This window comes from Acipenser ruthenus, chromosome 1 (genome assembly GCF_902713425.1).
Source record: "Acipenser ruthenus chromosome 1, fAciRut3.2 maternal haplotype, whole genome shotgun sequence".
Taxonomy (NCBI): Eukaryota; Metazoa; Chordata; class Actinopteri; order Acipenseriformes; family Acipenseridae; genus Acipenser; species Acipenser ruthenus.
The window spans coordinates 67081355-67152562 of record NC_081189.1 but is presented as its reverse complement, the minus strand read 5'-3'; the positions used below and the strand labels follow the sequence as shown (position 1 = coordinate 67152562).

The 71208-nt window shown below is 38.9% G+C and overlaps 2 protein-coding genes, 1 long non-coding RNA gene and 13 other non-coding genes across 19 annotated transcripts; 7 read left to right on the top strand and 9 right to left on the bottom strand.

Annotated features, from left to right (window-relative positions):
* The first annotated feature begins 2780 nt into the window (after positions 1 to 2780).
* Positions 2781 to 7919, top strand: LOC117420462 (dentin sialophosphoprotein-like). The gene is made up of 5 exons (XM_059027857.1): positions 2781 to 2842; positions 3351 to 3421; positions 3734 to 3775; positions 4176 to 4220; positions 5555 to 7919. Exons 2-5 carry the CDS (start codon positions 3359 to 3361, stop codon positions 7379 to 7381), a joined length of 1977 nt encoding a protein of 658 aa, XP_058883840.1. The 5' UTR covers positions 2781 to 2842; positions 3351 to 3358; the 3' UTR covers positions 7382 to 7919.
* A 14636-nt stretch (positions 7920 to 22555) lies between these two features.
* LOC117420539 (uncharacterized) lies at positions 22556 to 28832 on the bottom strand. The gene is made up of 3 exons (XR_004547369.3): positions 28575 to 28832; positions 24919 to 25075; positions 22556 to 23153 (listed from the first exon to the last, which is right to left on the bottom strand). It is a non-coding gene; the product is annotated as an uncharacterized LOC117420539 (long non-coding RNA).
* On the top strand, positions 24506 to 24579 carry trnai-aau (transfer RNA isoleucine (anticodon AAU)). Its single transcript has one exon. It is a non-coding gene; the product is annotated as a tRNA-Ile (tRNA).
* On the bottom strand, positions 24729 to 24843 carry trnal-caa (transfer RNA leucine (anticodon CAA)). Its single transcript has 2 exons — positions 24806 to 24843; positions 24729 to 24774 (listed from the first exon to the last, which is right to left on the bottom strand). It is a non-coding gene; the product is annotated as a tRNA-Leu (tRNA).
* Positions 28833 to 29375: 543 nt separating the features above from the next.
* On the bottom strand, positions 29376 to 29448 carry trnak-cuu (transfer RNA lysine (anticodon CUU)). Its single transcript has one exon. It is a non-coding gene; the product is annotated as a tRNA-Lys (tRNA).
* A 270-nt stretch (positions 29449 to 29718) lies between these two features.
* trnai-aau (transfer RNA isoleucine (anticodon AAU)) lies at positions 29719 to 29792 on the top strand. Its single transcript has one exon. It is a non-coding gene; the product is annotated as a tRNA-Ile (tRNA).
* A 141-nt stretch (positions 29793 to 29933) lies between these two features.
* trnal-caa (transfer RNA leucine (anticodon CAA)) lies at positions 29934 to 30048 on the bottom strand. The gene is made up of 2 exons: positions 30011 to 30048; positions 29934 to 29979 (listed from the first exon to the last, which is right to left on the bottom strand). It is a non-coding gene; the product is annotated as a tRNA-Leu (tRNA).
* A 4512-nt stretch (positions 30049 to 34560) lies between these two features.
* Positions 34561 to 34633, bottom strand: trnak-cuu (transfer RNA lysine (anticodon CUU)). The gene has a single exon. It is a non-coding gene; the product is annotated as a tRNA-Lys (tRNA).
* Positions 34634 to 34903: 270 nt separating this feature from the next.
* trnai-aau (transfer RNA isoleucine (anticodon AAU)) lies at positions 34904 to 34977 on the top strand. The gene has a single exon. It is a non-coding gene; the product is annotated as a tRNA-Val (tRNA).
* Positions 34978 to 35116: 139 nt separating this feature from the next.
* On the bottom strand, positions 35117 to 35231 carry trnal-caa (transfer RNA leucine (anticodon CAA)). Its single transcript has 2 exons — positions 35194 to 35231; positions 35117 to 35162 (listed from the first exon to the last, which is right to left on the bottom strand). It is a non-coding gene; the product is annotated as a tRNA-Leu (tRNA).
* A 4375-nt stretch (positions 35232 to 39606) lies between these two features.
* trnak-cuu (transfer RNA lysine (anticodon CUU)) lies at positions 39607 to 39679 on the bottom strand. The gene has a single exon. It is a non-coding gene; the product is annotated as a tRNA-Lys (tRNA).
* Positions 39680 to 39949: 270 nt separating this feature from the next.
* On the top strand, positions 39950 to 40023 carry trnai-aau (transfer RNA isoleucine (anticodon AAU)). The gene has a single exon. It is a non-coding gene; the product is annotated as a tRNA-Ile (tRNA).
* Positions 40024 to 40162: 139 nt separating this feature from the next.
* Positions 40163 to 40277, bottom strand: trnal-caa (transfer RNA leucine (anticodon CAA)). Its single transcript has 2 exons — positions 40240 to 40277; positions 40163 to 40208 (listed from the first exon to the last, which is right to left on the bottom strand). It is a non-coding gene; the product is annotated as a tRNA-Leu (tRNA).
* A 4296-nt stretch (positions 40278 to 44573) lies between these two features.
* On the top strand, positions 44574 to 44647 carry trnai-aau (transfer RNA isoleucine (anticodon AAU)). Its single transcript has one exon. It is a non-coding gene; the product is annotated as a tRNA-Ile (tRNA).
* Positions 44648 to 44771: 124 nt separating this feature from the next.
* Positions 44772 to 44886, bottom strand: trnal-caa (transfer RNA leucine (anticodon CAA)). The gene is made up of 2 exons: positions 44849 to 44886; positions 44772 to 44817 (listed from the first exon to the last, which is right to left on the bottom strand). It is a non-coding gene; the product is annotated as a tRNA-Leu (tRNA).
* A 1544-nt stretch (positions 44887 to 46430) lies between these two features.
* LOC117421005 (TNFAIP3-interacting protein 2-like) lies at positions 46431 to 52421 on the top strand. Of its 4 annotated transcripts, none has more exons than XM_034034845.3 (7): positions 46431 to 46510; positions 46926 to 47301; positions 48646 to 48951; positions 49498 to 49593; positions 49709 to 49966; positions 50254 to 50370; positions 50504 to 52421. In XM_034034845.3, exons 2-7 carry the CDS (start codon positions 46975 to 46977, stop codon positions 50672 to 50674), a joined length of 1275 nt encoding a protein of 424 aa, XP_033890736.1. In that variant the 5' UTR covers positions 46431 to 46510; positions 46926 to 46974; the 3' UTR covers positions 50675 to 52421. The 4 variants fall into 4 exon arrangements, with proteins under 4 accessions (XP_033890736.1, XP_033890735.1, XP_033890734.1 ...); XM_034034844.3 differs by having other exon boundaries at positions 46454 to 46510; positions 46923 to 47301; XM_059027883.1 differs by having other exon boundaries at positions 46464 to 46804; positions 46923 to 47301.
* The last annotated feature ends 18787 nt before the right edge of the window (positions 52422 to 71208 follow it).

Genomic DNA, 71208 nt, shown 5'->3' with positions numbered 1-71208 from the left:
TCACTGACATTTATTTTTTTATTTTTTTTTTTTGTAAACTACTCAGGGTGACCAATATAGAAAAAACATGACTGAAGCACGCTTCGAACGTTCACGAAGTTTCAGTGACGCCAGTTCTAGTACCCGACCCATGAGGAAATGGAGTCCAATACAGAAACTGATAGGGATACCAGCGACAGGTATTCGGATTACAGTAATTTGTACAACAGTGACAGCGAAAATGAAAGTGACCCGGGACATGAAGATTCACGTAGGGATCGGTTGAATAGCGGGGTCAGCCCTTACAGTAACCCCATTTAAAATTGAACGTCATTTTTAAAACTGTCGGGAGAGCAATGTTCTCCACAAAAGGAATAACTGAATAACTAGTAACTTCATTGAAGTATTTTCTCTTTATTTGTACAAACTTGACCCACAGACACCTTGTTGAGGGATCTTTCGGAAATGCGTGGATGTCTAGTATTATAGCGTTCCCACGGAACTGTCTGATGAACACACACCGCTGTGTACCACGCCGATTTTTCTTTGGTTGGACGGTTACAGCTATCGATTAGCGTCTGTGTAAATATCACCATAATCGTGATTATCGGCAGAGTAAATAAAATATTTTAAATTATTGTAATTTATCAAATTTGTACTTGAGCTGCATGACAATTGCCAGTCTTAAATCAGAGTATAATTTGTATAAATTGTATGTTCCTATAAAATAATACATATATTTTTTTCCATTGGCTGGTCTACCTTGTAAACGTATCAATCGCTTACAGCAGGTTCAGAATACAGCTGCACGAATTCTGACAGGTACAAAAAGATTTGAACATATCACACCTGTTCTTGCTCGCTTGCATTGGCTTCCGGTGAAGTACAGAGTTATTTTTAAAATTTGATTAATGACATTTAAGGCTGTCTCTGTAAATGGCCCTGCTTACATTAATGATATGCTTTTACCTTATGTCCCTGGACGCCAGCTGAGATCTGCTGATGCTGGGATTCTGGGGACTACTATGCTAGTGTATCTTTATGCAGAGGCCTTTTTGTAGGGATGGCCTATTTTAGAATGATGTTAATATGTATTTTATTTATTTATTTATTTATTTATTTATTACCATTTATTTTGGATGTTTTTTGATATGTGAAGCGCTTTGGGATGCCTTGGCACGAAAGGCGCTATACAAAATACATTTGATTGATTGATTGATTGATTCTTTTTATAAAAATGTAGTCGTCGCCAATTATTTTACCACGGTTTTCACCCCAATTTAGCATGCCCAGTTATTATCTGTGGACCACCATCACAAAGTAAATGGAGTCCAATACAGATTATAGTACTCATGTCTTTAGTGTAGTTTAAAAGAAAGAAGCAATACGTTTAGTTTGCCATATGGTTGTGTTTTTTTTGTTTGTTGTTGTTTTCTTTTCAATTTACGTAAAAAAAAAAAAAATAATAATCCTGTGTCAAAATCTTTGTCAAGTTCCACTTTTCTACAGTAATGTTACAGTGAGCTAGTGTTTTATTTTTATTTTACAAACAAGGAGGCTGTGTGGTCCAGTGGTTAAAGAAAAGAGCTTGTAACCAGGAGGTCCCCGGTTCAAATCCCACCTCAGCCACTGACTTATTGTGTGATCCTGAGCAAGTCACTTCACCTCCTTGTGCTCCGTCTTTCGGGTGAGACATAGTTGTAAGTGACTCTGCAGCTGATGCATAGTTCACACACCCTAGTCTCTGTAAGTCGCCTTGGATAAAGGCGTCTGCTAAATAAATTAATAATAATAATTTGTATTTTATGTTCGAAAATCACCATGATGTAAGGCTAAGCACATTGTTTAAAATCAATACTTTCTGTAACTTCCCAATGCACGCAGTGCTCACACAGATTACTGTTCCAACCCTACAGTAAAGAACAAAATACCTTCACCGTTTGATAAACAAGCTGGATCCAATGGGCTTCTGCAGTACACAGCCTCAAACTGACGTCACCGGCAGCAGTTGCCAGATTGCGTTGTTTTTTGGTTGGGCCGCTTGGGAGAGACTTCAAATCCATTTTTATTAAAAGTTAAGCAAAAAAATATAAACAATGTATACATTTTTAGAAAGGTATTTTAATGTACTGTATTTATATGTTGTAAACAAAAAATGTATTTTACATGCTATTTACACTTTCAAAGTTCCTGCTGCTGACTCAAATAAATACACCCCCCCCCCCATTGTCTACATGTAATATAATAGAAAGAGTTAGAAACAAGATAAATGCAGTTCATTCACACATTATCTGACACATTTTTAGGCCTATTCAATTAATAACCTATTAAAATTGTGTAAAAATGGGCTGTAAGGGTTAGGTTACCTCAGGCCTCACAATGTAATCTTGACAATCTATTCTAGTAGTCAGAAGTGAAACTGTTAAAGGAAGATTTGATGGGCACTGTGTGTACCAATGTAAATATTTACCAAGAGGGAGATACAGTTATATTGATGGTGTTGTGTAGGTGAACATTGGTTTAATATATATCCTCCTTACACTGCTTTTGTAGTAATAACATACATTAGAGCCCAAAGCATAAATCTTTGATAAGACAGTCAATTAAGAAAAAAACTATCATTTGTGGGCAACAGGGCCATTTTAAGGTAAATATACCTTGATGACAAAAGGGTGAGTGGGATTTCAACAAGCCAATAGTAAACGTTGGCCACACCTTATAACATCATCACAGCGTACTGATTTGTTGTTTCCGACCTGAAGCAGAGTTTAAAACCCCATCGGTCACAGGGAGTAAAGTGAAACACACTACAACTATTACACTGTTGCTGAACTCTCTTGCTGCAGCTGGTGAGCACAGTAAGGTAAGAAATTTTATTTATATATATATATATTTATAAAAATCAGGCAACCTGAATATAGTTATAACTTTACATTATTTCTACAACTATTTACACTAAACACAAACTGTTGGTTCTCCATGAACACATTTTGTGTCAATATCATCTTTTTTTTAGTGTGCGATAAAGAGATGGAAAAGCAGAGAAGGGGTGAAGATACGTTGGGATAACATTTCCCTCCGCCCACGTATTTCTCTTCTCTCTGTCTGTCTTACCTCTATATATGTTTTAACAACAGTAACAAGGTCATTTTAATAAGATTTGTAGAAAATGATTTGTAAATGACAGCATCAATGTTTTACTGATTGTGTGTTTGAGTTTTGTTGTACAGTACAAACATTTCATTCAAATTTTCATTGCCAGTTATGTGTATGCATATGTGATTGTTATTTATAAGAAAATAATAATAATAATAATAATAATAATAATAATAATAATAATAATAATAATAATGTTTTGTTTTTTTTATCAGTGAAATACATGGTAAAGATGAAGACAGCATTATTTCTTGTCTGCCTATTAGGGGCAGCTTGTGCTCTCCCAGTAAGTATATTATCAGTGTATATAACTTAAGGTACACAAGGAATTGAGTGGTTGTTCAAATGGTTTCTTCTTAAAATACATTTGAGAGCATGTAACTCATTAACACTTACATTACCTTAAGCCTAACCCTAACCCGAATATAAACCCTCAACATAATCATATTCTGTTGTATGTGACATATTTTGAAGGGTGTGTTTTGACAATAGAACACGGTACTGCTAAAATAGAAAACCGAATCCTGCAGTAAACTACTGAATTAATGAGTACTTGAAAATTGCAATAATAATAATGTTTTTTTTGTTTTTTTTTAAGTTACCACAAGATCCAAAGTCTAGGAGTTTAGAAGAAAAGACAGTAAGTGTGTCATACAGTACAAAATGATTGCGAATTTTAGTTATTTCAGTCAGTGTGGCCATGTATGTTCTGAGAAGCTGTGAGAATTGTGCAGTAGGCTCTCTTATGCAGCCTCAAAACAGTCCTAAGAAGAAAAACATAACCAGTTCATGGTAGTAAGCGCAAGCTTAATTCTGATAAAGACTACTATGTTTGTCCATCAACTGTCACCCACTGGTTTCAGTGAATATATATGTAACAATACTTAATGACTATTTACACAGGACAGTCATCTTCATGTGTCATAATATCACCACACAGAATCACAGAAAGTATTAATAAAATGTAAAAGTACAATTCCATGTATCCTGCAACATTCTTCGGAAACATATACTGATGCCAGTGCTGTATTTTCCCACAGGCAAATGGTGACCATGATAACAACAGTACAATCCCAGAAGAAAAGGTAACAAATGCATTCCAAATATTTTATTGAAAAAATTATTTTAGTCATACATTCTATTACCATGTTAAATAGCCTATTACAGTTGTATATTATGATTTGAAAATATGTAACACAGAATCACAAAACACTATATATATATATATATATATATATATATATATATATATATATGAACAGCCTGTAGCCCCTTCATTAAAACCGGTAACGGTAGAAAATAACAGAGCAGCTGCAAACTGACAGACTGAGCCCAGGGTTCTATTTAAAAAGACGGTTGTGAAAGGCTATAAACAGGGTTCGGGAGTAATTTGCGTCAAAGCAAATTAATGATCTGCCAAGTAAAGTAATCCCTGAATTAATTCATTTAATATAACAAATTACAAATTTGATTGCTATTTATTTTAAAAAATATATACATAAACAGAATAGGAGGATGTCCTTAGGAGGTTTGTGATTATGTCAGAGTAAAATGTTCATTCCAAGTGATTCCAAAGTTCCTAGTTTGAAGATAAACTCAAATCCCCTTTGTTTCTGAGCATTGACTGATCCCACAGATGATCATCACTCAACATCCATGAAACTTTTACATGAACCTCTAAGGGAATATTATACTGCATTATCTGCAAGAAATGCAATAAACTGTACATTGGGGAAACATTTATGAAGCCTTCAAATCAACACCACTTAATTTCCAGAAGCCAGACTTTTCACCAATGATAATCACACTGCTGGAACAAAGGGAATGTGAGTTTATCTTCAAACTAGGAACTTTAGAACTTCTTGGAATGGACATTCTATTCTGACATAATCATGACATCATCCACATAATTCTTGCAAAATATGTTTACTGCACTGTTTACTTTTCTTTCTACAAAGCTGAAAAAGGGCTTTTGTCCGAAACATCCTGAAATATATATATATATATATATATATATATATATATATATATATATATATATATATATATATATATATATAATTTTTTGTGTACATCCAAAAATAAACCTTTCAATTTTTTTCATTTTTGTACACTGGTACCTCTTTGGAAGTTGGCTCTTTTGGGCAAAAACTACCACTTTTAACCAATCTCAAAACTAAAGTGTTACCAACATAATATTTACATAAGTGAAAAAGACAAAAATTATTTGTCCTCATAAACATTATTTTAGGTATAAGGATCATATTTTCCATTGGGGATATGCAGGATAAAAAGCCAAGTATAGATGACTTTAAAACAAGTTAATGCTATACACAGTACATTGGTATTTTTAAATGCACCTATTAACTATTACAATTATTATTGTTCCTAGATTGTTGGTATATATTTTTCACTTCAGGTTTACTCTCGTGGAAATAACGTCACTCTACCTAGCCTGGATGAAAGCGCTGCTGGGAGTGGAAATGAAGATTCAAACAGCAGTTCAGGAGAACATTCTAATAGCACTTCAAGTAAAGATTCTAATAGCAGTTCAGATGAACGTTCTAATAGCAGTTCAGATGAATGTTCTAATAGCAGTTCAGATGAATGTTCTAATAGCAGTTCAGATGAACGTTCTAATAGCAGTTCAGATGAACGTTCTAATAGCAGTTCAGATGAACGTTCTAATAGCAGTTCAGATGAATGTTCTAATAGCAGTTCAGAAGAACGTTCTAATAGCAGTTCAGATGAACGTTCTAATAGCAGTTCAGATGAACGTTCTAATAGCAGTTCAGATGAATGTTCTAATAGCAGTTCAGATGAACGTTCTAATAGCAGTTCAGATGAATGTTCTAATAGCACTTCAACTGAAGATTGTAAAATTAGTTCAGAAGAAGATTCTATTAGCAGTTCAGATGAAAATTCTGATAGCAAAGAGAATGAAGTGGTCAAAAGTGACATGAGAATTAACATCAGTGTTGATGAATTCAGTGGTGATAGCAATGGTGTCAATGGTATGAAAGAATCTGATAATACACTAATCATCAATGGGGTTAATCCAGGCAGAAATACTGCTACTAAATTTAGTAAAGTAGAGGATATTGATGGAAATAAGAAAGAAAGCAAAAAAGACAAGTTCCATTATGATAATTACAGTGTTGACAAAGAAGGTAAAAACTATAAAAATAATAGAGATAATGTATTGTTTAGGGCTGGAAGTAATAATTTCCATGATGACAATGTAAAGAGTATTGCTGATAACCTCCCTGAAAAAGCAGACCAGTACGAGTTTGATGATGAAGGAATGCAAGGTGATGACCCCAACGGAGGTGATAGCAGTCACTCCACTGACATCACTTCTGCTAACAGTGATTCCAGTGACTCTTCAGATTCTAGTGATTCTAGTGACTCATGCAGCTCAAGTGATTCCAGTGACTCTTCTGATTCCAGTGATTCTAGTGACTCATGCAGCTCAAGTGATTCCAGTGACTCTTCTGATTCCAGTGATTCTAGTGACTCATGCAGCTCAAGTGATTCCAGTGACTCTTCAGATTCTAGTGATTCTAGTGACTCATGCAGCTCAAGTGATTCCAGTGACTCTTCTGATTCCAGTGATTCTAGTAAGTCATGCAGCTCAAGTGATTCCAGTGACTCTTCAGATTCTAGTGATTCCAGTAAGTCATGCAGTTCAAGTGATTCCAGTGACTCTTCAGATTCTAGTGATTCCAGTAAGTCATGCAGTTCAAGTGATTCCAGTGACTCTTCAGATTCTAGTGATTCCAGTAAGTCATGCAGTTCAAGTGATTCCAGTGACTCTTCAGATTCTAGTGATTCCAGTAAGTCATGCAGTTCAAGTGATTCCAGTGACTCTTCAGATTCTAGTGATTCCAGTAAGTCATGCAGTTCAAGTGATTCCAGTGACTCTTCAGATTCTAGTGATTCCAGTAAGTCATGCAGTTCAAGTGATTCCAGTGACTCTTCTGATTCTAGTGATTCTGGCTCAAGTGATTCTAGTGACTCATGCAGCTCAAGTGATTCAAGTCATTCTAGTGACTCATGCAGCTCAAGTGATTCAAGTCATTCCAGTGACTCATGCAACTCAAGTGACTCCAGCAATTACAGTAATTCATGCAGCTCAAGCAATTCCAGTGACTCTTCAGATTCCAGTGATTCGTGTGACACAAGTGATTCCACTGAATCAGATAATGGTTCAGAGAATAACAGCAGCAGTCAGGAAAAAAATTAAAATGGCAATAACAATAATGATCTTTAGGAAGGGGTTTTGTGGAAAATGTTAATGTAGCACAGGTATTTCACACCTGTAAATACAGGCTATGCAAATTAGCATTACTGCCTAAGGTATTTATTTTGGAAATTTTTGGCAAAGTAATAAATAGTAATGATTTTAATGAGTAATATTTTAAAATCTGCATTATTTAATTATTGGTTCAAAATTGTTCAGATATAAATGTTTATTGTATAGTTGAATTTTTTTAAAATGTGTAATTTATTAATTTATAAAATAGTAAATAAACCCCATTTTACATAAAAAAGTTTGTCTTTTTGATTGAAGTATTGAAATTAATTGCTCTTTAATTTGGATAAAAAGTATATACTGAGTTGTTTTTGTCTGTGTCTGTAAATCAGAAAGTAATTAATGTAAAGCAATTCATATTTAAAGTCCATGTGTGCCACAGTCTGACATCACTGTGTTGATGATTGTTGCTGCCTGTTGCTATTGTAAACACAAGTCATTTTAGGACACGGTAGTGTAAGACAAAGTACTGGAGGGTAGCCTAATAGCAATGTAACTAGATTTTTTGACGTATGTAATTACACCAGTAGTTTCAGTGTAGATAAAATATATAAAAATATGTAATGATAAATACAAGCTATATTACAAGACAGAAACAGCAAACATGTTACATTTATTAACATCCTTATACCTTCTCTGCCTGTCATTCTTCCTTTGTTTTGCTTTTTATTTTATTTGTTTTACAAATGCTTATTATATAAAGGTGCATGTTTCATATGTACATGATTTTTTTTTTTACTTGACCTAAAAAGAGTAATTATTCCTGAAAAGGAGTAACAATCAAGTGAAAGCTACCACAAAATATGTTTTTACTGCTTATCAGCTTCACAGCCTTTTTCACAAGCCCTTATTATGTTGACATACTTTCCCATACTTTATTTTCTTTCTCATATACACTTTAGTATAAATTAACTTCCAGTTTAAGACCCTTCTGATTGTTACATTTGACATCTATGTGGGTCAGGTGTCAAGTGTTGTTTAAACCTGTACAAGAAGATAAATTATTGTGTGGAAGAAAAATAATGGGCTTTACAAAAGTGGTGAAAAAAAAACTATCAACAGAAAAATAAGAAAAGACTTAGGAATTTAAGAATGCAGTTTTTAAGGATTGGCCGTGGCGTTCCTGGAAGGTGGCACCTACAAGACAATAGAAGGCATAAAGCTCATGTTCCACGAGCAAACTATTAAATTCCTGGGCTCCAAAATTCACATTTAACACTTATATTAGCTGATCACCAGACACATTTTGTCCCAATACAATGATACATGTTTATCTTATTTACATACATCGAGCTGGATTGGCAAAACCACAACAAAACGTTAGGTTACTTACCGTAACCCTGGTTCGCTGAAAGAGAAGACGACCACCAAAACATACTTATGGGACATGCCTGCCTTAGGTAGGCATTCACTGAGCTCTTTATATCAGAGCTGCCTATAGGCCCCTTCCTGGGGTGACGTCCTCGGTCCTGCCTACCGAGGGATTAATCAGTCAACCCACGGAAGCCATGTTCTCTTTTGCATCAAACCCGTGAGGGTGACTGATGCGACCTCGCTGGTTGGTGGTCGTCTTCTCTTTCAGGGAACCTGGGTTACAGAAATAACCTAACATTCCATTTCAATTCGAAGATGACCACCAAGACATTACGTATGGGATAATGTATACCAGAGCCATTGTGAGGGAGAAGGAACTGCAGCAGATGAGGGACACAGCAGAACCTCATAACTCAAAGTTAGTGGAACAAGCCCAGCTAGCCGCAGTACAAATATCGGACAGCGAGGCCTCTCTGATGAGGGCCCAAGATGTAGCTAACCCTCTGGTAGAGTGCGCGGCTACCCGCCCAGGTGGGGGCAAACCAGCATTGTCATACGCAGTCGAGACTGTGTCCACAATCCAGTGCAACAGTCACTTCTTTGAGAGGGGCTGTCCTAGGGTCTGTATGACGCAGAACTCTTGTCATATCTATGTAACACCTTAATGCCTGCACTGGGCAGAGGAAGTTCAATCTCCTGTCCTCCTCTGAAGAAAATGGAGGTGGATGGAAAGACTCCAGTTGCACAGACTGGTTCATGTGGAAGGCTGTGATCACCTTAGGGAGGAAGCAGGGTTTGTACGTAGTGTCACCCTGCTGCCATCATCCCAAATACACATATTATTATTATTATTATTATTATTATTATTATTATTATTATTATTATTATTATTATTTATTTCTTAGCAGACGCCCTTATCCTGGGTGACTTACAATTGTTACAAGATATCACATTATTTTTACATACAATTACATTATTTTTACATACAATTACCCATTTATACAGTTGGAGCAATCTAGGTAAAGTACCTTGCTCGAGGGTACAGCAGCAGTGTCCCCCACCTGGGATTGAACCCACGACCCTCCGGGCAAGAGTCCAGAGCCCTAACCTCTTCAGGAGCTGTGCACCGACAGTGCCTGTAACTCACTGACCCACTTTGCGGAGGTGATAGCCAAGAGGAAGGCTGTCTTCATAGACAGATACTTCAACTCTATGGAGTGTATGGGCTCAAACAGGGCCTTCATGAGAGCCTCCAGTACAATATCAAGGCTCCATTCGGGGAGAACGACCCTCCTTGGTGACCTACTGGCATCAAGCAATTCTTGCAGAAACTGGAAGATAACTGGCATAGGGCAAGATACTGGGTCATGACCCTTAGTCAAACACCAGTTCTGAAAATATCTCCTAGCATTTTGCAATGTGCCCATGACCGTGTCACATAGCCCTAGGGCTGACCAGCAGTCCCATACAGGGGCCAGACCCATAATTGGAACCTGCCTGGTTCCGGATGCCAGAGAGTGCCTTTCGCCTGACTGAGGAGATCTAGGCGAAGCGGGATCTCCCAGGGCTGGCCTTGTAAGAGTTGGCACAGGGTCGAGAACCAGATTCTCTTGGGCCACCAGGTGGCTACTGGGAGAACTGTCGCCTTCTCTAACCGGACCTTCTCTAGGAAGGCCGGGAGCAGCGGTATTGGCGGGAACGCGTAAAGGACCGTCCTGGGCCACTCGTAGGGAGTCAATGCCAAGTGGATTGCCTAAGTGGTGGAGGGAGTACCACAGGGGGCAGTGTGTCGTCTCCGCCGAGGCAATGAGATCAACCTGCAACTCCCTAACCGTTCCCCAAATGCGCTCCACCACCTGAGGGTGGAGCCGCCACTCAGATGGATGTGTACCCTCCCTCGAGAGGTGGTCCGCTGCCCAGTTCGCCACTCCAGGAAGATTCGTCGCTCGTAGGGAAGGCAATGCGATGCAACCCTGGGGGCAGAAGGCCACCCTGGTGGTTGACATACACCACCATGGATGTGTTGGCCATCCGGACCAATACATGTGTTCCTTGTAGCACCGGGAGAAAGTGCTGGAGGGCAAGGAAATATTTATGGAGAGGGTCTGTCACAGATGTATTTGTGACCCCTGGGAAGGGAGGAGGCCCTATATGAAATTGTAGCGTGTAACCATTAATATTAGCAGTGATTAAGAAATGGTCAGAGAGAGAGATATCTGAGACGGAGAGATTGGAGATACCAAGGCCCCTGGTGATGAGCAGATCCAGGGTGTGTCCTCGGGTGTGAGTGGGGACGTTGACAGATTGAGAGTCCAAGTCCAGAATCGTGTTGAAGTCGGTCACTAGGGGGGAGGAAGGCAAGTCAACATGAATGTTGAAGTCACCTGGGAGTAGGATTTTGTCAGTAGAAGTGCAGACAAGGGAGAGAATTCTGAAAACTCGGCAATAAAAGCAGAGTCTCTCTAGGTGGACGGTAGATAACAGCAAGGGTGAGGGACATGGGAGAGGGGAGCTTGATGGCGAGATGCTCAAATGAAGAAAAGGCAGGCAAAGAAAGAACTGAGGAAGCAAGCACAGAATTTGCAATAACAGCAGTGCCCTCTGCCAGTGAGGCGAGGTTTGCCAAAGAGGGAATAGCCCTTTGGGGGTGGCTAAATGCAGCGAGTGCATGTCGTTTAGAGTGCCAGGTTTCAGCTAGACAGAGAAGATCAAGATTGGTATTGATTATAAGTTCGCTGAGAAGCAGAGATTTGTTAGTCAGAGAGCGACAATTGAAAAAGGAGATTTTCAAGTTTTAGGGGGAGAAGGAGTTAGTAAGGGTATGTGCAGCAGATAGTTAGTATGCCATCCGTGTAGGCAATCAGTATACCCGCCGTGTTTGCCAGGTGGGTCACCTCTGCCTCCACTGCATACGCTCTCTTTAAGTGTGTCTCGGTAACCCTGCACTGCGGGTTCGGGCACACAGGATCTTTGGGCAATTCCCACCACCGGCGGAGCCTTGACTAAGGCCGCAATAGTGCAGTCGACCGAGGGAAAACCTGCCAGGCCCAGCTTCTCCGCGCCTTCCAAAGAAGCAAGCTGTGAGAAAGGTTGCAGCATGTCCCATCAGTGCCGACATCGAGCTCGAACATGGGGGTAGACTAGCTTCTGAGGCAACCTCAGAACTAGGCTTTGCCTCGGCAGAGAGAGCAGGCTCCTCTCCTTCCTGCATCTCAGTGGGGAAGGAGCCCTCACCCCAGGAGGCTGCTATCGATTATGTGTCCTCCTCTGCCGTCTGTGATGACACTTCCTGATCATCCTGATCTCCCCTGGGGGAGACAGGGGCTGGTACTTGGGCAGGCGATGGCGGAGCCGGGGCTGGGGCCGGAGCTGCAGGTCCCTGCTGCCTTGTCAAATGCTCCAGGACCTAGGCCATCTATGCCTTGAGGTCCATTATGTCCCTCACCTGTTTTGAGCGCTTAACCCACCTCGCTTGCAGAGATGGGAAGCATCTACGAGGATTCGATACCTAAGCCTAAGGGTCTACTCTACAGCGGGGCAGGATAAAACGCGGCCCAGGTGGTGGAATTACACGGCTGACTAGCTGTTTTTTTTTACTGCACTGCAGCTAAAATTCACAGCACAACGCAGGCAAAGCAGGGTTGTGTGACCGGGTCAACACACAGGTGGACACGCAACAACAGCAGTACAAATTGTATTTATTTGTTTATATTTCACTCAACTGCATACACGGCAGCCGGCGGAATCACTCAACGACGGGGGTACAGCAAAGCCTAACCTCGACGGAGGAACTGCGTTCTCCCCAAGAGTGTAGGCTTGAAAAGACACACACATGCAATCCTTTAAATCTATACTGCTCAGGTAGTCGCACACATATGACACAGTAAAAAAGACAGCCTGCAATGCAAGTGAGGCAGGCTGTTGAAGAAAGGAGAAGAAAGCGCTAAACTTAAGAGCCGCTGATTCTATGAAAGCGGCAAGCCAGCTTTCAGCACGAATGCAGGGGAAGTGCAGTCGACTTGGAAAAGCTCTTTCAAAACACGCTCAGTTGTCTATACACAGAGGCCTACCTTACCGTTGGTGAGAAGCAAAAGAGAACATGGCTTCCGTGAGTTGACTGTTTAATCACTCGGTAGGCGGGATCGAGGACGTCACCCCAGGAAGGGGCCTATCGGCAGCTCTGATATAAAGAGCTCAGTGAATACCTACCTAAGGCAGGCATATCCCATAAGCATGTTTTGGTGGTCGTCTTCAAATTGAAAGGGAACCACAGTATATGATTTTAGTTGGAGATTACACTGCTGCCACCTACTGGCAGGCCCCTGGACATGTTTATATCTTTAAAAAAAGCTAAATAACCCCGCGCTTTGTAAAATTGTTTGTTGCGGTGCGTAGACCAAAACATAAACAATAAAGAAAACCAAAAAAGGTCTGCACTCAAAAATTAGAAATGATTTCCTTTATTTAAATTAAAACCTTTTTTTTTAAATGTGCAGTTTTCAGTCACAAACATGTTTCGCCCCTAGGCTTCATCAGCGTTCCTATCGGGGATGTAGGTTCATTGCGTCTTACTGCACTTTTATGTTCGCTTAATCTGGTTTTGAGAGGTCTAAGGGTTTTGCCAATGTATCCATGGCCACACGGACAAATTAATAGATAGACTACATTAGATGTAATACAAATAATCCTTTGTTTGATCGAAAAATGTTTACCTGTTAAAAAATGTGTAAAGCTATCTGTTTTACAGTGTGTTACACTGAGCGCAGCCTAAACAGGGATATCATCCTGGAAGAGGAATAAAGAAGGGGGGAGGGGAAACAAAATGATCTGCTTTAACCACAACGTCTTTTATCCCTTTTAAAAGAAAAGATGAAGCCTACGGGCGAAACATGTTTGTGACTGAGAACTGCACATTAAAAAAATATATATATATTTTTAATTAAAAATAAAGGAAATAATTTCACATTTTTGAGTGCTGACCTTTTTTGGTTTTCTATATCTAGTTTTAGACATTGTTAAACATCACTGGCACATTTCCCTAAATGGTTATGAATTACTGCATTGGTGTTAGCAGACTAGATACTGTAAATGGTGCAGAACTGCTGTACAATTCTTTAAAATACTGCTTTCACCAACGTACCTCTAGGAGATTAAATAAAGACCACTACACAAAGCAGGCAGCATTATCCAACTGTGTTATCAAAACTGCAATTGGCAACTAGTATAGGATTGTATTAAAAACTGGAAGCAATAATAACTGATGTAGTAGTAAAGCTAAAATGGTGGCGACTGATCTTAAATGTCGCATGACAAAGCTATTGTAATCTTTTGCTTCTGAGACCATGATGAGTACCAATTGACTCTGTGGATCAAAACCCAGATTGTTACATTGATGTCAGAAAAGGGCACGGACCATCCTGAACTTGTGTGAAGAAGCACAAGGACATGCTTAAGAGTGACAGGGACAAGTTGTGAAGGTATATGATTGACTCCTAAAGTGAAGATGAGGTGATGCAATAAGAGGTTTTTTAACTGCTGTCTCTTTTGTGCACGTGTTCAGTTGAGGAGTGCAGGGTTGCTGTGGCTCACCCAGCACCCAGCTTGTCTACAAAATCTAAAACAGTGGCCACGAGATTATTACATCATGTTCAGTGACAAACCAGAGATATCACTTATAAAAAGGTTCAGGGATTGTATTGATGCTAGAGTTAAATACATTTTAAATTTTGGTGAAAGACCAAAGGGATACAGAAAGCTCCCTGGTTGTATTTACAAACTATGTATAGAAGTATCTAATGAATATCCCGTAGATTTTATTGTGTGTTGCATTGTGTGTTAAAAACATACATCAATACATATTGTACATTACTTTGCATTTTGATTCAAGACATGAGTCAACAAAACTGTCTCTAAAGAGGTACTAACTTAATCAGCAGACCGCTGCTTTTTTTCAGTGCCCACTTAACTAATTAAATTAGAAATAGAAAAAACAATACAAAACAAAATACAAAAACACACTGTATGGGTATTGATTTCTTCCGTTACTGTGGCAAACCAAGGCAGATACTGTTTCACCAGGTGAACATGATAACCATCTTGCTTTTGCAACAATCTTCACCAAACTCCTACTTTATTCGCTATATTCTGATATACACCCAATTGTATCCAAATATTTAAACCTTTTAAGGTACTGTGTGATTATTACGCAATTACAAGGAAACTTTGAATGCGTGTGTTCTGCTTCATTCTGCTATTAAATTAATGAATACTCAGCAGTCTCCTGATTGGACCGTTTATCTGCAGGTTGTAAAAATCTTTGTGAGTGCCTCCCCTGAATGAAATAGAGGATCCAGGTGGGTTAAATATGGTAGTTGTTGAAGAAATGGGCAACTAACTTTGGATTATGTTTTTTATTTTCAGACTATTGCAAACCTGTAAAAAAAGACTAGGGAGAACAAAGAGTTAAACAGCATACCGAACAATCAACCGAACAAAGTCTTGGGGTATTGCCTTATATCATTTTTTGTATTACTCATTTAGGAACTAGAATGTTGTGCCATTATATAAATAGTACATTGTATTTTAACTGAGCCCACTTATACATCATTTATAAAAATTCAGGAATATAGAATAATAATAATGATAATGAAATGTAACCTAATGTAGTGTCTTGTGTATTTTTAACATCATGTAATGTTAGTGGGCATTAAACAAACCACTCTCTAAATAGAAATTGCTGTAATAAAATGTAATTTAGAAAGCGAGTCCTAAAGCTCTTGCAAGACGTTCAATTAAACTGACAGTTGTCTAGCCATGTGGTAACCACAAGGACTTTCTCATGTTAAATATACTTCTGGATGTGGGTTTCCCATAGTGTGGGTGTGCTGTCCTTTTTATAAATATGGTGACACTTTGAATTCCTTTCCTGTGTACTGAATGGTTGAATATAGAGAACTTGAAATGAACCTAAAATACTTTACTATAGCATATTGTCTTCAACAATTTACACATTTCATTTTTTTTCTAAGGGTACAATTTTAAGGACAAGAGGAGGTAAGAATGATTTTAGTTGTACACAATTAATTATTATTATTTATTTCTTAGCAGACGCCCTTATCCAGGGCGACTTACAATCGTAAGCAAATACATTTCAAGTGTTACAATACAAGTGTGATTATTCATCTTATTTGGTTATTGGTGAAATTACATACTATATTTTTTTTTTATGTGCAGAAACTGTAATTTGTTGGTGAGTTTGTTGTGGATTCTATTGCAATACATTTTACTAGAAAGCTTCAGTTGTTAGGGTGGTCAGTAAAAAAAAAAAATTGTATTTGTAATTAAAGCCCCTCTACTTTTGCTTTTCTTTCTCCTCTCTGGTTTCTAAAGCAAGCAGTCAATGTGCTTATATGCACATGTGACTAACAGGAGGCTGTGTGGTCCAGTGGTTAAAGAAAAGGAATTGTAACCAGGAGGTCCCCAGTTCAAATTATGACTCACTATGTGACCCTGAGCAAGTCACTTATTCCTTAAATTTTGGGTGAGGCATTGTTATAAGTGACTCTGCAGCTGATGTATAGCTAACACACCCTAGTCTCTATAAGTTGCCTTGGATAAGGAGTTTGCTAAATACACTAATAATAAAACTTAGTTTTGCATAAAATGTATCTGAATTTTACAAGTCATGTACAGAAGGCATATCAGAATATTGGTATTTGATTATTGGTTCTAAGCCAAGTGAACACAGAAAAGTGCCATTCTCAGTAAACTAACTGAAATTAGGTTTAGTTTTCAGAAACTGTAACTAGATTGTTATAGAAAATATTACCAGATTGATGTGTAGACTGTGTACTGTTCCCAACGTTGTGGATTCCCTGCCAATCATCATTGGAGTTATGAATTACACTGTATTTACGCATCCTGCAACAGAAATAACTGATTTTTTGACTGACTAGACTCAAATCCCTTGGGTGGCATTAAATAGATACATTGCACGAATAAGATTATTAAACAAGGTGTTATCAATAACATTTGTAATGATGCCAATCAGACTCGCAACCAATGTGAGTAAAACTTTTCTAAAGTACTATTCGCGCAGGACTTCGGGGTGTCCTCAGAGTTGGTCAAAAGCAGAAGAGGTCCTGTAACCTCCCAGACGTGGACTAGAAAAGTCTGTAATTTTTGCAAAAAAATGCAAAATTGTCACGAGAAGAGGCTTTTGCACGTGATCTGTGAACAGTTAACCAGATGTAAAACAACGCAAAAATGAAGGCCGAAAGTGAACGGGCAGAGGCAAAAAAAAAAAAAAAAACGTTCTGTGTACAGTTAACTCTGTTTGAAATCTATTTTTTCTTTCATTTTCCCTAACCAAATAAGATTATGAAAAAATAGACAATGAAAATAAAAATAAATTGCAAAACTTTGCAGCATCAGTAGAGACCGATATGATCGAGTCTTAATTTTTCTTCTTTTCTGAATTGCTTGTCGAACAAATGTTTGTTCTCTTGCTGATTCACACCCCAAAAAGCTTTTGAATGCGTCGCTGAAAGCATCCATTTTTAAAGCTTTGAGTCGAATAACCTGGAAATACTGATATTAATTCTAACATAACACTGACATAGTCGATTCGCACGGGACTAAAAATACACACGACGAGTGAGTTTGAAATTTTACAGGAGGTCTTGATGCCCCGTAAAACAAGTGGAGGACCACTGGAAAAATGATCTGGGGTAAAATGAAATAGACGATTCACACAGGACTGAATTTCACTGATGTCAGTAACAATTCCATAGCCAACTGCAAATGTGGTGATTTTTAGTCCCGTGCGAATAAGGCTTAAGAAACGCAGGCACGTCTGTGGCACTGCCACTACAACTAACTAACAGTGTAATGAGCAATCAAGTGTAAAACCTATAAACATCACTTGCTGACTTTGTTTCACGTTTGTTACCTAAACACTAATTATACATGTATTACAATTGTTAATGGCTATTAATTTATTTTAAAGAATGATGAACTATCTATTGCTATCAACAGGATAGGGTGCCTAAGTATGGCTATAGATCTTTAACATAAAGTTATCACATTTTGTATTAATATATCTCCATCCTTTTTAAAATAATCTTAGAAATTCATTTTAATTTCAAGACTGTTTAATATCCAGTGTTTCACTTTTTAAATCTGTTCCAGAATCTTTTAAAAGTTTTAATGAAGATTGCACTTTTGTTAATCTGTTTCCTGGCAGTAGCCCTTGCATTCCCAGTAAGTATATTCTTTTAAACAATATTGTCAGTATATGTATCTTGTGTTCGTGTTCGTATTGTATTTTTGAATTAAGCTTCATAAGCAGTCTAGGTAAGGCATTTAGAGGGGAGTTAATTATTCCTCTTGTGTGGTCATTATTGTTGTGTTTTAGAATTGGGTTTTTAAAACCTCAGTCATACAGCAGTAGTCAGATTGCCCAAACAGAAATGGAGAATCAATTGATCAAGTAAAGATCAATAGGACACTATGTTGTTGTTTTTATATTTGTATTCTTTAATGCAGACGCACAGACAATGGGAAGTTCGGTCTTCCAGTTCAGAGGAGCACGAGGTATGCTTTATTACTCATGATTGATTACTCCATTATTTTGCTGGTTTGGTTCATGAGAATAAGCAGATTATTAGACATCAAAATGTGCTGTCATTTGGAAATCACCCTGTTGTATTTAAAAGAATAAGAAGCCTAGAAATGCAATTCTCAAAGACCATACCAGTAGAAAAAGAACAACATTCACAGTTGAAAAAAGGTTTAATGAACTGTAAACCTGATTTATTTAATTATAATGGGTTTAATCAAAGCAGTCTTTAACAAAACTTTTTTTTTTAAAGTCCTTCAAGTTTTATGACTAGGGCCAATAATTTAAAACAATGTAGCACATTCACTGACTGTTTTCCCCAGTGACTCGAGCAACTCTGATGAATCAGATTAAAGTAATGGCAATGCAGAAGAACCTGCCAATGCAGCTGAAGGAAATGGAGAAGACAGAACTGGCAATGAAGAGGAGGTGTCTGAATAAAAAATTGGTTGGCAGGTAAATGTATATATAAACTGTGACTTTAATAAAAAGGGGGCTATGTACAATCAGAACATAAAGAATACATGGTGTTATTCAAAACAAATCAGATCAACATATGTATGCATTTTAATTTTCTTTTTTTATGGTATACCATGTAAAGATTACTCTTAAAAAATACAACAAATACAAAAAGTCACTATAAAAGTAACCTGAGTTACTACTTCAAATTTAGCAAAGAACAAGAGATATTGATAGTAAGCACTATTTGTTATTTATGTATTTATTTGTTACACATTTTCATATTATAAATGCTTGGAATAGATTACCAGTCATGTCAAGTCTCACTCATTTTTTAGGACCTTTTTTGGTGTCAGTTTTAGCAGTCTCGCTCCTTAAAATGACAAGACAATACATTTTAATGGCGTATTCCGAAATCTCACTCCTATTTTTTTCTTTGTTGTTAATCTCACCCATAGGATGTTCTGACCTTGGCATCTCTGCTATCAGGTGTAGCAGTAACATCTAAAACACAAGGATCATTCCAAAAACAGTACAATTAAATTAGATGCCTTAGTAGGGGCAAATGGTGTGCTAAGAAGGGACAAGCCTTTATGGGCCAAAAAGCCCCTTCTTGTTTCCAAACCCAACTCATGTTCGCAAACTTTGTAAGAAGTTACTCTTTAAACAGTACAGGCAACACATGATCTACCATAAGTTGTTTCTTGTTAATGTTATACACTTTAAATGGTTTTATTCCTTTCAGAACATGTAGCCTTGGCAATTGCTTCAAAATAGTACCTTGTTGTAATTAATATTATGTTTATCTTAACAGTAGAAGCTCAGAGTTACGAACCCCTTGGGAATGGAGGTTGTTCGTATGTCTGAAATTTTCGTAACTCTGAAAACCGAATTTTCAATGGTTTTACTAAATGTGTACACCTGCTATCTACATCCTTAAATCGGGCAAATACAAGGATACAGCACAGTAATATAATACTCATATTGTTATGGGTCTAAAGCAATGGTCGCCAACTGGTGGCCCGCGGGCCAAATCTGGCCCACTCACCTGTGCTGTCCGGCCCGCAAAAGCCTCCTTGGCAGGGATATTAAAAAATAATAATAAAAAAAATCGCTTGTAATTTTTTAAAAATCTCAATTGTTTTGTTCCTTGCGTTTCATGTTTGCTACAATTGCGACCCCTACACTCAACATCGTAGAATGAAAAGAAAAATCCACTGCAAAAGCTTAACTGCGTCATGGCAAATTCAATGATCAAAATTACATTTTCCTACTGAGGTCAGCTTTAGAACATTCAGAACCTGATCCCACTTTTGAAAAATTGAGGAACTAAACGCAATTTGTTTTATTCGAAACCGTCAGACACGTATAGGTCGGGTTTTGAAAGAGAGGCAAATCCCTCTTGAGGTTTTCGGCGAGGAATAAGTAAGAATATGGCCCAACTATCGGATCAAGCATGTTTGTTAATTTAGACCAAGATCAGAATCGGATCATAGCTTGATCAAACGTTTTTAAAATGGACCATGCATCATCAAAATATATAACTGAAACCTTTTTAAAATTGCTAAAATAATATTTAAATAAGCACTATACTGAATTTGGATAATTGTAACCATAACTTAATAAACTTTAAAACCTGCTTGCATGGATATCCAAAAATATTTCCTACAGATTGAAACGGAGATCATTTAACGTTTTAGAAAACATTAAGCAACAATGCATTTAAAAGTAGCTGTAACAGTACTGTATTAAGATAATATCAATTAGAAACAAAAAAAATGTACAATATTAGTTTGTGTTTAGCTATATCTGACATTTCTGTTTTCGCCGTATAGCTACAGAAAAAAATAGACCTGACTGCGTAATGAGGTTTCATAAGTAATATTTCTACGTTTTCTGTGTTGACAAAGTCATACTGGCGTTCTCATGTTATCGATTACAATTAAATCATTGCTTTAATTAGATTTAACGTTGTAGTTTTTTTTTAAATTTAGGATTATTTTTTGACAGCCTCAATCTCCCCCTGTCCGCGACATTTTCTAGTTGCAGCTGTCTGTCAGCACTTGATAATTTGCCCTGAGCCGACGCTGCAGCTAGAAACATTGTGTGTATGGTGGCTATACCTCTGTAAAATATCTGTGTGTCCGTCAGAAAATACACACAACGGTGATTAAGCTAACATTTATTAAAACATTTTTAGAAGTTAAAAAAACAAAAAAACAAAACCAGATACCGGTATTAATATAATCGATCTGTTTTTATAGAATCGCTGAAGTTTTAAATTATACATGTACAGTAGTTGCTTCTGGTTGATGTCGTTTAAATTAAATGCACTTCATTATCTGACATTCAGAATCGTCAGTCTCCGCGCCACGCATATTCGCTTCTCATTGGGAACGGCAATTGGCCCGCTCTGCGGCTGCCAAGCGATCAATTGGCCCGTTATTTAAATTACTTGCCGACCACTGGTCTAAAGTCTTTAAAACACTACTATAAATGAAAAAATACTAACTAAGTTACGATTGAAATTGTAACTGTAGTAAAAACACAGATTTAAACACCCATGAAAACTTGGGTTTGCTCAGCCATTTAGCCGCCTTTGGCTTAAAAAAAACAAAAAAAACAACTGTGCTTTGTTTTAAAAAAAAATCTTCCTAGTAAAATTACCCGTACTTCCTTCCAAATCTGCCTCATCTTTGTCTGGATACATTTGTTGGTACAGTAATTTTGCCGCCTTCATGACCAGCCTGCCGCTTATGGGAGTATCTATCTGTTGAATTGTACCCGTGGTTGAGTGATTTCATACTTCCGTCTGAAAGTGGGTGCTTGGTAGACACTCTGAGGTTCTACTGTATTACCACTATGTATATAATCGGTTGCAGTGGAATAATAAACGTTCTCTTAACCAGTGATAATTAGACCCAGGCCCTACTTAACTGACAGACAATGGAGCCAAAGATAGAACATAAATAAGTGAAATCCGAAAGGTCTCACCCACACTGGTTAGACTGAAGATTTATACCACTATGCCCTTTATGTTTCTTGTGTTAAATTGTTATTCCTGTTTAATTTGGTCTTTATTTATTTTTTTACTCTGCTATTTACTATAATCCCTTTCTAGATGACAGACTTCGACTGTGTTTACATACTACTTCTATACAATTGGGATTATTTGACTGTGGGTGGGGGTATTTGTTAACTCCATTCAGACCTCTTACTCAGTAAATTTTGTTGTCTCATTTTTTTAATTTTTTTTGGGGGGGGGGATTGGATTGATCAATAAACTATTTTATGTGTATTTGAAGATGGGACAAAAATCTATTCAGGGATGCCAAGCTGTGTAGAGAGCAAAGGGTCTGAGTAGGTTAAAAAAAACATTTACCACAATCATTCTGCTTATAATCAACACCAGTGTTTGGTGGGATGTATATATTGTGTGTGTATGTGATAGAGAGTGAGTATTTACATTTGTGACATTCCCAGGTCAGTGGGGACCATGGGGAAAATGGAGATGTTGATGTCACGGGTAGGGTGACAGCGATAACCAGTATACTAAAAGCACTTGAATATAAGTAGCCAACTACGCCACATTGGGTTTCAGAAGGGCAAGGACCTTCGGGGTCGAGAAATCTTTTATTTATCCCTACACAGGTTCTTTTCAATCCCCGGGGTTCCGCACACACGACAACGGCAACAAGTTTAAAATTAATAAAACAAACTTTATTAATTCTCCACAGGGTTAGGTTCACTTTAAAAATACACACACAAGGAAGCTCCCACTAAAACAACAAAATACAAAGTCTAGAAATACTACTTGGAGCTACCCTCCCCGGGTAAAAACACTCAATTACTAATCACAGCAAGTCCAACAAAGGAGACAAAGTGCAATAATAATGCAGTTCGTAGTTAGTAGTCCAGAATCCTGCAAACTAATTGGAAAAGATTGATGAGTCCAAAAAAAGGGGGGGTGTTACACTCCCCCCACCGTCCCTGCCTCAGATCGTCATCCTCCAGGAAGCTCTACACCCGCAGGAACCGTCCTCCAATCCGCCGCAGATTCTACAGAGGGGAGATCCCAGAAAACCTGGAAAGGGTCAAAAGTAGCTTTCAGGAAAGAGGAAATACAGATAAGCAAGTTCACAATTCCTCCTAAATCCAGCAAAGCTGGTTACTTCCCTTTAGCTGGACTTGCACCCTTCCGTGTCTCCACCTCTTTGTCTCCCCAGCCCGGATGGAACCCGCATCACCACTGCTCTCTCCTGGACTCTGGAACCTGTAAGTATCGCCGTCGTCAATTGCCCCCAGTGGTGCCTTGGAACAATGCACACGGTAAGTAGCTGCTAGACTCCTGGTTGTACACGTTTAATATGAAATCGCACAATGAATGTAATCAGAATACTACTTCTTCCAAATACCATTTACTCAGAGAACCGTCCTTCCATGCCTTACTCGGTGTGCACAGCACTCGGGATGCACGGTGCACACAGTGCTTGGCCACTGCCTCAGACCTAGTGCAACAGCTCACGGTGCTGCACAGTACTCGGTGCACATAGTCCCACGGTACTTGGTGTGCACGGGGCTCAGCACGCACAGTGCTTGGCCACTGCCACAGAACTAGCGCAAGAGCTTACAGTGCTGCATGGTACACGGTGCACACAGTGCTTACGGTACTCTATGCGCACAGTGCTCGGTAGGCAGGTGTCTAGTACCTCAGTGCGCATAGCGCCATCGGGTGCTCGGTGCCCTCTGCCTGTAGACGGTGCTTCATTCCGCTGTAGGCTACGCGCTGCCACGGTCATGTGACTGCACGTAGTCCAGGCTAGATACCCCTGTCCAGTTACTGCGCTGTGTTTACTCTTTTTCTGTTTAACAGCCTACATCCCTTTGCTCTGCTGTGTCCCGCTGTTGAGTTGAATCAGCAGGCTTGTTTCAGCCCACCTACTCGGTGTGCTTGGTCACCTGCCTGGTGTGGTGAATGTGTTTCTCCCATAGCTGAATTGCCCCTAGCTAGGCAGCAGGCTCAAGCTCTTGCTCTAGCCCCAGCTCAGCCGATACGTCATTCGAAAAACTAAACTTACTGACTCAATTAAGCACTTTTTCGGAAATACTGTTGGATCTGGTACATTTTTTAGGAAGAACTGCCTGCTCTGTTTTGTATTATAAAATACAAGTCACAATTATTTCGTCAAATTGTCATTCACAATGGGTCCAGTCCACAAACACAATATAAACATTGTTTTTTAAAGGGTGTCATAAAAACTCATAAAAAATGCCTCCCTAAAAAAGTTGGAAACAGGTTTCATGATTTGCTAACAGAAATGCACTTATCAAAACTGCAAACCACACTGCCACCACCAGAGGTCACCACAGTAAAATCTTAGCACTGAGACAGATTTTTGCAAGTTGAAAAATAGGCCTCATATTTAAAACTGAATAAATATCATTGATGTTAAAAAACAAAAACAGAAAATACAACACAAAAGCAAATTTGCCCAACGCGGGGCTCGAACCCACAACCCTGAGATTAAGAGTCGCATGCTCTACCAACTGAGCTAGCCGGGCTGCCTGATACATTTATCTTCACTACAAATAAACAGGAAAATATTACTGCACGTACATAAACACAAAGTGTCCTTGAAATTTTTTTGCATTACTAATGTCTTGGCCGGTTAGCTCAGTTGGTTAGAGCGTGGTGCTAATAACGCCAAGGTCGCGGGTTCGATCCCCGTACTGGCCACTGTTTTTTTATTACTTAAGTTTTTTAAAAATATATTTTTTCAAAAAATGTTGTTCATGCCAGTTTGGTGAATCACTTAAATTAACTAGAATATAAATTTGAAGAAACTAAGAGAGTTACCAAAAAAAAAAAAAAAAAAAAAAAAAGTTTGTCAGAAGTGGGATTTGAACCCACGCCTCCATTCGGAGACCAGAATACCCATTTATATGGAAAGACTTCAGCAGTCCTTGAGTCTGGCGCCTTAGACCACTCGGCCATCCTGACAAGTTGCTTACAAGTTTCTTTACGTGGGACGTGGTTTGTACATAAAACGAATTACAGCGAGTTTATTACACCTACCGAGGACGGTTCTTGTGCTTCCTCACTCGCCTCTGACTTCAGTCTGGATGTTTGCTGTCAACGTGGATGAAAAGGAGTGGTACAGGGTACGCCATCGACTGTTTTATATCTTTCAGCCGGTGGATCTTCCTAAGGCTTTTCGTCGCAGTAAATATTACTATGCAAGTAAAAAAAATAGTACAAAAAATAATAAATCAAACTAGCAGTAGAAATCTGTTCAACAATAAATTCAATGCGGAATACCATGCAAGAACAGAATGTACCACCACCTGGAAGTTGGTTACTTATTCCCGGTTCCTTATTTGCGATGTAGTTGACAAAGCAGCGTGTCGTTTTTCTGTGTGTTTTAACTCACTTACACATCTTGCTCAATTAATACATTGCCACTATTTAAAAAATAATCGCTCCTTTAAAAAAAAAACAAAAAAAAAAACGAAAATATTAATAACAAATCTGTATCAGCAGCATAGCGGTACCCTATATTACCTTCTTGTTTCGCCCCATTTAACCCCCTTAGACGCCTCGCTCACTAAATATCGAGATATCCCTAGATAGGTTATAACCCCCTCTTTGCAAAAACACTAAAGATTTTAGTGAGCAAGCCGTACGTCACGAACAGCAGCACCCCAAAATATAGCCGATTATAACCTATACAGAACGCATGGGGGCACGTCTTTTGATGCCCCATTTACCCCCCTTGGGCTAGGGTCCCTGATGCGGATAAGGCCGCGCTGCTGGATTCGCCCATATCCCCGGGACATACGTTTGGGTCAGTGGTGGAGGAGATTTTGCAAAAATTCAACCAGGAACGCGAGGCGTCCCGTCAGGTGGCCGCGTTGCTCCTTCCCCGTGCTCCTGCATGGGGCAGGTCGAACCGCTGGCGAGCTCCTCAGACTCAAACTGTCACCAGAACAGTTCCAGTCCCCACAGCTCCGCTGAGTGACCTAAGGCATAGCCTTCAGGGCACACCAGCACATAACCGAGCCCAACCGGCAGGCAGAGGGAACGCAGGCACTACCTCCCAGTGTTGAGCGGCGCACATGTGCTGATCCAGACGGACAGCACAATGGTGGTAGCGTGTCAACCACTAGGGAGGCCGACGGTCTATTGAGCGCATTTGGGAATGGTTCGGGAAGGCGCTGGTCGATCTCTTCGCTTGCCCCCTATGGTACTCCCTCCAACGCTTAGGCGGTCCACTCGGCGTAGACGCCCTAGCGCACAAATGGCCCAAAGCGTTTTTGTACGCTTTCCCACCTATAGCGTTGCTCCCGGCTTTTCTGGAGAAAGTCCAGTTAGAGAAAGCATCATTTCTCCTAGTGGCCCCCAGGTGGCCCAGGAGGCTATGGTTTCCGACCTTCTGCCAGCTGGTGCACGGCCAGCCCTGGGAGATTCCACTTCGTTTGGATCTCCTTAGTCAGGCAAAGGGCTCTCTTTGGCACCCAGAACCAGGCAGGTTCCAGTTATGGGTCTGGCCCCTGAAAGGGACCGCTGTCTAACCCTAGGGCTATCGGACGCGGTTGTGAGTACGATGCAGCGCGCTAGGGCGGACTCCACTAGGTCCTTATATACCTATAAGTGGAAGTTTTTTCAAGCTTGGTGTCTGGCTGGAAACCATGACCCTATTACTTGCCCTGTGCCAGTCATTTTGCTGTTCCTGCAAGAACTGCTTGATGCTGGGAGATCACCTTTTTCATCATGACACAACACAAATGGGTCTGCCTTTAAATCACGCAGAACCTTCCTCACAAGACCTGCAACAGTATCGCAGTGTTTTTTGTTGTTTTTTTTAAACGTCTTTTGTTAGCCGTGGTATTGAGGTATCCACATACCAAAGGTATCCACATACCATACAACGTGGAGAACTACTGGGCCCGTGTTAAGAAACAATTTATAACAATGCAGGGCACAGCAGAAGAGATGATACCACTGCACCTGGATGAATGTATGTGGAGAGAACGGTACGGCAGGAATTGTCCCTCATCTCTCCCTACACCCCCACTCGACCTCTCCGCTCCGCCTGCACTAGAAGACTGGCTCTACCTCCGCTACGCTCCCCTGCCTCCAGAGCCCGCTCCTTCTCCACCCTTGCTCCGCAGTGGTGGAATGACCTTCCTACAGATGTCAGTACTGCCCAGTCCCTGACCACATTCCGGCACCTCCTTAAGACTCACCTATTCAAACAGCACCTGTAGAACTCCTCTGTTTGTATCCTGGGACACTATCACCCTTCATTTAAATGTGCTTTATTTTGCTCTTATCTGCCCCCTATTTTACTGCATTTAATCCTGCACTTCAGAGTACTGTAATCTGCCAAGTGTTTAACCTGTAGTATTTTGTATTTAATCATATCCTGATGTAACTATCACTATTTAATCATATCCTGATGTAACTATCACTATTATCTGCTGTATTATTGAATTGTGGTTTGTCACACTTGAACAAAAGTTATTGTATTTCTTGCTCTTATTGTATTACTCGTATTGTAACACTTGAAATGTATTTGCTTACGATTGTAAGTCGCCCTGGATAAGGGCGTCTGCTAAGAAATAAATAATAATAATAATTGTCGAGATGCATTCATAAATACATCGCATCAGAGTCAGGTCACACAAAGCTGCCAAGGGGTTGGCACCGCAGCAGGCAGGCAGACTGACCAGAGAACAACGGACAGACCGGGGGCAGTGGCAACAAAACATCCATTCAACCACCAAAGACTCTTTTAAGAGCGACACAAATCTTTTTTAAAAACCTGAAAGTTTAAGATATATTTTTATTACTTACATAACTATTTATTTTCAGAATGGGAAAGGGGAACGCTGTCACTGACACTCAGGGTTGCCAGATTTCTGCAGGGTTTATAGCCCAAAGTCACTTCAAAAATAGGTGTTCACTGGGTGAAAACAAATATACACTACTATACAATGGCAAAAGGGACTTGAGCATTTATTGTTGAAAAAAGAGAGATTATTTAAAAAAAAAAAAAAAAAAAAAAAAAAGCACGGAGTACCCATGTTCACATTTTTTAAGTATTGCTTTCAAAACAAGATCATTTTTCAATGAAAACTAAATTAAACTTAAAAAAAACATAAAGTTAAATACAGTAATATAACGTTCATGGATACATAATTAAAAAGAAATGATAGAAAAACACAATGTATCCTATACTATCAATGTACAACGCACTATTATGGTACTATAATGCAGTACCACCATGATAACACAATTGTACTTTTTATTTCTAAGTAGTATCATGGTCTCTACACTATAATGCAACACTATACCACGGTACTATATGGTACTATTTTTTTTTTTTTTACCCATGGTACGATTTCTGTTGTTCCGGATACAAGTATTACAGTACCATTATAACGGAGAAATGTATTAAATATAATTGCACTTTGGATAAAACAGTCCCTCAAACAAGTTTCTAGCTGTTGTAAATATTACATATAACACTCAGAACTGACACCTATTGTAAAAATGTCAATTTGTGTATTTTTTATTGATAATATTACAAAATAGAGTTTACTATCCGCGCATTTCTACAGCTGATATCTGTAATACGAACATATATTATTATTGGCATTTTTTAATTCTTGGTGACTATACGTACAGTACTAGTGCCAATTAAAATAATACTGTAATACAATTCTTACCTTCAGATGATTGTATTTGGAAATAAACCAAAAGACTTCAAGATTCAATAATCTCCCACCGTTGAAAACGCTCAGTATTCTTGGTAGTTCTACGAGATCTGATTGGATAATTCTGTCACTTGATTCTTGGTAGGTCTGCGAAATGTGATTGGCACTTTCCTGGTGGTAGCGACACGGGCTATGATTGGTCAAAACTACCAAGATATTACCAAGATTGACGGGCTTCATGTGTAACTCGTTCAATACAAATTAACAGGAAAATATTACTGAACGTACATAAACACAGTGTCCTTGATATTTTATTGCCCCATTAATGTCTTGGCTGGTTAGCTCAGTTGTTTAGAGAGTGGTGCTAATAACACCAAGGTCGCCAGAAAAGCAACTACATGACCAACAAAAAGGTGACAAGAATACTGAAGATCGAAAAATGTTGATTCCAAAACGGAAGAGATGTTTAAAGCAAATCGGTAGAAAGTGTGTGTGTGTGTGTGTGTGTATGTATATATATATATATATATATATATATATATATATATATATATATATATATATATATATGAACAAAATGAAAGCAAAATATCACTTATTTGCAGAGCCAATTTTATAATAATGCAATAGTGGGGCATATGATCTATATATTATTATCTTCAACAGATTATAGATCAGTGGTTCATTTTAGGTATGCATTTAATAATAATAATAAGTAATGCTGTTAATCGGTTGTATCTTTACACATTTTTCGTTTAACTGAATAAAACTGAATAAATATTATTGATGTAAAAAAAAAAAAAAAAACACACTCGCCCAACGTGGGGCTCGAACCCACGACCCTGAGATTAAGAGTCTCATGCTCTACCGACTGAGCTAGCCGGGCTTCCTGATACGTGCATCTACAAATTAACAGGAAAATATTACTGAACGTATTATTGACATTTTAGAGCATGAATGGCTCAGAGCGTTTTTGTACGCTTTCCCACCTATACCGTTGCTCCCGGCTTTTCTGGAGAAAGTCCAGTTAGACAAAGCATCACTTCTCCTGTGGCCCCCAGGTGACCCAGGAGGGTATGGTTTTCGACCCCGTGCCTGAACTGAACTTACATAAACACAAAGTGTCCTTGACATTTTATTGCCATACTAATGTCTTGGCCGGTTAGCTCAGTTGGTTAGAGCGTGGTGCTAATAACGCCAAGGTCGCGGGTTCGATCCCCGTACTGGCCACTGTTTTTTTATTACTTAAGTTTTTTAAAAATATATTTTTTAAAAAAAATGTTGTTCATGCCAGTTTGGTGAATCACTTAAATTAACTAGAATATAAATTTGAAGAAACTAAGAGAGTTACCAAAAAAAAAAAAAAAAGTTTGTCAGAAGTGGGATTTGAACCCACGCCTCCATTCGGAGACCAGAATACCCATTTATATGGAAAGACTTCAGCAGTCCTTGAGTCTGGCGCCTTAGACCACTCGGCCATCCTGACAAGTTGCTTACAAGTTTCTTTACGTGGGACCTGGTTTGTACATAAAACGAATTACAGCGAGTTTAACACCTACCGAGGACGGTTCTTGTGCTTCCTCACTCGCCTCTGACTTCAGTCTGGATGTTTGCTGTCAACGTGGATGAAAAGGAGTGGTACAGGGTTCGCCATCGACTGTTTTATACCTTTCAGCCGGTGGATCTTCCTAAGGCTTTTCGTCGCAGTAAATATTACTATGCAAGTAAAAAAAAATAGTACAAAAAATAATAAATCAAACTAGCAGTAGAAATCTGTTCAACAATAAATTCAATGCGGAATACCATGCAAGAACAGAATGTACCACCACCTGGAAGTTGGTTACTTATTCCCGGTTCCTTATTTGCGATGTAGTTGACAAAGCAGCGTGTCGTTTTTCTGTGTGTTTTAACTCACTTACACATCTTGCTCAATTAATATATGGCCACTATTTAAAAAATAATCGCTCCTTTAAAAATTTTTTTTTAAAAAAACCGAAAATATTAATAACAAATCTGTATCAGCAGCATAGCGGTACCCTATATTACCTTCTTGTTTCGCCCCATTTAACCCCCTTAGACGCATTGCTCACTAAATATCGAGGTATCCCTAGATAGGTTATAACCCCCTCTTTGCAAAAACACTAAAGATTTTAGTGAGCAAGCCGTACGTCACGAACAGCAGCACCCCAAAATATAGCCAATTATAACCTATACAGAACGCATGGGGGCACGTCTTTTGATGCCCCATTTACCCCCCTTGGGCCAGGGTCCCTGATGCGGATAAGGCCGCGCTGCTGGATTCGCCCATATCCCCGGGACATACGTTTGGGTCAGTGGTGGAGGAGATTTTGCAAAAATCCAACCAGGAACGCGAGGCGTCCCGTCAGGTGGCCGCGTTGCTCCTTCCCCGTGCTCCTGCATGGGGCAGGTCGAACCGCTGGCGAGCTCCTCAGACTCAAACTGTCACCAGAACAGTTCCAGTCCCCACAGCTCCGCTGAGTGACCTAAGGCATAGCCTTCAGGGCACACCAGCACATAACCGAGCCCAACCGGCAGGCAGAGGGAACGTAGGCACTACCTCCCAGTGTTGAGCGGCGCACATGTGCTGATCCAGACGGACAGCACAATGGTGGTAGCGTGTCAACCACTAGGGAGGCCGACGGTCTATTGAGCGCATTTGGGAATGGTTCGGGAAGGCGCTGGTCGATCTCTTCGCTTGCCCCCTATGGTACTCCCTCCAACGCTTAGGCGGTCCACTCGGCGTAGACGCCCTAGCGCACGAATGGCCCAAAGCGTTTTTGTACGCTTTCCCACCTATAGCGTTGCTCCCGGCTTTTCTGAAGAAAGTCCAGTTAGAGAAAGCATAATTTCTCCCAGTGGCCCCCAGGTGGCCCAGGAGGCTATGGTTTCCGACCTTCTGCCAGCTGGTGCACGGCCAGCCCTGGGAGATTCCACTTCGTTTGGATCTCCTTAGTCAGGCAAAGGGCTCTCTTTGGCACCCAGAACCAGGCAGGTTCCAGTTATGGGTCTGGCCCCTGAAAGGGACCGCTGTCTAACCCTAGGGCTATCGGACGCGGTTGTGAGTACGATGCAGAGCGCTAGGGCGGACTCCACTAGGTCCTTATATACCTATAAGTGGAAGTTTTTTCAAGCTTGGTGTCTGGCTGGAAACCATGACCCTATTACTTGCCCTGTGCCAGTCATTTTGCTGTTCCTGCAAGAACTGCTTGATGCTGGGAGATCACCTTTTTCATCATGACACAACACAAATGAGTCTGCCTTTAAATCACGCAGAAACTTCCTCACAAGACCTGCAACAGTATCGCAGTGTTTTTTTGTTGTTTTTTTTAAACGTCTTTTGTTAGCCGTGGTATTGAGGTATCCACATACCAAAGGTATCCACATACCATACAACGTGGAGAACTACTGGGCCCGTGTTAAGAAACAATTTATAACAATGCAGGGCACAGCAGAAGAGATGATACCACTGCACCTGGATGAATGTATGTGGAGAGAACGGTACGGCAGGAATTGTCCCTCATCTCTCCCTACACCCCCACTCGACCTCTCCGCTCCGCCTGCACTAGAAGACTGGCTCTACCTCCGCTACGCTCCCCTGCCTCCAGAGCCCGCTCCTTCTCCACCCTTGCTCCGCAGTGGTGGAATGACCTTCCTACAGATGTCAGTACTGCCCAGTCCCTGACCACATTCCGGCACCTCCTTAAGACTCACCTATTCAAACAGCACCTGTAGAACTCCTCTGTTTGTATCCTGGGACACTATCGCCCTTCATTTAAATGTGCTTTATTTTGCTCTTATCTGCCCCCTATTTTACTGCATTTAATCCTGCACTTCAGAGTACTGTAATCTGCCAAGTGTTTAACCTGTAGTATTTTGTATTTAACCATATCCTGATGTAACTATCACTATTTAATCATATCCTGATGTAACTATCACTATTATCTGCTGTATTATTGAATTGTGGTTTGTCACTTATTGTATTTCTTGCTCTTATTGTATTACTTGTATTGTAACACTTGAAATGTATTTGCTTACGATTGTAAGTCGCCCTGGATAAGGGCGTCTGCTAAGAAATAAATAATAATAATAATTGTCGAGATGCATTCATAAATACATCGCATCAGAGTCAGGTCACACAAAGCTGCCAAGGGGTTGGCACCGCAGCAGGCAGGCAGACTGACCAGAGAACAACGGACAGACCGGGGGCAGTGGCAACAAAACATCCATTCAACCACCAAAGACTCTTTTAAGAGCGACACAAATCTTTTTTAAAAACCTGAAAGTTTAAGATATATTTTTATTACTTACATAACTATTTATTTTCAGAATGGGAAAGGGGAACGCTGTCACTGACACTCAGGGTTGCCAGATTTCTGCAGGGTTTATAGCCCAAAGTCACTTCAAAAATAGGTGTTCACTGGGTGAAAACAAATATACACTACTATACAATGGCAAAAGGGACTTGAGCATTTATTGTTGAAAAAAGAGAGATTATTTAAAAAAAAAAAAAAAAAAAGCACGGAGTACCCATGTTCACATTTTTTAAGTATTGCTTTCAAAACAAGATCATTTTTCAATGAAAACTAAATTAAACTTAAAAAAAACATAAAGTTAAATACAGTAATATAACGTTCATGGATACATAATTAAAAAGAAATGATAGAAAAACACAATGTATCCTATACTATCAATGTACAACGCACTATTATGGTACTATAATGCAGTACCACCATGATAATACAATTGTACTTTTTATTTCTAAGTAGTATCATGGTATCTACACTATAATGCAACACTATACCACGGTACTATATGGTACTATTTTTTTTTTTTTACCCATGGTACGATTTCTGTTGTTCCGGATACAAGTATTACAGTACCATTATAACGGACAAATGTATTAAATATAATTGCACTTTGGATAAAACAGTCCCTCAAACAAGTTTCTAGCTGTTGTAAATATTACATATAACACTCAGAACTGACACCTATTGTAAAAATGTCAATTTGTGTATTTTTTATTGATAATATATTACAAAATAGAGTTTACTATCCGCGCATTTCTACAGCTGATATCTGTAATACGAACATATATTATTATTGGCATTTTTTAATTCTTGGTGACTATACGTACAGTACTAGTGTCAATTAAAATAATACTGTAATACAATTCTTACCTTCAGATGATTGTATTTGGAAATAAACCAAAAGACTTCAAGATTCAATAATCTCCCACCGTTGAAAACGCTCAGTATTCTTGGTAGTTCTACGAGATCTGATTGGATAATTCTGTCACTTGATTCTTGGTAGGTCTGCGAAATGTGATTGGCACTTTCCTGGTGGTAGCGACACGGGCTATGATTGGTCAAAACTACCAAGATATTACCAAGATTGACGGGCTTCATGTGTAACTCGTTCAATACAAATTAACAGGAAAATATTACTGAACGTACATAAACACAGTGTCCTTGATATTTTATTGCCCCATTAATGTCTTGGCTGGTTAGCTCAGTTGTTTAGAGAGTGGTGCTAATAACACCAAGGTCGCCAGAAAAGCAACTACATGACCAACAAAAAGGTGACAAGAATACTGAAGATCGAAAAATGTTGATTCCAAAACGGAAGAGATGTTTAAAGCAAATCGGTAGAAAGTGTGTGTGTGTGTGTGTGTGTGTGTGTGTGTGTGTGTGTGTGTGTATATATATATATATATATATATATATATATATATGAACAAAATGAAAGCAAAATATCACTTATTTGCAGAGCCAATTTTATAATAATGCAATAGTGGGGCATATGATCTATATATTATTATCTTCAACAGATTATAGATCAGTGGTTCATTTTAGGTATGCATTTAATAATAATAATAATAAGTAATGCTGTTAATCGGTTGTATCTTTACACATTTTTCGTTTAACTGAATAAAACTGAATAAATATTATTGATGTAAAAAAAAAAAAAAAAACACACTCGCCCAACGTGGGGCTCGAACCCACGACCCTGAGATTAAGAGTCTCATGCTCTACCGACTGAGCTAGCCGGGCTTCCTGACACGTGGATCTACAAATTAACAGGAAAATATTACTGAACGTATTACTGACATTTTAGAGCATGAATGGCTCAGAGCGTTTTTGTACGCTTTCCCACCTATACCGTTGCTCCCGGCTTTTCTGGAGAAAGTCCAGTTAGACAAAGCATCACTTCTCCTGTGGCCCCCAGGTGACCCAGGAGGGTATGGTTTTCGACCCCGTGCCTGAACTGAACTTACATAAACACAAAGTGTCCTTGACATTTTATTACCATACTAATGTCTTGGCCGGTTAGCTCAGTTGGTTAGAGCGTGGTGCTAACAACGCCAAGGTCGCGGGTTCGATCCCCGTACTGGCCACTGTTTTTTCATTACTTAAGTTTTTTTAAAATATTTTTTTTAAAAAAATGTTGTTCATGCCAGTTTGGTGAATCACTTAAATTAACTAGAATATAAATTTGAAGAAACTAAGAGAGTTACCAAAAAAAAAAAAAAAGTTTGTCAGAAGTGGGATTTGAACCCACGCCTCCATTCGGAGACCAGAATACCCATTTATATGGAAAGACTTCAGCAGTCCTTGAGTCTGGCGCCTTAGACCACTCGGCCATCCTGACAAGTTGCCTACAAGTTTCTTTACGTGGGACGTGGTTTGTACATAAAACGAATTACAGCGAGTTTATTACACCTACCGAGGACGGTTCTTGTGCTTCCTCACTCGCCTCTGACTTCAGTCTGGATGTTTGCTGTCAACGTGGATGAAAAGGAGTGGTACAGGGTTCGCCATCGACTGTTTTATATCTTTCAGCCGGTGGATCTTCCTAAGGCTTTTCGTCGCAGTAAATATTACTATGCAAGTAAAAAAAATAGTACAAAAAATAATAAATCAAACTAGCAGTAGAAATCTGTTCAACAATAAATTCAATGCGGAATACCATGCAAGAACAGAATGTACCACCACCTGGAAGTTGGTTACTTATTCCCGGTTCCTTATTTGCGATGTAGTTGACAAAGCAGCGTGTCGTTTTTCTGTGTGTTTTAACTCACTTACACATCTTGCTCAATTAATATATGGCCACTATTTAAAAAATAATCGCTCCTTTAAAATTTTTTTTTTTAAAAAACCGAAAATATTAATAACAAATCTGTATCAGCAGCATAGCGGTACCCTATATTACCTTCTTGTTTCGCCCCATTTAACCCCCTTAGACGCCTTGCTCACTAAATATCGAGGTATCCCTAGATAGGTTATAACCCCCTCTTTGCAAAAACACTAAAGATTTTAGTGAGCAAGCCGTACGTCACGAACAGCAGCACCCCAAAATATAGCCGATTATAACCTATACAGAACGCATGGGGGCACGTCTTTTGATGCCCCATTTACCCCCCTTGGGCTAGGGTCCCTGATGCGGATAAGGCCGCGCTGCTGGATTCGCCCATATCTCCGGGACATACGTTTGGGTCAGTGGTGGAGGAGATTTTGCAAAAATCCAACCAGGAACGCGAGGCGTCCCGTCAGGTGGCCGCGTTGCTCCTTCCCCGTGCTCCTGCATGGGGCAGGTCGAACCGCTGGCGAGCTCCTCAGACTCAAACTGTCACCAGAACAGTTCCAGTCCCCACAGCTCCGCTGAGTGACCTAAGGCATAGCCTTCAGGGCACACCAGCACATAACCGAGCCCAACCGGCAGGCAGAGGGAACGCAGGCACTACCTCCCAGTGTTGAGCGGCGCACATGTGCTGATCCAGACGGACAGCACAATGGTGGTAGCGTGTCAACCACTAGGGAGGCCGACGGTCTATTGAGCGCATTTGGGAATGGTTCGGGAAGGCGCTGGTCGATCTCTTCGCTTTCCCCCTATGGTACTCCCTCCAACGCTTAGGCGGTCCACTCGGCGTAGACGCCCTAGCGCACGAATGGCCCAAAGCGTTTTTGTACGCTTTCCCACCTATAGCGTTGCTCCCGGCTTTTCTGAAGAAAGTCCAGTTAGAGAAAGCATCATTTCTCCCAGTGGCCCCCAGGTGGCCCATGAGGCTATGGTTTCCGACCTTCTGCCAGCTGGTGCACGGCCAGCCCTGGGAGATTCCACTTCGTTTGGATCTCCTTAGTCAGGCAAAGGGCTCTCTTTGGCACCCAGAACCAGGCAGGTTCCAGTTATGGGTCTGGCCCCTGAAAGGGACCGCTGTCTAACCCTAGGGCTATCGGACGCGGTTGTGAGTACGATGCAGAGCGCTAGGGCGGACTCCACTAGGTCCTTATATACCTATAAGTGGAAGTTTTTTCAAGCTTGGTGTCTGGCTGGAAACCATGACCCTATTACTTGCCCTGTGCCAGTCATTTTGCTGTTCCTGCAAGAACTGCTTGATGCTGGGAGATCACCTTTTTCATCATGACACAACACAAATGAGTCTGCCTTTAAATCACGCAGAAACTTCCTCACAAGACCTGCAACAGTATCGCAGTGTTTTTTTGTTGTTTTTTTTAAACGTCTTTTGTTAGCCGTGGTATTGAGGTATCCACATACCAAAGGTATCCACATACCATACAACGTGGAGAACTACTGGGCCCGTGTTAAGAAACAATTTATAACAATGCAGGGCACAGCAGAAGAGATGATACCACTGCACCTGGATGAATGTATGTGGAGAGAACGGTACGGCAGGAATTGTCCCTCATCTCTCCCTACACCCCCACTCGACCTCTCCGCTCCGCCTGCACTAGAAGACTGGCTCTACCTCCGCTACGCTCCCCTGCCTCCAGAGCCCGCTCCTTCTCCACCCTTGCTCCGCAGTGGTGGAATGACCTTCCTACAGATGTCAGGACTGCCCAGTCCCTGACCACATTCCGGCACCTCCTTAAGACTCACCTATTCAAACAGCACCTGTAGAACTCCTCTGTTTGTATCCTGGGACACTATCGCCCTTCATTTAAATGTGCTTTATTTTGCTCTTATCTGCCCCCTATTTTACTGCATTTAATCCTGCACTTCAGAGTACTGTAATCTGCCAAGTGTTTAACCTGTAGTATTTTGTATTTAATCATATCCTGATGTAACTATCACTATTTAATCATATCCTGATGTAACTATCACTATTATCTGCTGTATTATTGAATTGTGGTTTGTCACACTTGAACAAAAGTTATTGTATTTCTTGCTCTTATTGTATTACTCGTATTGTAACACTTGAAATGTATTTGCTTACGATTGTAAGTCGCCCTGGATAAGGGCGTCTGCTAAGAAATAAATAATAATAATAATTGTCGAGATGCATTCATAAACAAAACATCCATTCAACCACCAAAGGCTCTTTTAAGAGCGACACAAATCTTTTTTAAAAACCTGAAAGTTTAAGATATATTTTTATTACTTACATAACTATTTATTTTCAGAATGGGAAAGGGGAACGCTGTCACTGACACTCAGGGTTGCCAGATTTCTGCAGGGTTTATAGCCCAAAGTCACTTCAAAAATAGGTGTTCACTGGGTGAAAACAAATATACACTACTATACAATGGCAAAAGGGACTTGAGCATTTATTGTTGAAAAAAGAGAGATTATTTAAAACAAAAAAAAAAAAAGCACGGAGTACCCATGTTCACATTTTTTAAGTATTGCTTTCAAAACAAGATCATTTTTCAATGAAAACTAAATTAAACTTAAAAAAACATAAAGTTAAATACAGTAATATAACGTTCATGGATACATAATTAAAAATAAATGATAGAAAAACACAATGTATCCTATACTATCAATGTACAACGCACTATTATGGTACTATAATGCAGTACCACCATGATAACACAATTGTACTTTTTATTTCTAAGTAGTATCATGGTATCTACACTATAATGCAACACTATACCACGGTACTATATGGTACTATTTTTTTTTTTTTACCCATGGTACGATTTCTGTTGTTCCGGATACAAGTATTACAGTACCATTATAACGGAGAAATGTATTAAATATAATTGCACTTTGGATAAAACAGTCCCTCAAACAAGTTTCTAGCTGTTGTAAATATTACATATAACACTCAGAACTGACACCTATTGTAAAAATGTCAATTTGTGTATTTTTTATTGATAATATATTACAAAATAGAGTTTACTATCCGCGCATTTCTACAGCTGATATCTGTAATACGAACATAAATTATTATTGGCATTTTTTAATTCTTGGTGACTATACGTACAGTACTAGTGCCAATTAAAATAATACTGTAATACAATTCTTACCTTCAGATGATTGTATTTGGAAATAAACCAAAAGACTTCAAGATTCAATAATCTCCCACCGTTGAAAACGCTCAGTATTCTTGGTAGTTCTACGAGATCTGATTGGATAATTCTGTCACTTGATTCTTGGTAGGTCTGCGAAATGTGATTGGCACTTTCCTGGTGGTAGCGACACGGGCTATGATTGGTCAAAACTACCAAGCTATTACCAAGATTGACGGGCTTCATGTGTAACTCGTTCAATACAAATTAACAGGAAAATATTACTGAACGTACATAAACACAGTGTCCTTGATATTTTATTGCCCCATTAATGTCTTGGCTGGTTAGCTCAGTTGTTTAGAGAGTGGTGCTAATAACACCAAGGTCGCCAGAAAAGCAACTACATGACCAACAAAAAGGTGACAAGAATACTGAAGATCGAAAAATGTTGATTCCAAAACGGAAGAGATGTTTAAAGCAAATCGGTAGAAAGTGTGTGTGTGTGTGTGTGTATATATATATATATATATATGAACAAAATGAAAGCAAAATATCACTTATTTGCAGAGTCAATTTTATAATAATGCAATAGTGGGGCATATGATCTATATATTATTATCTTCAACAGATTATAGATCAGTGGTTCATTTTAGGTATGCATTTAATAATAATAAGTAATGCTGTTAATCGGTTGTATCTTTACACATTTTTCGTTTAACTGAATAAAACTGAATAAATATTATTGATGTAAAAAAAAAAAAAAAAAACACACTCGCCCAACGTGGGGCTCGAACCCACGACCCTGAGATTAAGAGTCTCATGCTCTACCGACTGAGCTAGCCGGGCTTCCTGACACGTGGATCTACAAATTAACAGGAAAATATTACTGAACGTATTACTGACATTTTAGAGCATGAATGGCTCAGAGCGTTTTTGTACGCTTTCCCACCTATACCGTTGCTCCCGGCTTTTCTGGAGAAAGTCCAGTTAGACAAAGCATCACTTCTCCTGTGGCCCCCAGGTGACCCAGGAGGGTATGGTTTTCGACCCCGTGCCTGAACTGAACTTACATAAACACAAAGTGTCCTTGACATTTTATTGCCATACTAATGTCTTGGCCGGTTAGCTCAGTTGGTTAGAGCGTGGTGCTAATAACGCCAAGGTCGCGGGTTCGATCCCCGTACTGGCCACTGTTTTTTCATTACTTAAGTTTTTTTAAAATATTTTTTTTAAAAAAATGTTGTTCATGCCAGTTTGGTGAATCACTTAAATTAACTAGAATATAAATTTGAAGAAACTAAGAGAGTTACCAAAAAAAAAAAAAAAGTTTGTCAGAAGTGGGATTTGAACCCACGCCTCCATTCGGAGACCAGAATACCCATTTATATGGAAAGACTTCAGCAGTCCTTGAGTCTGGCGCCTTAGACCACTCGGCCATCCTGACAAGTTGCCTACAAGTTTCTTTACGTGGGACGTGGTTTGTACATAAAACGAATTACAGCGAGTTTATTACACCTACCGAGGACGGTTCTTGTGCTTCCTCACTCGCCTCTGACTTCAGTCTGGATGTTTGCTGTCAACGTGGATGAAAAGGAGTGGTACAGGGTTCGCCATCGACTGTTTTATATCTTTCAGCCGGTGGATCTTCCTAAGGCTTTTCGTCGCAGTAAATATTACTATGCAAGTAAAAAAAATAGTACAAAAAATAATAAATCAAACTAGCAGTAGAAATCTGTTCAACAATAAATTCAATGCGGAATACCATGCAAGAACAGAATGTACCACCACCTGGAAGTTGGTTACTTATTCCCGGTTCCTTATTTGCGATGTAGTTGACAAAGCAGCGTGTCGTTTTTCTGTGTGTTTTAACTCACTTACACATCTTGCTCAATTAATATATGGCCACTATTTAAAAAATAATCGCTCCTTTAAAAATTTTTTTTTAAAAAAACCGAAAATATTAATAACAAATCTGTATCAGCAGCATAGCGGTACCCTATATTACCTTCTTGTTTCGCCCCATTTAACCCCCTTAGACGCATTGCTCACTAAATATCGAGGTATCCCTAGATAGGTTATAACCCCCTCTTTGCAAAAACACTAAAGATTTTAGTGAGCAAGCCGTACGTCACGAACAGCAGCACCCCAAAATATAGCCAATTATAACCTATACAGAACGCATGGGGGCACGTCTTTTGATGCCCCATTTACCCCCCTTGGGCCAGGGTCCCTGATGCGGATAAGGCCGCGCTGCTGGATTCGCCCATATCCCCGGGACATACGTTTGGGTCAGTGGTGGAGGAGATTTTGCAAAAATCCAACCAGGAACGCGAGGCGTCCCGTCAGGTGGCCGCGTTGCTCCTTCCCCGTGCTCCTGCATGGGGCAGGTCGAACCGCTGGCGAGCTCCTCAGACTCAAACTGTCACCAGAACAGTTCCAGTCCCCACAGCTCCGCTGAGTGACCTAAGGCATAGCCTTCAGGGCACACCAGCACATAACCGAGCCCAACCGGCAGGCAGAGGGAACGCAGGCACTACCTCCCAGTGTTGAGCGGCGCACATGTGCTGATCCAGACGGACAGCACAATGGTGGTAGCGTGTCAACCACTAGGGAGGCCGACGGTCTATTGAGCGCATTTGGGAATGGTTCGGGAAGGCGCTGGTCGATCTCTTCGCTTGCCCCCTATGGTACTCCCTCCAACGCTTAGGCGGTCCACTCGGCGTAGACGCCCTAGCGCACAAATGGCCCAAAGCGTTTTTGTACGCTTTCCCACCTATAGCGTTGCTCCCGGCTTTTCTGGAGAAAGTCCAGTTAGAGAAAGCATCATTTCTCCTAGTGGCCCCCAGGTGGCCCAGGAGGCTATGGTTTCCGACCTTCTGCCAGCTGGTGCACGGCCAGCCCTGGGAGATTCCACTTCGTTTGGATCTCCTTAGTCAGGCAAAGGGCTCTCTTTGGCACCCAGAACCAGGCAGGTTCCAGTTATGGGTCTGGCCTCTGAAAGGGACCGCTGTCTAACCCTAGGGCTATCGGACGCGGTTGTGAGTACGATGCAGCGCGCTAGGGCGGACTCCACTAGGTCCTTATATACCTATAAGTGGAAGTTTTTTCAAGCTTGGTGTCTGGCTGGAAACCATGACCCTATTACTTGCCCTGTGCCAGTCATTTTGCTGTTCCTGCAAGAACTGCTTGATGATGGGAGATCACCTTCCATCTTTGCCAAGCCCCCATAGATTCTATGTCTCTGGGTGCATATTTTTTGTCTACCCGTTTTTTTAAAGGCGCACAGCGATTACGCCCTCCTAGGAGGACTGTTCTCCCCGAATGGAGCCTTAATACTGTACTAGGGGCTCTTAAACTCCACAGAGCTGATGTACCTGTCTATGAAGACAGCCTTCCTCTTAGCTATCACCTTTGCTAAGCAGATCAGTGAGCTGCAGGCGCTGTCTGTGCACAGCTCTTGCATGCGCGTTTGGGAGGATGGAAGCAGGGTGTCGCTGCGCACCAACCCCGCTTTCCTCCCCAAGGTGATTACAGCTTTCCACGTTAACCAATCTGTGGAAATGGAGACTTTTCATCCACCTCCGTTTGCTTCAACGGAGGAAGAGAGATTGAATTTCCTCTGCCCAGTGTGGGCATTGAAATGCTACGTACTTGGGACAAGAGCTTTGCGTCAATCTGACCAGCTCTTTGTCTGTCACGGAACATGAACTCTTGGGCAGCCCCTCTCTAAGCAGCGTCTGTCGCACTGGATTGTGGATGCAATGTCGACTGCGTATAATGGTGCTGGCTTACACCCACCTGGTAGGGTAGCCGCACACTCAACTAGAGGGTTGGCTGCATCTTGGGCCCTTTTAAAGGTGCCTCGATGTCTGACATTTGTACTGCGGCTAGCTGGGCTACACCGCATACTTTCTACAGTTTCTGCCGTATTAATGTGGTATACCCTGCCTTGCCTTCTGTAGGCACAAGGGTCCTTGAGGGAGTAAGTTCACATCGCTTACCTCTGGGTTAGACAGTGCTTGTGCATCCCTCATATGCTGCTGTTCCTTCTCCCTTGTGACGGCTCTGGTATACATTATCCCATACATAATGTTTGGTTGGTCGTCTTCGAATTGAAAGGGAACGTTAGGTTACTTACCGTAACCCTGGTTCCCTGAAAGAGAAGACGACCACCAACCACGAGGTTGCTTCAATCGCCCTCACGGGTTCGATGGAAAAAGAGGGAGATCTTCCTGTGAGTGACGGTTTTATACCCTCGGTGGGCGGGACCGAGTGCGTCATCCCAGGAAGGGGCCTTCGGCAGCTCTGGTATAGAGAGCTCAGCGATACCTACCTCAAGGGCAGGAATATCCCATACATAATGTTTGGTGGTCATCTTCTCTTTCAGGGAACTAGGGTTACCTTAAGTAACCTAACGTTTTTCCTCATAACGTGCAGTTAAGGACGCAGAGTACAGCTGCAGAGTACAATCAGAGGAAAAACAGCACATTTTTAAAATTATGCTCTTTTATGCAAACTTTTTTGCAGAGGGAGAACATTAATTTTGCCAGTGCAGTAAGTGTCGTAGAGAGCTGTTTAAATCTTTTGCGCAGCCTGAGAACGGACGAAAAGTTGAGTACACCACATTTCTATTTTTAATGCTCGGGAATTGGACAATGCAATGTCTGCCAGAACTCATGAAGGTCTGTAAAGAACACGACCTGGGACTTCTGTATCCTGATGTATTCAATCTACTGGTGCTTTTGGCCACAATACCTGTTACAGTTGCAACTGCAGAAAGATGTGTCAGTGGTAAAAAGTTATAATAGACTCCACATCAGAATAACACAAGTTCGTCTTCAGCAACTGTTAATTCTTAGAGACTGGCTTAACCAATAGCGTTTACGTAAGCCCCTTTCACACTGGCATGCTCTATCAGGGTCGGAACCTACCCGGGCAGGACCCTGTGTCATGCGGGTCGGGTATGCGATTTCACAGTGCTTTTGATAAAGCAGGGTTGACCTGGGTGACAGATGCAAGTACAAAATGTGCGTATCAATGCCCCGGAAGCAGTTTGTTACAGACGCTTCCATCCAAGCTTCGCAAATGTTGATTAGAGCAAATGTTTCTTCATCCCTGCTGCAATCTGGCTCATGGTGTGTTTCAAGCAACAAAAATATGGCTAAACAGAATAAACAAAAACATTCCTTGCGGAAGTGAAAGTTTCACTCAGTTGTGGCTATTTGTTATCTTGTCAGCTTAAGAACGGCCGTCATGCATTTTGTCTCACTCAACGCGAGTCAAAGTTTGTGGACCCACATCCTGAGGTGAGTCGTTGGGACCCGTGTTAACCAGGGTATGGCCCAGGTACATGGTTTTAAATATTATTGATGTAAAAAAAAAAAAAAAAAACACACTCGCCCAACGTGGGGCTCGAACCCACGACCCTGAGATTAAGAGTCTCATGCTCTACCGACTGAGCTAGCCGGGGTTCCTGATACATGGATCTACAAATTAACAGGAAAATATTACTGAACGTATTACTGACATTTTAGTGCATGAATGGCCTAGAGCGTTTTTGTTCGCTTTCCCACCTATACCGTTGCTCCCGGCTTTTCTGGAGAAAGTCCAGTTAGACAAAGCATCACTTCTCCTGTGGCCCCCAGGTGACCCAGGAGGGTATGGTTTTCGACCCCGTGCCTGAACTGAACTTACATAAACACAAAGTGTCCTTGACATTTTATTGCCATACTAATGTCTTGGCCGGTTAGCTCAGTTGGTTAGAGCGTGGTGCTAATAACGCCAAGGTCGCGGGTTCGATCCCCGTACTGGCCACTGTTTTTTTATTACTTAAGTTTTTTAAAAATGTTGTTCATGCCAGTTTGGTGAATCACTTAAATTAACTAGAATATAAATTTGAAGAAACTAAGAGAGTTACAAAAAAAAAAAAAAAAAAGTTTGTCAGAAGTGGGATTTGAACCCACGCCTCCATTCGGAGACCAGAATACCCATTTATATGGAAAGACTTCAGAAGTCCTTGAGTCTGGCGCCTTAGACCACTCGGCCATCCTGACAAGTTGCTTACAAGTTACAAGCAAAAAAGAGAAAGTTGCCTTTATTACTATGAACTTGATGGCTTATTCCCAGATACTATATACCATGAATGGACTGTAGGGACACGCACATTACAGTTCACTACAGTTTACCATTGAATGTGACTTCATCAATCAGAATTCCCTTTCAGCAAATGCTTTCTAGGAATGTTCACTGTTGATACAGCATTTGTTACTGGTACTAGTTACAAAAACACCCACATCTGCCATTTCTATTTAGAAAGACATCTGAATCTGAAGGCATGAAGGGTCATGTGAGTAATGCATCAGTCAAAGAAATAATGAGGCATTACCTGGAGTCCGGTCTTGCTTGCACAAGAAGGTGTGGGATTTGCCTGTTTTCCTGCTCCATATAATGTGAGAAAAATCCTCTTGGCAATCCTGGGGTAAAGTGGGGATTTACTTGGGGATTTAAGACATATTTTATGCCCCACAGGGTGGGTGATTTGTCTCCTTTTGTGTTATGACTACTCCATGCGGTGGTGAGTGGGGGTTAATATGACTGCTGAAAATGAATCTTAAAAAAAATGCAAATAAATTATAGCCTCATCCTAAGCCCTAAATTATATTAGTCACACCCAAGTACTCCTAGGTGGCAATTTACAACGATGAAAAATATGCACTACTGTGTACATCTGTCAAATAAAATTGTCTTGGAGTCAACAGATTTGTATAATTTGTCACAAATTACCCCACTGACATGTACTCTGTAAAGCTGCAAGTCAGTTCTACTCACGAAATCAGTCAATCAATATTTATTTTATATAGCGCCTTTCATAGTGGACCACCGTCATAAAGCACTTTACAAGATAGTGTGGAACAATGCATAACATTAAATACAGTGAAATACAGGGCATAGTACATTCAATACAACAGTAAAAAAAACGACGCAAATACATTAAATACAGGAAAAATAAATTCAATAGACTTTAAATAGACAGATATGCAACTGCCAACGTAACTGACGTAATCTTGTAGGAATTATCACATTGTCAAAAACTGTTTAAACACCCTGACTCACTGTTTTTCTGAATGCCTTCATACTACTCAGTGTTATGACAGGTGTTTTTTTTTGCGTGTGTGTCTTATTCACAAATTCACCGACGCTTTTACTAGCCTGTTTTACTAAATACGTAAAGTTTATTTTAACTACAGTCCAAGTAAGATTTTTTAAATATCAAACTCAAAACAGACTTTAAACAATAATAATAGTTCTAACTAACAACCTTTTTTTTTTAAAAGGGCTTGTAGGCTTTAATGCTTACGCTTTATAAAACAGTACACAACTTCATAATTAAACTTTAATTAGACAATACATTACACACAGTAAAATTATAGAGCTGGAAAAGTTTATAAACAATGGAACAGGCACATCATAGTAAATGGTAACTCAAACGTTTTCTGATTGAAAGAAACCAAAAATAACTCAGACGGTATAAAAAAAAAAAAAAAAAAAAAAAAAAAAAAAAAAAAAAAAGTTAAGCAACCAAAGACTTACTTCATTACCATATACAGTTGCCTACGTAAACCGGACAGACAGGAAGCATCAATGCGCATGTGCATCGAAATGGTATTTTCTTGAAAGGTGAATTGTACCAGTATAACGTTTCAATAATAATAATAATAATAATAATAATAATAAAACACTCAATCTTCTGAGTTGGGTTACCAGCAAGGATTAATCAGAGCAATACGGAAAGGAGCCTGGCATTAGAAACAAAGAAAATTACATAAAAAGTCCGCCGGAACAGCGGGGAAGTACCAAAAGGAATTCCCCCTACACCGTTTTGGAATATTATTAATTTCGCAATTTAATGTTCATATATGTTTAATTGCATTGATTTGCCAGTTGTAGATATTAGTTACCGTTTGCGTACAGGTACTGTAGTGTAATATTATTGTTATAGAAGGTGTTTTATTTATAGAGGTGAATTTCTGTCCCAACACATTTGGCATGCAAGCGGAATAGTTCATCAACGTACTATGTCTTCCCACAGCAGCTTCAACAGCACAGAAACACCGAACCACGGATATAATCAAAGAGAAGAGATGATGGAACAAATCAAGATGGAAAACGCAATGCTTAAAACCAAACTACAAAGCTATACAACTTTGAGCACTTTCTACCACGAAACACGGCTGGAACTGGCCAGAATGAACCATCACGTCCGCGTACAAGACAATATAATCGGGGACCTAAAGGCGAGGCTAGCAAGATACGAAAACGCCACTGTTCATGTGGGAGAAGAGGGGCCACTGGTTTTTGGACCTTCAAAGTCCTTATTCGAGAATCTGTGTAAGGAAATCAGCAAACTTAAACAGCAACAGAAAGAGACTGAAAGAAGTTCCGAACAGCAGTTGGAAACAATGAAACTAGTGAGTAATACTTTTATTATTTTTGCGTGTTTGTTTTCTGTTATTATTTTATAATACGTCGAGCGGTGAAGGCTATGCTGTAGTACAGTAACGACACATGATACTGTTGCTATTTCTAAAAAAAAAAAAAAATTGTGACGTAGTCTGAGGAAAATAAACTACAACTAACACCATTATGGGTTTGATTAACTAATGGAAATATGTCGTTGAAATAGATTAACCATTTCCATTGGTTAATGGAATTATGTATTATATATGTATTATATGTATATATAAATAATGCAGAATTATTGCTTTTGCATGTTATCTATCAACGTCAGTGACGCATGACATAGTCATATTGCGAATGGGGAAATTACATAGTTTCAGATTAGACAGTTGCTCTTTGTGCGGGCCTTATACTTTTATATAAGACATATTTTATAACCATGTCTATCATGGTAATTTAAGCCTACAGTATGTGATATGTTCTGAGAAATCGCAGTCGAAGTGATACACCCTGCCCTGTATGTAACCAGTCCTAGTTATTATAATTTCCTTGATGAGAATTATTACTAAAATGATAAAGAAGTTTAACAGTCACAACTGATCATTTTAGTAACAAACCAAAAGTGGGTGCAGGACAAGCAGAGCCCCCATCCACTTTTTGTTCATGACCATGATATGTAAATTCCCTCTTATTAATATGCTTGTGGCAGCCTGATTATTGGCCAGCTAAAGCAATGTTTCTTCAGTTGTCCAATAAAGTAACGGTCTGAAATTTAGAATGACCTAAGCCCCTTTCACACTGGCATGCTCTACCCAGGTCGGAACCTACCCGGGTCATGACCCGGTGTTTTGCAGGTCGGCTACGAGATTTCGCACTGCGAACTGGGTGACAGAAGCAGGAAAGTACACAAATGCAATACCACTTGTCGCTTACCTATAATCAACATGCATTTATTTTGTCTCGCTTGACCGGGATCAAAGCTGTCACCCCACAACCCAAGCACGAGCACCAGTGTGAAAGGGGCTCAGAGTACCCAGGAATGACATCTGGTATGTCCTAATGAGTCAGAATAATTTGGTTGTAAAACCAAATTATTTTATGAAGTCGCTTTTACTTATTTATTGAATATGTCTACATAATAACATTTTTTACAGTAATAAATAAGTCGACTACATATTTCTGCTAAATATGGAAATAATGTTGTTCAGGAGATCAAAATAAAGGAGATTCTTGCTCAGGCTCTGGACAAACAGATGCAGCAACATATCATTGTCCAATTTAATCTCTGTTGCATGGCAACCTTGTATTACTCCAAACTGTGCTAGAAGACTATTGGTGTTCACTTTTAATTGCAGGAGCTTCAGAAACTGCAAAAGGACTTGAGAGAAAAAGATGAAGAAATGCAGAGAATGACAAGCAGAACTCCACATGAGAAAGACCTGGAGATTTTGCGGCTCCAGGGAGTTCTAGCAGAGAAGGAAAGGGTCCAGGCAACCAGGGAGGTGCTGTGTCATTCCCTCACTGATGAGGCAGAGCAGCTCCGGGCTCAGCTGGCTGCCACAGTGGAAGTATGTCAGCAGGTATCACAAAGACTGGAGGGTAAACAGAAGAAACATCCTGAATCCGTGGATGAACAGATTCATACAGAACAATCTAGCAAGGTATGCCGGATCACGTTTACAGAATTTAAAATACACTAACAATTATTTAGGCCCAGGATTTTCTACCAAACTCTGATAGTGTCATGTTTACTGACAGTAAGGGGTGGTAGGCATATTCATACAAGTTTAAACCAGTATAATTTAATTTCACGGATAATAGCCACATGTTTATCGGAAGCTGCTTTGGGAATTTCACAGAGCTGATATTGAAACTGAAAAAACAAAACAGTAACTGTCCATTTGGAGGTGGAAGCTTTTGAAATTTTTAATAATATCGATAGTTGTGTTCTTGGATGTCAACAGTTTTAGTATATCATTTACCAGCAGTGAAATGTTTTTTCTCTGCTACAGGATAAGTAGGGACTTCCCAAAAGCAAGTGTAAACAACATGGATTTTTTACTTTTATTTCAGGGGATTATTCTTATAAAATTACCTGAAAGTATACCATATATATTTTGATAAAATAACCTGAAAATAACTAAAATAGTAAATGTTATCCTGACCACAGGTTGTAATATGTTAATGTATTTTTTTTTTTCCCACAGCTTCAGTGTACAAACTCTAATGAGACTGCTCATCTTAAAGCTATAGTATGCCAGCTACAGGAAGAAAATAAAACTTTACAGCAGAAAGTGGTTCATGTAAGTTATTCTTTGTACTCCATGACAATATTTTGAATGCTGTTCAAAGACACTTGAGTTGACAAGTTATATCATTTATATGTTAAAGACAGTATTGTTTTGTTTTGTGCCACAGGTAGAAAGCTTGAATGCCAAGTGGCAGAAGTATGATGCTAGCAGGGAAGAGTATGTGAAAGGACTGTGTCAGAAACTGAAAGTGAATTCAAAGCAGGGCTTTGGCTCAGTGCAGACCAACATGGACATGATGCAGCAGGAGATCCTGAGGCTTAACCGGCTTTTGGAAGACAAGATGAAGGAATGCAACAGGTTCAGCAGAGACCTGGAGGAAACCAGGAAAACAGACAGAGAACGCATCCAAACACTTGAACAACAGGTACTTTGTCACTCATACATTTCTTAAATGCAGTTCTTAAAGTTGTACAGGCAATTTAACAGCAGCTGCAACAAAGTCATTTTCTCCAGTTGTATACAATTGTTTTATTCTAAGGAAAGTTGCTTTTGTTTAAAAAACGAGTCCAATGGAGGACCCTTGGACCCTGTTTTTTTTCGGAATTGTTATTAACCCCTGACTATACTTTTTGTGTGAGGGACCAATAGGCTACAAACCTAACAGTGATGTAAAAATAACATCCGGTTATAATCACTTCTTTATTTTTTCAGGTTCTTATTTATAAAGATGATTTTAAGTTTGAGCGAGCTGATCGAGAGAGGGCACAAAGCAAAATACAAGATCTTCAGGAAGATATAGTCCGTTTAGAGCTGCAGCTGAGAAGACAGGTAATTGAAAATTCTAATATTCATCAATGATTCAAGAAAGCAATATTAAAATGTAGAACTTAAGAAAAGTCGTTTTTGTAATAATATTGAAAACATATTAATAAATAAATAATCCAAACCTTTAATTTGTTAGGATTCAGGCGATCAAGCTGCCCCCGTCAGAATACACATTGGCAATAGGAACCTTATGCACATAGAGATGGATGCTGCTGAAGTGTTGCTGGACAATAGCCCTGATCAATCAGGAGCAAACAGATCAAGCTCCCAGTCGACTCAAGATTCTCCAGCAGCAAACAGGACTTGAAGATCAGAGCACAGAGCACAGACTGACTTACAGTGTCCACGATGAACAGATGACTGCATTTCTAAAACATTGTACAGAATGTGCTGAACTATAAAGCAAAGAAACAAAGAAACTGTCCAAGGAGACAATATACAACCACTGACGTAACAGCACTACTTTGAATGGTTTCAAATACCTGTTACAATGCTATTGTCAGAAATAGCTACAGTCTTGCTGCTTTTACAACATCCTTTTAACTGTTGTGTAGTTTCCTACTTCTTTGTGTCTTCAGTACTCCAAAATAGCACCGTATACAGCTATTTACTGGAGTTGAGGCATAGTTGAAAAAGTGACAGATAGTGGGTTACATGACCCAAAGTTACAGGCTATAATGTGTCAAAATCTGTTTAATTAAAACTGCAATTTCAGAGGGCAGTAGTTCGTTGACAGTTGACTGCTGGAGTGACTATTGGTCTGTTTTGTGGATAATAGCACATGCTATTTTTGGTCATGTGTCACCATGTTGGTAAACTGAAGCAAAATTGGTTTCAGTCTGATTCTATAATTTTCTTCTAATTTAATAGCTATTTTTTTCTATTCCATCTATTTATACTTTTCTGTACTTTATATATCTTTCATAACAACTCACTAAAACAACAACTGTGTGGTCCAAAAGGCGAGTTGTACTTTTGAGATTTTATTGTGAGAACCAACAGCAACAGATATTCTCAGAGCACTTGGCTAATAGTGTTTTAGCCAGATACAGTATATCTCTTATTCAAATAAAACGTTAGTGGAAGTTAATTATTATTATTATTATTATTATTATTATTATTATTATTATTATTATTATGCTGTCCACAATAATCATGTTTAACTTATTGCACTTTACTATATGAACATAATTTAGATATTTTATTATTCCATGTAATCAAATAAATGACAAAATGATATTGCAAAAGTTTACTGGAAGCCATAATAGTAGTACAGTATTTCATGTAAGATTTTGAAATGTCACATTTGTCAGTTATTTAACTATATGGAAAACTACAAAACGGTATATAATTCAATATGTTAATGTGACATTATTCAGCAGTTGATGCTATAGGGTAATTCAAAACTTTTGGCCATATCTGTACTTCTGTACTTCTACTAATTCAAAAATACAGATTTCGAATCCTTTCAGAAGTTTGCTGAGTACAGAAAACACATTTTACACAAGAATCCTATTTTTGTCAATTGTAAAAAAGAAAAATCGTATTTTAAGCTATAATTATTTTGAGACTGACATTTTAAAATGATATTTCTTTGGACTGAAGCCCACACAATGTGAACACAGAATATAATCACATTTATGCAAGGTCCCTAACAAAGTGGAAATGAGTGCCAGTATCTGGAGACATAACTGAAATGGTCCTAATTTGGGTGTCTCTGAAAAAACTATGAAGTATAGTGTTAAGAACAAAATAATCTTCTTGAGTTATTTTCAAATTAAGACCGAGTACAGGGGCTTAACTGTAATCCAATATATACTGTATAGCAGTCAGACAGTATTACTAGCACCATTTACAAACCACTGACTTAACATGTTATTTGATGTGTTTTTTTTTTTGTAATTTTTGTAGAATGATACATACATTTGTCATAAAATACAAACGTATTAGGGATAATTAAAATTTTCACAAACAATGTTTAATAATATTAATATTTTTAAACAGTATTGTTATTTTTAAAAGAGCATTTTTATAATAAAAAGAAATACAATCTATTATGCACTGCATTTTTTTGTGTGTGTCCATAGGCATCATGAATCTTCTTTAGACATTCCAGTTTTCTTTTAACTGGTGATTTCCTCATAATCACTACATATGCAAAACTGCATTCATGTGCTTTCACAAACATGGAACACCCTGATAGTAAAAGAATGTCACTTCTTGACTATTGCATTCATAACCAAAATCTCCTAGGCAACATGGCTTGTTTCATGTAATGTTTAAAACACATATGCATTACTCTCAAAGATGCAGCAACAACAAAAAAAGTCCCACCATTACCAACTTGAATCACTAACCCAGCCTATAACTAATATATTTTATTAACTCCGAGTGTGGCGTATAAGAATAATCTCCCCTTCCCCTGAGTGGCAGTGTATTTAACACAACTCTTCATAATGTGACTATAATTTAGGCATTACCCTACTGCTGTAAAAACCTGGTTCAGTTGGTTCCAGTATCCTGGCTTGAATGTTTATAGTGGTGCTGCTATTATGTTGGCACCATAATTTTGGTTTTATCCAGGCTCCACGGCAAAATCAATTATTTGGGGATTGGAGTCTCCTGCCTTACAGCCAATTGAACAAAACAGCATTGGCAGGGTTGGGAGTTACTGTATCTGTTTTATCTTGGTTTTCAAAAGCACCGATTATGTATCAATATAGCAGTCCTGCACTACACCCAGATGTAGAGGACCATTTCATTACAGGTTTGATAGGTGAAATAATAGCCTGCTTTATACCTGAAACATGACTGGAACATGTCCCCCCTCCCCAGATGTTGATGATAATTGCTTTTGTCCATTCAATGGGTTTTGTGAAATTTTGTAGGTAGATTTACAGACAACACTACATGATTACCAACTGGGTTGAAAAATCTCTGTATGTAAGCCTTCATTTCAGTAATAGTCTTAAACTTCCATGGTGATTTCACCAGCAGAATGAGATTATTAGGTGAACCATGTGAGTCTTTTAAAACTACACATGTGAGACTTGCGTAGCGAATGGAGTTCCACAACATTTACATAAAAATCATGGCACAAGTGGCACTTAACTGACTTGTGTATTAAAGGCTCTTAAAAAAAAGCATTTAACAAAGCAGTTATATGTTTATATAATATATATTTGGAAATTGTTGAACTATAAGATAAAACTAACTTTATTTTTAATAACAAAAACATGGGTCTAATTAAATCTGCCTAGTTATCTAACATACAGTAAATGTTTTCCTAGCTCAGGTGACCTGAGAAAATAATTTGTTTATAACAGATGTTTATTAACTAAAATAAATGGTGGTGGCTACCAGTTATAGCTTGATTAATTATAGCAATGGAAGGGACCACAATAATAACCTTTTTTGCTTTAAAGCACCAATATTAAGTTATAATTCCTGCAGATGTGTTTGACCTTGCTGTGCTGTTTATTATCTTCTTGATTCACTTGAAATATCTTTTGGCATTATGAACTGCTTTGGGCAACTCCGATCTATCTGTGGTGGTATTGGTAACATTTTTGCAACTTTTACAGACAGTAGCAGCTCAGGTTTCTAGGATTATGTGCAGCATTGTCATCTGAGATGCATGAATTCAATGGCCTATAGGTTTTAGATATGTTTTATTTTTTGTATTTTAGACACCATTAAAACATAATTTATAAATTTGTATAAATTCGGTTGTTATCCCCTGCCCTGTTCCTAACCAAAAGCCTGGTTATTCAGAACTGGCATTTTGTGCAGACTATTTATTCATGTATTAATTTTTTATGATACTATTTTAAATTATTCAAATATCAATCAAACCTCTAAAATCTCTAAAAATATATTTCTGTATAATGTGGCAGTAAGAAATAAAGCAGAACATAATTTACTTTATTATTATTATTATTATTATTATTATTATTATTATTATTATTATTATTATTATTATTATTATTATTAGGGCTATAACTTCATAATAACAGTCACTTTGACTAGCGTATATTTAGACTAAACATTATCTTTTATATTTGACTTTGCACATATTTATCCTTTTATTTTCGACTGTGGTCAGGACCATGTGTCTTGAAAATGCACCCCTTAATGAATAATTATCGTTAAGAACTAATATCGTTACTAGTCCTTCTAGAAAAAAAAGCTAACCTAACTGTTGTTCTCCTCCCCTGAAAAGACAGCAGTGTTTGAATTATCTTTAATGCTGCTCCCACCGATTTCACAGACACATCATCAAGGAGAGTGGGTTGAAACTTTTTGACACAGCAGTTTATGTAATTTTGAAAACAGCTATACACAGACGAAAAGGGGGATTTGCTGGTATTTCCCTTTTCCCAGGACACAGAATTATGGATTGTTTATTTTTTGTATTTGTTTTTTTCAGGTTTGTTTGGGTATCCGATTCTGATATGACATTTCCCACAAAGGAGGAATGGGAAAACACTGCACAGCCCACACACTGCTCACAGACTTGACATGTATGAGTTTATTTGACTCTGCAATTTACACAGACACATTATGGAATAATTTCTGGTTTAATCACACAGACTATGCATTAATAAAACCATTTCATTTAAAAAATCCCCAAACTTCTGAAACCTCTCATAGTTCCTTTATCACAAAAATGTGTATGTAACACATGACACCTCTTAATATGAAAGAGTAAAAGCTACAGTCCATTAATGGAGTGATAACCAATAAAGTATATTTTCTTACTGCTTATTATCTTTATCGATGTTATCAACGGTCCCCATTTTTTTTTTTAACCTTCATTCCAGGATATGAAAATATTTCAAATACACCACAGACATAAACAAAAAAACAGATGGTCAGAATGCAGCTAGAACATTTGAGGGATTTACTGAATTGAATAAATAAAAAATAACATTTTTTATAGTTTATTTTCCACTACAATTAGATATGGTACCAGTCTGTGAACTGTAAAAAATAAACTAGCACATTGAGAGGGAGCTTCTGTCAAGAGAAGTCATTTTCTGACCCCCAGGACAATTTTAACTTATATTTTTTATGACAAGAATAACCTTGTGGTATATACAAAGCAGCCATATTAAAACCCTAACCCTGGAGATGTCAGGGATTCCCCCTCCCACGAGTTACAGGTCCACCTACACTATTCCTTCTGGCCCATTATGGATTCCCCTTAGTTTGTTGCCGAGTACAACCCTCCCCCATACTTACTACTACATTGGAACAATTAGGTCACAAGGGATCGCAAAAGATTCTTAGAAACATACATTTTCTTGTCATTCACTCAGAACTTGCAAAGTGCCTATTTAAAATGCCAAAAAAAGGTCAAATCATATATATGAGATTACAATAGCTCTGTTAATCTAAAGAAGGTATTACATTTTACATTATTTAACCTAAAATTCACCCAATATCACAATACCATATCCCTTGCAGGACCAATCAGTGTTTCTTCATAGTTTTTTGTCCTTTGTAATTGTAGCTGAATTCTCTTTGTGGAAAATCTGGATTTTCCAGATTGTCTTACAGTCGCCACAAGCAATCCCTAATAGTTTGTAAAACATTTAGCCCTTGTCTTTAAAGTAAATGTGTCTGTAGTATTGCGGCAATAACATGTAACTCAGAACAATTTAAATGTCAAAGTGAAATGCAGGCTGGGTACGGCTCTTGATTAAAAGGGAAGTTGTTGAAGATGACACCCTGGGATCCTTCAAGATGCTGCTTGATGAGATTCTGGGATACTAACAACCAAACGAGCAAGATGGGCCAAATGGCCTCCTCTCGTTTGTAAACTTTCTTATGTTCTTAAGAGTTCTTAGAAATGCTACATTCAGACTGATAATGTAGGGTTTTAATAGCATGTGGTTTAAAAGAACCAACACTTATTCAGAGCACTTCCTCTGCTTTATCAGTTACATTGTATTCAAGTTCTGCCCCAATTAAATTAATAGTTACTTTCCAATATTGTTTTGCCTATGCTATGTGAACTGCCACTGTGTGATTAATTTCTAACATTGGGAAATAGTTAAAAGCCCAGTGCCTAGTCAAGTTGATCTTACTTTATAAGTAGAATTCTAAATTGTAAACACCTTACTAGGAGACATCTATTTGACAGAAAGTGGAGATTTAATAAGATTTGCAGAGCACTACTTATAACTCAAAGGGCCAGAAAAAGAATACATTGCTTTGATAGTCAGTTGGTTGATTATACTGTTTATTAACAATATTAAAACTTTTATTTTATGTAATGTAAATATATAGAAAGGTAAATGACATTATTGTACTGCTCCTCAAATGCCATCAGTAGAGGCTATTTCACATGATAAAGGTGCACAGTAAACTTGAATGTTGGGTGTATCCATATCAAAACATTATTTAACTAAGCTTTTAAAAACAAAATGATGTGCTTATTTCAAAAGTTGGAATAAGAAAAAAATGATATATTATTTTTTAAATTATTTTAATTCAAGAAGTCTGTCAGATGTTTAAGTTCAAATCATATATAACAAGATATACTGCCTCTTCATGTGCAACATTTATACAGTATCATTAAAGGAGGAAGTCAAAAACTACTTTCGTGTAAAACAATTGGACTGTGCAGTGCGTAGATGAAGTATTCAACAGCATTAAACTAAAAAGTCACACTTCACGCTGCAGCTTTAATTTAACATTCTTCAAAAGGGTGAACAATCTATCCACAGAGATGAAATTCAGTAACTGAGCCATTTTAGTCAGGGGTCATACGCATGTATTAAAGTTGTCAAATCCTACCCATTAAGAATTAACATCTAGTTGTTTACCCTTTTCTTGGTATGAATTTCCTAACAATCACAGGAGAAGTGGATCTACCGAATATAATAAAGCTGTAAAATGTTTATATGTGCTGTTTTTATTTTTCATGGAAATTGTACTTTTTAATCCCTCTGTGTTCTTCCGTGTTTTATTAGTGTAAATTTAAATAGTCATTGGATAGTTATCTGGCATACAGTCATGTAACTTATTTAATACAATGATTCACAAGAGATTTAACCAACATACAGATTCACATTATGAATAAACTGTATATGTTAAGGCATATTAGTAATCCAGTATTACATATTTTTTTCAGCAGAAGAAGATTTACCCAGGTACTTCAACACAAGATTAAAATATTTTGACCTCAATAAACTTTTGAATAATATTTTATATGTACCGGTATCTTGGAATTTCAGGTGAGAAAGTTAATTCACCCCCTTCACTTTTTACCTTTCATTGTTTCTTATAAGGATGAAGTAAAGGTTGTTTTTAACCACACACAAAAGCATAGTGAAATGACAGGAAGTGGGAAACAAAGGAAGTTTATAAATTATATATGATATTTGAGCCAAGAAAGTCCCCTTTCATATATGTAGGTGTTTCCGCAGACTGTGGTTATGCACTGTCTCATTACCTATCTTTAGAAAGACTTCCTGAGCCCCAACTTAAAGCAACAAACCTACTTTGGGTAGCCTGCTTGAGTATACAGCATGTCATGTTGGAACTTCAGTGTTCCCATGATATCATGTCATAGCCTAGAACTGGACATCACTAACATTGTACCCCATGACTTATATTTTACTGCTGATTCAACTTTTCTATTCACAACTTTCAAAACAATATTGATTGTGTATTTAATTGTTCATGCAAATAAAGAGACATGGGATCCTATTTAGCAATGCTCACAAACCCCTAAGGCAATCGCAAAACACTTTTGCGGACAGTTAGTTCACGAAAATAAGGCGCTCGTGTGGGCAAACAGATTTTGCCCGTGTTTTAGTGCGCACCCGGCAAATCAGCGTTAGTGCTGGACATGGGCTGAACTTTAGGGGAGTGTCCTTATTTACATACAAATGTAGCGATGTAGAAAACCAGGTCTAAACTGTGTACAAATTACATGGTCGACTATAAAAACTACCAGGGAAGCAGTTAAAGAGAAGAGAGAGAGAAAAAAGAGAAATAAAGGAATTATGGAGTGCGCACTGGATTTCTACGTGGCCAGACAAAGAGAGAGGAGGAGGAGGAGGAGGAGATACCCCCAAATATTTAGAGGTCACCTGTGTTTTCTGAGCCTGTCTGACACACAATATATGCAGCAATTTTGCCTCAACACACAAACAATCACTGACATCTGCGAACTGCTTCAGGCCGACCTGCTGGAAGAAGACATGAGGAGGGCACACTGTTTGTCTGTAGCACTAACATTTTATGCCACTGGCTCATTACAACACACTGTGGGTTACTGTAAAGCAATATTTGCAACCAAAATATTGGGCGAATCACACCCATAAAACCTATTTTTCTCCAGAAGTGTTGGCTACCTCTTGCTATATACAAAGTAAGTATTATTAGTGAAATTTGATTTTGTGCCAGAAATGTTTGCATTTTTTTCATACGCGAAAAACGCATAATAAAAGGCTTGCAAATATTTATGGCTTTACAGCACACTGCAGACATGAGCCAGTCAGCTGTGCAGTGCAAGGTGTACCTTCAGCTTTATTAAAGTGGGCAGGAGAATTCATCCATTTCCCTGCCTCTCACAAGCCGCAACAAAATACAAAGCAGGGTTTTCTTGGGAGGTCAGGGTTTCCTGGTCTCCTGGGAGCCATCAATTGCACACATGTGCAGCTACGCACACCAACACAGAATAGGCACCTCTATATAAATCGGAAGGGGACCTATTCTGTCAACGTGCAAGTAGTGTGTGATCTGTGATGCAAAAAACTACATCACAAATGTGTTTGCAAACCATCCTGACTCCACTCATGACTTAACCTCACTAATTCGCAGGTTGCAACTGTGTTTCAGCGGGATGACAGTCTGGTTGATAGTGGACAATGGGTATCCACTGAAGTGGTGGCTACTGACACAGCTGTTCCACCCCACGACTCCTGCTGAACAGAGGGTTAACTGTACCTTTAAATGTGCTCGTACTGTAATCCTCAAAATGCGATTCCGATGCTTGGATGTCTGGGGAACACTATGCTACACTCCTCAGAAGGTTAGCAATATCATCCTGGCTGGTTGTGTTTTCTCCATACTGGATGTAATGTTGAACTTACAGAGGAAAGATTACAGGGTTTGAGTGAAGCAGATGCTGAACTTGAAGCCCCAGTGGTGGAGGTTGCAGATGCTGCAAGTGCCAGGCAGGTCAGACAAAGCCTTATAGATTACTTTTTTATTTGTCGTTGCTGCTCTTCTGGTTGCCATGGTTCTTGTGTTCCTGTATTGTGTATCCTTTGTGTGTAACCTGTGAAACAGCGAAGAGCGGTGGTCTCTGGCAGACGCTGACATAGCATCTGAGTCTGTATGCTGTGAAGCTGACAGAGCGGCAGTCTCTGGCAGGTGCGAGAGTACGTCCGATATAAAAGATTACTGGAACCAAGAACATCCCCTGCCTAAAATGTTACAGTATTCACTCTCCACCCCCAAGGCTGTTTAAAAAAAAAAATTGTAGCCTTGCTTGAGGGGCTTTTTCATCCTCATCACTTGGGCTGCTGGACATTTTTAAAAATGTTGCGCTTTTTTGTCTCCTTTCTTCTTTTTTGGGGTTTCAAAATGTCATCCATTCGCTATTGCAGATGCACAGGTGATCTTAAAGGGAAAGTTGAATCCTCATTCGTTGTAACCTTACTCCCCCCACTGTGCTTTGATTGGCTGGGTGCATGATTCGCTATTTGATGTGCGTTACACAACGCGTGACACCCGACTTCTAAATCACGTTTTCTTGTGGCTGTTCGCTAACGCTGTAATTTTGCCCGAGCGAAAGCAGCTGCGCACATATTTGCTAAATAGGGCCCATGGGGTGATATTACCTTAGGTCTTTACATCAAAATTGAATTTGTAATCCAATCTGCTTTTGTGAAAGAAAAATAAAACTGATAATAATGTACCACAACAAGTAACAAATAACATAGGCACACCTTAACCTTACAAGTTGCTTGCTACTTTTGTAACAATAGTAGTTTTGTATTACAAAAATTTAGCAAATTATGTTTTGTTGTAAAGACCTTGATAAATTGAACCCATGATTCTGCTATAATAATTTATTAAATTCACATCTATATTTATTTCAAAGTAGTTATTTTTCGAAATCAAATGAAAAAATTACAATTGCCACAAAAAAAGTCTGTTAACATAAAGTAAGGAGAATCATGAAATGTACAGACACAGATGTACACAGATCAGTACACATTTATAGTATTTCAATACCACTACTGTATAGATTAGCTTTTGGCATGATTTTTAACGCAAAATTGTTCCAGTTCATTCAAATTCAGAGGACTATCAGCGTGACCAAATAGTTTGATTTTTGTTTCATTACTGCACAAAACCTCTGACCAGAACTCAAATCCATCATTCAAATGCCGTTTTGCAAACTTTAAGCGATTGTCCATGCGGCTTTTTCCTTGGCCTGCGACTATTGAGACTTTCACAATGCAATGTTCAGCCTATGGTTGAAATGGAAACTCCAGTCCAACTTGCAGCCAATTCACTTTGAATATCTTTGGCAGTCAGTCTCAGATTGTTATTAACCTTCCTCACAATTCTTTTACTTGTTCTTGGCGAAAGAACCTTCTTTCTTCCAGACCGAGGGCGTGTTGTGACAGTACCATGAATCTTGTACTTCTTGATAATAGAAACAATAGTTGAAAATGGGATACTCAAATGCTTGGAAATCTTTTTATATCCTTCTCCAGCTTTATGACAATAAATAATTTTCTGCCTAAAGTCTTCAGATAGCTCTTTACTTTTTCCACATATTGACTTATTGGTAATGACAACAATCATCCTATGCCTAACCCTTTTATACTCTCTAAAAATGTTCACCTGCAATCCAGCATTTTCTAGACTTTAGGTTCTGCATTATCATATTGAAATTTCAAGCACCTTGTAGACAATACTATCATATCATCAAATGGTATGAATACTTTTGAATTAGCATTTTTGGAGTTTTGCTAAAAAATGCTGACATAAATCGAGAGGAACGGTAGTTCCTTGCGTCAAGTTACAGCGAAGCGCGAGAACTGCCAGTGACTATCTATACAGCAAGGATAGTTTAAGTGTTTTCAGGGTATTGGCGCAGCAAAAGTAAATCAGCCAAAAGCACTGTTTCACATTTAATTTGTAGTTCCCAACACTCTTACGTGAAATGTAGAAACAAAAGTAAATACATGTGTGGCAAAGTGGTTAATAGTGTGCAGATGCAGGTGATTAAAGAACAGACAGACAATTGTTATCCAGGTGCAAAGGTTTGTTTTTATTTGTTTTGTCCAGTGCCAGACGGCAAAACAAACAGTAAATAATAATGCTGGTAAGCGGCATGTATTGCTTACGTTTATAATCCCCAAGCTGGTCCCGAAATAATAGTCCCGTTATTGTATCCCCACATTAAACACAAAACACATACACAAGTCCCTTTAGTGCGTGAATTAGTGATTGTGGTACAATACAAGTTACTGTGAAACAGGTGAAGTGCTGTTCCGGGTTTGTGCCGGCCTCCTGTGACAGCTCCAGAAAGTGTTAACTGTCTAATGATACAAGTAACAAATAGACAGTACAAAACAAAACACTTACGATTATCTCCACAACATACACAGGTCCTTCCGGGTCACTTTGCAATAACCAAAGCGAAGGAACAGATAACATCGCTTCGACCTCTATTTATACCGTCACTCATGACCCCTTGGTAAACGATTGCAGCCGCTCCTCCAATCCGCGGCTGCCACATAATTTCCCTTCCGGGTCAAAGTTAATGCATGGAAGCTCCATCTCTTTTCTACATGACCGACTTCCTTTTAACCCTCGGAACAAAGTGTCAGGCCAAGTAGTCCAGAGTACTCTGTTCCCGTTACTTAGCTTCCTCACAGGTCGGTAGGGAGATTTACCACCGAGAATCATTGTCTTTCTGTCACAACCTGTCATACAGTAAGAGAAATAAATCGCCAAAGGAAGGTAGAAATGTCCATCTCCTCCTCCTTTTTCTCCAGACGTATTTTTTTGCAGATTTTTGCAGACCCCAGGCACTTTTATCCATGCATATGTGTATTACAGGACATCTGAGTTTAATGACAATTAACTTGTTTTGTCAACATGGAAATATACTAGGGAACACATTTATATTTAATGATTTATTTCTGTTTTAAAATGGAACATTTGCCTGCAAAAAAAAAAAAGCTTTCTTTATATAAATAAAAAAAAAAGAAGATCTGGCATATGTGGGATTTGAGCCTACAACCTTCAGTTTGCAAGCATGTTGTGTTAACCATCAGTGCTACAGAATTAGTTGGCATAAGCAATATTTTGAAAAATGAAGTCAGACAGTTGACAATTCTCTGGACACTCAGATTTTTGGAGCCATCATTCATCATCATCATCTTCATTCTGAGATTTTGAGCTGGAGCTCTGAAAATTTCTGATTTCCTGTAAGTGTAACGCTCATTGTGGCCCCTATTGGCACAAGGAATTGGTTTCCTCTCTCTATACTGGTCGATGAGAGTAACGCTACTTGTGGTCCCCACTGGACAAAAAAGGAACAATTTCTGAGAATTAGCTATGCTGAAGGATAGCCTATATATTTGGTAAAAATAAAATAAATACAATAATATAAATATTGAAATAAATGAATAGATAAATGAATACATAGACATTTATGTATTTATTTATGTATCTTGATATTTATTTTTCACTAATCATATAAACAATGACATTTAATACTGTATGAAACTAAAACAAATACTCAACAGTTCTTGTTCAATTGTATATTAGTAACCTTCGACCAGATATTGTCTTGTGGTCTGGATCAGCACGCCTTGTTCACCTGGTAGAGTTAACAGTGCCATGGGAGGACGCTGTAGATGAGGTGTATGAGAGGAAGAAACTGCGGTATGCTCAACTAGCCACTGAAGCGGAACAGCGAGGATGGAGAGTTCGGGTTTACCCAGTGGAAGTGGGTTGTCGAGGATTTGTGGCACACTCTACAACCTGGTTTCTCAGAGACGTCGGATTCAGTGGCCAAGAGTTGCGTCGCACAGTGAAGAACTTATCTGAAGCAGCAGAGAGGAGCAGCAACTGGCTGTGGTTGAGACGGAAAGATTCTGGCTGGGGACAGGTAAGTAAGCTGGGCTGAGTTGAGTGGGGGATGGAGGGGGGTGATGCTGGGACGCCAGAATCACCGTCGAGCCCTCTTGAGGTGTCGTGGGCTAGTCGACGAAACACTGAGGATGGAAGGTGCCCACTTGAAAACCCCAGAGATGTACCCTACTTAGCTCAATCCAGACGGTTGTCATGCTGATGCGCTGGGGAGGCCGCACTTTGGTTGATCCCCGGAGCCAGCATCGCAGCCGTTGTGTGTGCTGATGCGCCAGGGAGGCAAAATAAGCTGATCCCTGGAGCCAGCATTACACTTCAGCCATTAACACCAGACAGAAGGATATCTACATCATCATATGGAAGGAAACGTAAATGGAGGGAGACACATATGGATCACATTAGTTTACTGTAAAGCTACGTCTTAGTTGGTGCTTATCTTGGCGAGAGCCGAGTTCAAATCAGCATGAAGTTTTAACATCTACTCTCATGTAATGGAAATCATTTAGTGTAGATTTTTGTACATGAAGGCCGTCATGCTTTTATATATTTTTACTTTCAAATTAAAAAAATACATTTTAACGACCAGGACAATTGCTTTGTTTCAGGACTTGTTATCTGTTCATGTATTGTAAGGGGAACGGGACGGGTCACGTCGTTAATGAATGGGGAGAATGTGTGTTGTTGCAGAGCAGGTTGCAGAGCATTTGAGAATTCAACACCGTCTCTCTGCGTTTGACCGGACAGTCTGGGAATTGGCATCTGTGTCCGTGTGGTAGGAATTAACAAGTCCGGTTGCTCTGATGTCCGGTGTTTAAGTGAAACGCATGAGAAACACCAACCTTCTTGTAATATTTTCTTTGACATACATTAGTTGCTTAAACAATTTCCACTATCCACATTCTACTTTGACCCCAGTATTTGAATAATGCTGAAGACAACGAATATTACCACGTGATGTAAACAATCCAAGTGAGGGAGTATGGGAGTTGAAAGTAACAAAAATTAATGAATAACAATTCATTAAACGTTAAATTTCAAATAATAAATACTAGCATGAAGTATTAAATTCATGTATCAAATGTTAAATTTTAACATCAAAAGTTAAATTTCAACATCAAATAATAAAATAGATTGAATATTAAATGCAAGTATTGAATGTTAAATACCATCGAATGTTAAAAACTAGCATAAAACATTAAATATGAACTTTATACATTCGATGTGCGCTTTATCGATTCAATGTGCCTTTTATCCATTCGATGTGCTTTTTAACCATTATGTCAATCAACCCCTTCCACATCGGGTGATCGGTGTTCCTTCTTGTTACCTGTTAACCTGTTCAGCCAACGAGAGGCTTTGATTTTCAAACTGAAATATGGTAGCTGTCTTGTGCCGTCTGTAACAATTAAAAAGGGTCTTGTTATTTTACAAAGTTGCATATTAAATAACGTTAAGTTTTTATTTTATTTTATTAGGTTCACATAGCTGAAGCTGCTAGGCCCGACGTAGCGACCTAGCTACAGAAAAAATCTCGACAAAAAATTATTCTTGCGAGAAATATGCTAGAAACTAATACCAATGGTGATACCGTTTTGTACATTTTAGAGTGGCTTCAAAGTATTTCGATTAATTCAGAGGCAAGCGGAATTTATGCGCACATCCTGTTGGTGGAAGTTTTATCTGAAGTCATTTCTGAGTTACATCGTGAAGTTGCCGGTGTTGTAACCAATTCAGTACCCCCTCAGAAACCTGTATCCCCTGGCGCATTGCGCATGCGTAAAAAGAGATCTTCCTACAGCCACGTCTGATTTTTCTTTTGCTCGTGTCTGAGGTAAAATACGAGTGATGTGCATGCGCAGCAGTTGTCGACTGCCTTTTGCAATTATTTACTTTTTGGAGAGGACGGCATGATTTTTGTGATGTGTATAATCAGTTATAGTTTGTTTTCATTAAAAACGTCTTTGACATGTGCAGCTAAATCAGTTTTAAAATAATTAATGCTTAATTTATTAACTATGTGACATACCTGTTTAGAAACGATTCTGTCGATTTCAAAGTAGCATAATAAAACGCATAATAAAACGCAGATCAAACGCATGAAAAACACAAGTCAATTTAGTAGAAACAATTGGGGCAATCTTGCCCCCCATCGGTTATACAGTTGAGCCTATTTGCTTTGTGCTGGGCAAGGTTGCCCCAATGGTTCTTGAAACTTGGCTTGTGTTTTTGATATATCTCTACTTTAAATGGCTGGGCACTTTTGATAACTTGGCGTTTTTTCACATTTCCAATGTGTTTTTGTTTCAGATAATTGTAGACATCTATTTCTTATAACTTTTTTTTCTACATCCACAAAAGCAAAATCTTTGCTACAAAAGATTTTTCCTAAAATCCTTTGTTTTTCGAGAAATTTCTAGAAATTCTAAATTTCCATTGGGGTATGTAAACCTTTGACTACAACTGTAGATATGATTATCTGAAATATCTAACCTAATAGGAGGCTGTGTGGTCCAGTGGTTAAAGAAAAGGGCTTGTAACCAGGAGGTCCCTGGTTCACATCCCACCTCAGCCGGTGACTCATTGTGTGACCCTGAGCAAGTCACTTAACCTCCTTGTGCTCCATCTTTCAGGTGAGATGTAATTGTAAGTGACTCTGCAGCTGATGCATAGTTCACACACCCTAGTCTCTGTAAGTTGCCTTGGATAAAGGTGTCTGCTAAATAAACAAATAATAATAAATAAGTGTTTTCAATTAATTAAAGCAATTGGACAATTTACAAATTACCCAAGGTGCTACAAGTGGTCAACACATTATATATTGAAAAATACAACCAAGAATGTATTATTATTTGAAAAGAACCAGTATAACTGGACTTCTGCAGGACTCAATACCAAATCATTGTAAAACACACCTCTCTCATAGTAGAAAAGTCCAGATTTCATTAAACATACCTTATCAGAAACCACTGGACTAAATTTAGTAGTTAAGACACCTGTCTTACAGTTGGCATTTCACATAAATACACAGTGCCTATAGAAAGTCTACACCCCCTTTCAAAATGTTCACCTCTTGTTGCCTTATAGCCTGGAATTAAAATGCATTAAAACATTTTTTTTCATTTATCTACACATCCTACCCCACAACTTCCAAGTGAAAAAAATATTCTAGAAATTTGTAAAAAATGAATTAAATAAAAACTGAAATATCTTGGTTGGATAAGCAATCCTAAATTAGCTCAGGTGTAATCAATCGCCTTCAAAATCACACACCAAGTTAAGTGGCCTCCACCTGTGTTAAATTGTAGTGATTCACATGATTTCAGGATAAATTCAGCAGTTCTTGTAGGTTCCCTCTGCTGGGTAGTGCATTTAAAATAAAGTGCTAAATGCATGAAACGCTGAGGCACTGACACAACAAAATGTGAAAAATGTGAAAAAAGTTCAAGGGGGTGTAGACTTTCTATAGGCACTGTACCTGTGAATTTTTCTTTTTTTTTGGTATGAGTGTTTGAAAAGTTACAAACTGTTAACATGTGCTCCTCCCTCCCCCCCAAATAAGGACTTTTTTTCATGACATCACTAAATACTCTTCAGCTGTCACAGTACAATGAGTCACAGACTTCCTTCCCTGGACGTTATGCCCTGAATGAATCAATCAAAGACAAAAGTATTGTGGTTTGTATATTTGTCATTATATATCCACTGATGAAGATACAAAAAGAAAATGGACGTTTTGTCATTTAAACCTGGGAGTCAACACTGGAAATCAAAAAAAAAAAAAATACCATAGCCATTTGATTACGAAGAACCTAAAATATACTGCAGTAATGACTGGTGATACAGAATAAACAGAACCAAAATTAACAATCAAGTTTTAAGTTAGCTTTTAACTATTTTATCACATACAGTAATTACCATACAATATTGGCATTAAAAAGTTAAAAGTATGCATCATGGCCAAGAAGCTTGAGCAAAAGAAAAGAATCGGTGATTTCTAATTGTAAATTATATTAATTTTTTTTTTAATACATAAAACCGGTTGCCTGTAGTGAAAGAATGGAACCACATAAAGTTTCTGGGGAAAATCTGTTACTAAGATTTAAAAGGTAGTTGTGCACTTTCATTTCACATCAAACTGAAAGCTCCCCGGGGGGCCTACATTCTATGAACATAAGTCACATGTCTTATGTTAAATGGCAGATACAGTAGAAAATTATACTAGTAATAACTCAGGAATAGAGTGAAAAAATAACTTTAAATAGTGGGTCACAACTAACTAGCATAGATATTCGGATGAAAAAAATGAATATAAATAAAGAATTGTATTATTATTATTATTAAAGTTTTGACAAATGTGTTGTTTTCAATGTTAAAAAGAGGTCAGGGGCAGGTGGGCATTTAGTAATATTCTTCAGGGTAAGTTACTGGAAAAGAAACCCAGGAAATCGTGATTAAAGGTTTGACAACATGAGCTGAAGAGAAACATTGGAAATACCAAAAACGAAGTCCCTCTAGTGCTATTATACTTTCCCATTCAAAGGTTTCCAGTTTAAATTGCATAAGCTAACTGGCAAATGCCATTTTAAAGCCCCTTTTTATGACTCATTTGTCTGTCCTAGTTTTAAGTTCAACTCTTATCTGTGATGTAATAAATGTAGGCCTATTTTTGAGATGTGTCATTAAGAACTAGCTGAGGTCAGTATATTCACAGATTATGGAAGTGATCATACTAAACTGATAGACAGTACATTATCACTTTTTTATTACATCATCTTGTGCTGAATATTCAAATGTGGCAGATGAAAATACTGACTGTGCTTTGGCTGCTATACACTCTGTGTCTCAAGTTGCTGTATTATAAAAAATAAATAAAAAAAAGATAATATTAATCATAATTCAGGACATTTAAAGCTTAAAAGAAATGCATGCTGTTTGGCATGTAAACCCTGTGTCTCCTATGGAGACAAATAATTAAGTGGTTTTCCACTTTGAGAATCAATGACATCAGTTGACACTATATTTATCCACCAAGAATCTTCTGGATTTAAGAAAGGATTGACAGTTAAAAACACACACTTTGTTCTACTGTATAAATGTAGCTGTTTTCAATGTTACTCAGTAACAGCACAAAAAGTGGGAAAATTGCTTCCTTTGCATTAAACAGTGACAGGCTGCTAGTAATCACATTATTAAACCTAAACGAAAAAGCAACACACAATCAGTAAGCTTCTTTGAAAATGCATTCTTTTTACATCAGCACTGATCTGACTAACCACCCCACAGTAAATTATCTATTATCCTTTTTCTACCTTCTTTTAAACTTCTAGGTCTTATGTTTTCAACAACATCCCCGATGTGAAACAGTTTGTTTAAGCAATCAATATTCAGGTCCTCAGAAATGTCAAAAGTAAAGAATTGCCAGTTTTCTTTTAAGATGAGAGAGCAAGTACTCTGCATAAATGTCATATTTTTGTGCTTGTTTATGTATATAGATGGCACTGGACACAAATAAGGTTTAACGTTTGAAGATTACCTATTTGACCACATGATTTCTGCACAAAACAGATGAAAAAGCATATGATTTCTGATGTTTCATGCCTCCATCATGTCTTTCCTCATAAACTCTCGTCAATCTCTGGATCACATGGTGGCATAGTAAAGGTCCTTTCCTGTTAAAGCAAGCATGCCGTTCAAGTCTTGCTCAGGCAGCAGCGTTCATGCATTGGCAGGTTAAATGTACTTACCTGCTGGGTGCCTGTATTTTAAGCCATCCATCTGAAGCCTCATTGTGATTTGTGGCACATGACACCATGGAAGTACAACATTATCACCTTAATTATAATTTCCTTGGCAGCAGAAATCAGAAAATCCTTCCAAAAATCCCAAGACAACACCAGGATATTACATCATTGAACTTCTGAGAATTATTAGATCCCTTCCAGCAGCTGGATCCCTGCAGAGGGAGAAACTGATCGGCCTTTTGAACCATGTAAACCATTTACAGCGATTAAAGAATAGGTTTGCAAAATTCATCCACTTCCTTAGTTTAGGCTTCAGGAGGCTTGTAGCCTGTTAAATTGCTATCATAGAACATTCTCTATTTCAAAAAGATCAGCTCCTGAAGTTCAGTACCCTTCACTTTTCAGAGTGGGTCTCTTACTGCCATAGACAGGTTCTTTTAATAAATCATTCCTATAGTGCCCTATAATATTTGAATAGTATTGTACAATATTACTACCACGGTTGTACTAGTCAAGTGTTTACTACAAGTATTAATGGTAGTTTTTTAACACTTTGAAGTACTACATGTACAGTGCCTTGCGTAAGTATTCACCCCCTTGGAGTTTTCCACATTTTGTAGTGTTACAACCTGGAATTAAAATGGATTTAATTGGGATTTTTACCATTTGATTTACACAACATACTTAACACTCTGAAGGTGCAAAATATTTTTTATTGTGACGCAAAAGTTAATTAAACAAAAAAAAAGACATTTGTTGGTTGCATAAGTATTCACCCCCCTGAGTCAATACTTGGTAGAAGCACCTTTGGCAGCAATTACAGCTGTGAGTCTTTTTGGGGAAGTCTCTACCAGCTTTGCACATCTGGATCCTGCAATTTTTGCCCATTCTTCTTGGCAAAATTGCTCAAGCTCTGTCAAGTTGGATGGGGACCGTTGGTGAACAGCAATTTCCAAGTCTTGCCACAGATTCTCAATCGGATTGAGGTCTGGGCTTTGACTGGGCCATTCTAAGACATTCAAGTTCTTGTTTTTAAACCACTCCAGTGTAGCTTTGGCTGTGTGTTTAGAGTCATTGTCTTGCTGGAAGGTGAACCTCCACCCCAGTCCAAGTTCTCTTGCAGACTGAAACAAGTTTCCTCTAGAATTTCCCTGTATTTGGCTCCATCCATCTTGCCCTCAATCCTGACCAGTTTCCCAGTCCCTGCCGATGAAAAGCATCCCCATAACATGATGCTGCCACCACCATGATTCACCGTGGGGATGGTGTCCTCAGGGTGATGAGCAGTGTTTGCTTTGCACCACACATAGCGTTTTGCGCTAAGGCCAAAAAGTTCAATTTTGGTCTCATCAGACCAGAGAACCTTTTTCCACATGTTTGCTGTGTCTCCCACATTCTGCCTTTTGGCAAAATCCAAACGGGATTTGATATGGGTTTTTTCAGCAATGGCTTTCTTCTCGCCACTCTTCCATAAAGCCCAGCTTTGTGGAGCGTCTGGTTTATAGTTGTCCCATGGACGGTTTCTCCCATCTCAGCTGTGGATCTCTCCAGTTCCTTCAGAGTTACCATTGGCCTCTTGGTTGATTCTCTGACTAATGCCCTCCTTACCTGGTCACTTTTTTTGGAGTTTTGGTGGGCGGCCTTCTCTAGGCAGAGTCGCGGTTGTGCCATATTCTTTCCATTTTTTAATAATGAATTGAACGGTGCTCCAGGGGATGTTCAAAGTTTGGGATATTTTTTTATAACCCAACCCTGATTGGTGCTTCTCCAGAACTTTATCCCGGACTTGTTTTGATAACTCCTTGGTCTTCATGATGCTGTTTGTTTAGATATGCTCTCTAACAAACTCTGGGGCCTTCCAGAAACAGGTGTATTTAATCTGAGATCATGTGACACTTTTATTGCACACAGGTGTCACAGCAAAGGGGTTGAATACTTATGCAATCAAGACTTTTCTGTT

Excerpts from the sequence above, each read along its gene's own strand:
- LOC117420462 (XM_059027857.1), top strand. The coding sequence starts at position 3,359 with ATGGTAAAGATGAAGACAGCATTATTTCTTGTCTGCCTATTAGGGGCA. Across the intron at positions 3,422-3,733 it reads GGGCAGCTTGTGCTCTCCCA|TTACCACAAGATCCAAAGTC; the intron begins GTAAGTATATTA and ends TTTTTTTTTAAG. Across the intron at positions 4,221-5,554 it reads GTACAATCCCAGAAGAAAAG|GTTTACTCTCGTGGAAATAA; the intron begins GTAACAAATGCA and ends TTTTCACTTCAG.
- LOC117421005 (XM_034034843.3), top strand. The coding sequence starts at position 46,909 with ATGTCTTCCCACAGCAGCTTCAACAGCACAGAAACACCGAACCACGGA. Across the intron at positions 47,302-48,645 it reads AGTTGGAAACAATGAAACTA|GAGCTTCAGAAACTGCAAAA; the intron begins GTGAGTAATACT and ends TTTTAATTGCAG. Across the intron at positions 49,967-50,253 it reads TCCAAACACTTGAACAACAG|GTTCTTATTTATAAAGATGA; the intron begins GTACTTTGTCAC and ends TTATTTTTTCAG.